The sequence below is a fragment of the Bombina bombina genome, chromosome 6 (genome assembly GCF_027579735.1).
Source record: "Bombina bombina isolate aBomBom1 chromosome 6, aBomBom1.pri, whole genome shotgun sequence".
In the NCBI taxonomy this organism is placed as follows: Eukaryota; Metazoa; Chordata; class Amphibia; order Anura; family Bombinatoridae; genus Bombina; species Bombina bombina.
The window spans coordinates 993,156,461-993,228,549 of NC_069504.1; the positions used below are offsets into that span (position 1 = coordinate 993,156,461).

The window sequence follows — 72,089 nt, forward strand, 5'->3', positions numbered from 1 at the left end:
AATGAAGAAGAAGACTAAAAGGAGGATATGTAAACTAAATGTAACTAGGGGATGGGATGGGGATGGGGTATGGGATAAGAGTAAATGGGATGAAAGGGAATGGGACTACAGGGAATGGGGTATGGAGTGTAGTATGAGAGGGTATGGGGTATGGAGTGTATGTAGTGTTATTGATAAGTAGACATGTGCGGTTCGTTTCGGATTAATTCGGAAATTCGGTAAATTCGGTAAATTCGGTAAATTCGGACATTCGGATCGATTCGGATTTCCGAATTAAAATACTTCCGAATCTACAGAATGAATACGAAATAGCTGCCGTATCTCCGAATAAATCCGAATTAGCTCGGTAAAATTCGGCATTTCCCCATAGGAAACAATGGGAGTTTCGGCTGAAAAAAAACTAACACCGCAGCCCCATTGTTTCCTATGGGGAAACACTAAGTCTGCACCTAACACCCTAACATGTACCCCGAGTCTCTAAACACCCCTAATCTAACACTTATTAACCCCTAATCTGCCGCCCCCGCTATCGCTGACACCTGCATTATTTTATTAACCCCTAATTTGCTGACCGAATATCGCCGCCACCTACATTATAGCTATTAACCCCTAATCTGCTGTCCCTAACACCGCCGACCCCTACATTATAGTTATTAACCCCTAATCTGCCCCCCCCAACGTCGCCGCAATCTAACTACAAGTATTAACCCCTAATCTGCCGACCCGATATCGCCGCCGCCTACATTATAGCTATTAACCCCTAATCTGGTGTCCCTAACACCGCCGACCCCTACATTATAGGTATTAACCCCTAATCTGCCCCCCCCAACGTCGCCGCAATCTAACTACAAGTATTAACCCCTAATCTGCCTACCCGATATCGCCGCCGCCTACATTATAACTATTAACCCCTAATCTGCTGTCCCTAACACCGCCGACCCCTACATTATAGTTATTAACCCCTAATCTGCCCCCCCCCAACGTCGCCGCAATCTAACTACAAGTATTAACCCCTAATCTGCCGACCCGATATCGCCGCCGCCTACATTATAGCTATTAACCCCTAATCTGGTGTCCCTAACACCGCCGACCCCTACATTATAGTTATTAACCCCTAATCTGCCCCCCCCAACGTCGCCGCAATCTAACTACAAGTATTGACCCCTAATCTGCCGACCGCAAATCGCCGCAACTATAATAAATGTATTAACCCATAAACCGCCGCACTCCCGCCTCGCAAACACTATAATACATTTTATTAACCCCTAATCTGCCCTCCCTAACATCGCCGCCACCTACCTACAATTATTAACCCCTAATCTCCCGCCCCCAACGTCGCCGCTACTATAATAAGGTTATTAACCCCTAAACCTAAGTCTAACTCTAACAATAACACCCCCTAACTTAAATATAATTTAAATAAAACGAAATAAATTTACTATAGTTAAATAAATGAATCCTATTTAAAACTAAAGACTTACCTGTAAAATAAACCCTAATATAGCTGCAATATAACTAATAGTTACATTGTAGCTATTTTAGGATTTATTTTTATTTTACAGGCAACTTTGTATTTATTTTAACTAGGTACAATAGTTATTAAATAGTTAATAACTATTTAATAACTACCTAGCTAAAATAAATACAAATTTACCTGTAAAATAAATCCTAACCTAAGTTACAATTACACCTAACACTACACTATCATTTAATTAATTAAACCCTAATATAGCTGCAATATAACTAATAGTTACATTGTAGCTATTTTAGCATTTATATTTATTTTACAGGCAACTTTGTATTTATTTTAACTAGGTACAATAGCTATTAAATAGTTATTGACTAATTAATAGCTACCTAGTTAAAATAATTACAAAATTACCTGTAAAATAAATCCTAACCTAAGTTACAATAAAACCTAACACTACACTATCATTAAATAAATTAACTACAAGTACCTACAATTATCTACAATTAAATAAACTAAAGTACAAAAACCCCCCACTAAATTACAAAAAATAAAAAACCGCTAAATTACAAAAAATAAAAAAATATTACAAGAATTTTAAACTAATTACACCTAATCTAAGCCCCCTAATAAAATAACAAAGCCCCCCAAAATAAAAAAAAATGCCCTACCCTATACTAAATTACAAAAGTTACCAGCCCTGAACAGGGCCCTTTGCGGGGCATGCCCCAAAGAAAACAGCTCTTTTGCCTGTAAAAAAAAAACACAATCCCCCCCCCCCACATTACAACCCACCACCCACATACCCCTACTCTAACCCAAACCCCCCTTAAATAAACCTAACACTACCCCCCTGAAGATCTCCCTACCTTGAGTCGTGTTCACCCAGCCGGGCCGAAGTCTTCATCCGATGGGGCAGAAGAGGACATCCAGACCGGCAGAAGTCTTCATCCAAGCGGGGCAAGAAGAGGTCTTCCATCCATCATACAAGTACCAAAATACAAACAAACACTAAATTACCAAAAATAATAAAATATTACAATAATTTTAAACTAATTACACCTAATCTAAGCCCCCGACTAGCTATTAATATAGCTTCAATATAACTAATAGTTACATTGTAGCTATTTTAGTATTTATATGTATTTTACAGGCAACTTTGTATTTATTTTAACTAGGTACAATAGTTATTAAATAGTTAATAACTATTTAATAACTACCTAGCTAAAATAAATACAAATTTACCTGTAAAATAAATCATAACCTAAGTTACAATTACACCTAACACTACACTATCATTAAATTAACTAAATACATGAATCCTATATAAAACTAAAGACTTACCTGTAAAATAAACCCTAATATAGCTGCAATTTAACTAATAGTTACATTGTAGCTATTTTAGCATTTATATTTATTGTACAGGCAACTTTGTATTCATTTTAACTAGGTTCAATAGCTATTAAATAGATATTGACTATTTAATAGCTACCTAGTTAAAATAATTACAAAATTACATGTAAAATAAATCCTAACCTAAGTTACAATTAAACCTAACACTACACTATCATTAAATAAATTAACTACAAGTACCTACAATTAAATACAATTAAAAAAACTAAACTAAAGTACAAACCCCCCCCCCCCACTAAATTACAAAAAATAAAAAAAATTACAAGAATTTTAAACTAATTACACCTAATATAAGCCCCCTAATAAAATAACAAAGCCCCCCAAAATAAAAAAATGCCCTACCCTATACTAAATTACAAAAGTTAACAGCTCTATTACCTTACCAGCCCTGAACAGGGCCCTTTGCGGGGCATGCCCCAAAGAAAACAGTTCTTTTGCCTGTAAAAAAAAAACACAATCCCCCCCCCACATTACAACCCACCACCCACATACCCCTACTCTAACCCAAACCCCCCTTAAATAAACCTAACACTACCCCCCTGAAGATCTCCCTACCTTGAGTCGTGTTCACCCAGCCGGGCCGAAGTCTTCATCCGATGGGGCAGAAGAGGACATCCAGACCGGCAGAAGTCTTCATCCAAGCGGGGCAAGAAGAGGTCTTCCATCCATCAGAAAAGTACAAAAAAACAAACAAACACTAAATTAGCAAAAATAATAAAATATTACAAAAATTTTAAACTAATTACACCTAATCTAAGCCCCCTACTAGCTATTAATATAGCTACAATATAACTAATAGTTACATTGTAGCTATTTTAGGATTTATATTTATTTTACAGGCAACTTTGTATTTATTTTAACTAGGTACAATAGCTATTAAATAGTTAATAACTATTTAATAACTACCTAGCTAAAATAAATACAAATTTACCTGTAAAATAAACCCTAACCTAAGTTACAATTACACCTAACACTACACTGTCATTAAATTAACTAAATAAATTAATCCTATATAAAACTAAATACTTACCTGTAAAATAAACCCTAATATAGCTACAATATAACTAATAGTTACATTGTAGCTATTTTAGCATTTATATTTATTTTACAGGCAACTTTGTATTTATTTTAACTAGGTACAATAGCTATTAAATAGATATTTACTGTTTAATAGCTACCTAGTTAAAATAATTACAAAATTACCTTTAAAATAAATCCTAACCTAAGTTACTATTAAACCTAACACTACACTATCATTAAATAAATTAACTACAAGTACCTACAATTAAATACAATGAAATAAACTAAACTAAAGTACAAAAAAACAAACACTAAATTACAAAAAATAAAAAAAATTACAAGAATTTTAAACTAATTACACCTAATCTAAGCCCCCTAATAAAAAAACAAAGCCCCCCAAAATAAAAAAATGCCCTACCCTATACTAAATTACAAAAGTAATCAGCTCTATTACCTTACCAGCCCTTAAAAGGGCCTTTTGCAGGGGCATGCCCCAAAGAAAACAGCTATTTTGCCTGTAAAAAAAAAAACAATACCCCCCCCCACATTACAACCCACCACCCACATACCCCTACTCTAACCCAAAACCCCCTTAAATAAACCTAACACTACCCCCCTGAAGATCTCTCTTCTGTGTCTTCACCCAGCGGGCCGAAGTCTTCATCCGATCAGATAGGATTCTATCAGCCAATGGGAATTAAGGTAGGAAAAATCTGATTGGCTGATTCAATCAGCCAATCAGATTCAAGTTCAATCCGATTGGCTGATGGAATCAGCCAATCAGATTGACCTCGCATTCTATTGGCTGTTCCGATCAGCCAATAGAATGTGAGCCCAATCTGATTGGCTGATTGGATCAGCCAATCGGATTGAACTTGAATCTGATTGGCTGATTGAATCAGCCAATCAGATTTTTCCTACCTTAATTCCGATTGGCTGATAGAATCCTATCAGCCAATCGGAATTCAAGGGACGCCATCTTGGATGACGTCACTTAAAGGTACAGTCACCTAGTCGTCGGATCAAGAAAGAAGAGGATGCTCTGCGTGGGATGTCTTCAGGATGCTGCCGCTCCGCTCCGGATGGATGAACAGAGAAGATGCCGCCTGGATCAAGACTTCTGATGGATGGAAGACCTCTTCTTGCCCCGCTTGGATGAAGACTTCTGCCGGTCTGGATGTCCTCTTCTGCCCGATCGGATGAAGACTTCGGCCCGCTGGGTGAAGACACGGTAGAGAGATCTTCAGGGGGGTAGTGTTAGGTTTATTTAAGGGGGGTTTGGGTTAGAGTAGGGGTATGTGGGTGGTGGGTTGTAATGTGGGGGGGGGGTATTGTGTTTTTTTTACAGGCAAAAGAGCTGTTTTCTTTGGGGCATGCCCCACAAAAGGCCCTTTTAAGGGCTGGTAAGGTAATAGAGCTGATTACTTTTGTAATTTAGTATAGGGTAGGGCATTTTTTTATTTTGGGGGGATTTGTTATTTTATTAGGGGGCTTAGATTAGGTGTAATTAGTTTAAAATTCTTGTAATTTTTTTTATTTTTTGTAATTTAGTGTTTGTTTTTTTTTGTACTTTAGTTTAGTTTATTTCATTGTATTTAATTGTAGGTACTTGTAGTTAATTTATTTAATGATAGTGTAGTGTTAGGTTTAATAGTAACTTAGGTTAGGATTTATTTTACAGGTAATTTTGTAATTATTTTAACTAGGTAGCTATTAAACAGTAAATATCTATTTAATAGCTATTGTACCTAGTTAAAATAAATACAAAGTTGCCTGTAAAATAAATATAAATGCTAAAATAGCTACAATGTAACTATTAGTTATATTGTAGCTATATTAGGGTTTATTTTACAGGTAAGTATTTAGTTTTATATAGGATTAATTTATTTAGTTAATTTAATGACAGTGTAGTGTTAGGTGTAATTGTAACTTAGGTTAGGGTTTATTTTACAGGTAAATTTGTATTTATTTTAGCTAGGTAGTTATTAAATAGTTATTAACTATTTAATAGCTATTGTACCTAGTTAAAATAAATACAAAGTTGCCTGTAAAATAAATATAAATCCTAAAATAGCTACAATGTAACTATTAGTTATATTGTAGCTATATTAATAGCTAGTAGGGGGCTTAGATTAGGTGTAATTAGTTTAAAATTATTGTAATATTTTATTATTTTTGCTAATTTAGTGTTTGTTTGTTTTTTTGTACTTTTCTGATGGATGGAAGACCTCTTCTTGCCCCGCTTGGATGAAGACTTCTGCCGGTCTGGATGTCCTCTTCTGCCCCATCGGATGAAGACTTCGGCCCGGCTGGGTGAACACGACTCAAGGTAGGGAGATCTTCAGGGGGGTAGTGTTAGGTTTATTTAAGGGGGGTTTGGGTTAGAGTAGGGGTATGTGGGTGGTGGGTTGTAATGTGGGGGGGGGGGATTGTGTTTTTTTTTACAGGCAAAAGAGCTGTTTTCTTTAGGGCATGCCCCGCAAAGGGCCCTGTTCAGGGCTGGTAAGGTAATAGAGCTGTTAACTTTTGTAATTTAGTATAGGGTAGGGCATTTTTTTTTATTTTGGGGGGCTTTGTTATTTTATTAGGGGGCTTAGATTAGGTGTAATTAGTTTAAAATTCTTGTAATATTTTTTTATTTTTTGTAATTTAGTGTTTGTTTGTTTTTGTAATTTAGTGGGGGATTTTTGTACTTTAGTTTATTTAATTGTAGATAATTGTAGGTACTTGTAGTTAATTTATTTAATGACAGTGTAGTGTTAGGTTTAATTGTAACTTAGGTTAGGATTTATTTTACAGGTAATTTTGTAATTATTTTAACTAGGTAGCTATTAATTAGTCAATAACTATTTAATAGCTTTTGTACCTAGTTAAAATAAATACAAAGTTGCCTGTAAAATAAATATAAATGCTAAAATAGCTACAATGTAACTATTAGTTATATTGCAGCTATATTAGGGTTTATTTTACAGGTAAGTATTTTGTTTTAAATATGATTCATTTATTTAGTTAATTTAATGATAGTGTAGTGTTAGGTGTAATTGTAACTTAGGTTAGGATTTATTTTACAGGTAAATTTGTATTTATTTTAGCTAGGTAGTTATTAAATAGTTATTAACTATTTAATAGCTATTGTACCTAGTTAAAATAAATACAAAGTATTTCACACGCGTTAGGAGTATCGTTAGATGTTTTTTTTTAACTCTAAATACCGGAGTTAAACAATGCCGTGCGTTAGACATAAACCATGCGTAGTGTTAGCACCCCATCTACCGCCAAACTCCAAATCTAGCCGTATGTTAATGTAACTTTAGGAAGTGACATTCCATTTCTATGTATTGTAATCCAAAAGTGTGTTTGTATACAAATATCACTCCTTGTGCTCAGTCCATAACAGCAGAATTAGGAATATCTAGCACAGATAACCAATCAATGAAGAGGGAGTGAAATAAAAGCTGTGTTTAAAGAAGGAGTAATAAAGAACATTCTAAAGTTTTATACCTGTGCCGGTTTTTCTTGGTGTTGCTGCAATACGGCATAGGAGAGTGCCGTCCGGTCAGGTTTCAGTAAAACGTTTAGCTACCAATTCCCAGTGGTATCTGAGTCATCCCACAGGACTTCCAAAGTGGACCGCCAGGACCAGTGACACCCAAATCCAAAGAGGAACCCCCCAGACCGAACTGAGACACCAGAGGCAGAGAGGAATTCACATGACCGGGTAAGCCGGGTGACGTCAGACGCCGCATACTTGTGAGGGGAGCAGAGGCTGAGCGGCAATAGTCAGCACTTTCAAATTGGAAACTGGAGTAGGTGAGCCGTGAAGAGCCGCCGGGAGCCGCCAAAGATTGCTGCACATTAATTTCTGCATTCGGCAGTGGGCAGAGTATTGATCCGGAGAGGAACCGTAGAGAACGGGGTGTCACTGAGAGCGGTAAGACTACCTTTGCTCACTACATAGTGTTTTCTTGGCATATCTTAAAATTCTCTACTTGTCATTTCCCTAGAGTTCACATCTATTCACAATACTCCAATCTAACTTCTATTATTTACCGTCTGAAGTGGCGGTTGATGATGTATGCTCTGACATTGAGTCCCTCGTCCCGGAATGGCCCCTCTAAAACAGGCTCGTCCACCTCATCAAGGAGGAGGCGTCGGGGCGCCTGGACGGCCTGCAGCATCCCAGCCCGCTGTGCAATATTATGCAGGATGCTGCAGGCTACAACGATCTTAGCCACCTTCCTAGGGCTGTACTGGAGGGCTCCTCCCAACCTGTCAAGGCACCGGAATCTCATTTTGAGGAGCCCAAACATTCTCTCGACCACAGCCCTGGTTCTCTTGTGCGCCCTATTGTAGCGCTCCTGAGCCTCATCAGTAGGGTTGCGTAACGGTGTGATGAGCCAAGGCTGGCTCATGTAACCAGAATCACCTATAAATTATGAACAGAGCACAATTAAATCAAATTAAAATAATTTTTTTTGTACACGATAATCCACTAAAAAATGTTTAAATTTAAAAAGAATAATCTAGTTCTATCTTATTCTCTATCTTCCCATTTCAGCTAAGACATGCTACATATGCGTATTTGGCATAAACCAGACCTTGTGTAAAATACAAACTAAAAGGTTAAATTGCTTTTTCGATCTGAGCATTTAAGGTAAGACATGCTACATATCTGCATTGAACTAAAACTAGACATTTGCGGAAAGAGAGAATGACATGGTTAAATTGAGTTTGCTATCTTCACATTTCAGCTAAGACATGCTACATATGCGTATTTGGCATAAACCAGACCTTGTGTAAAATACAAACTAAAAGGTAAAATTGCTTTTTCGATCTGAGCATTTAAGGTAAGACATGCTACATATCTGCATTGAACTAAAACTAGACATTTGCGGAAAGAGACAATGACATGGTTAAATTGAGTTTGCTATCTTCCCATTTCAGCTAACACATGCTACATATGCATATTTGGCATAAACCAGACCTTGTGTAAAATACAAACTAAAAGGTTAAATTGCTTTTTCGATCTGAGCATTTATGGTAAGACATGCTACATATCTGCATTGAACTAAAACTAGACATTTGCGGAAAGAGACAATGACATGGTTAAATTGAGTTTGCTATCTTCCCATTTCAGCTAAGACATGCTACATATGCGTATTTGGCATAAACCAGACCTTGTGTAAAATACAAACTAAAAGGTTAAATTGCATTTTCTATCTGAGCATTTAAGGTAAGACATGCTACATATCTGCATTGAACTAAAACTAGACATTTGCGGAAAGAGACAATGACATGGTTAAATTGAGTTTGCTATCTTCCCATTTCAGCTAAGACATGCTACATATGCGTATTTGGCATAAACCAGACCTTGTGTAAAATACAAACTAAAAGGTTAAATTGCTTTTTCGATCTGAGCATTTATGGTAAGACATGCTACATATCTGCATTGAACTAAAACTAGACATTTGCGGAAAGAGACAATGACATGGTTAAATTGCATCCTATAGCTGCACATTACACTAACAGTTTAAGACTACAGTGGCAATTGTCTAACTAATTAACCATGTTGTGCACAAATACTCACCAACGAGATACCCAGGGGGCATTTCTCTTTCCTCAAACTGCCACCACAGGGTGGACAGAGAGAGGATGCGGGCATCATGACTAGCACCCCCAAAATTCGCACACACATGCATAATCCTCATCCGTGCGTCACAAACATACTGCACGTTGAGGCTATGAAAATGTTTGCGATTTCTGAAGGGCAAGTCATCAATTGGAGCACGCAGCGCAATGTGGGTACAATCAATGGCTCCCAAGACATTGGGCAATTCAGCAATAGCAAAGAATTCCCGCTTCAGGCGCCTCCAATCACCATCATTCTGTGGGAATCCTATGTAATGCTTACTGATACGTACCATGGCGTCCAGAAAGTTATCAAACACCCCAGAGAATGTACCTTGAGACAGGCCATGCATGTACATCTCTCCTGATTGAAAACTCCCGGAGGCCAGGACGTATAGACAACTTAGCATCTTAGTCATGCCGGGGACAGCAGTCCTTATTGTTATACGTGGCTCCAAATGAGGTTTAAGAACATTGTAAAGGCCAATGAGCTGTTCACGATTGAGCCGATACTTATCATAAACCTCGAAGTCGCTCATGTTTTCCAAGGTGGGTCTTACCCTGTAGACACGAGGACCTCTAACCAGACGACCCCTTCATCTCAGTCTGAGCCACCGAGGCTGCCTGATTCTATCAACCGCTAGTTGGCCAATAGCACCACCAGCAGCGTCTACCATATCATCGTCATCCATATTTGCCAAGCTTAGCAGCACGAAGCCAAACAGCAGAGCAAACACAGCGCAAGGAGTAACAGGGTATGCAAAAACACAGAAGCGAATTGATACGATGTTGATCACCATGGACGCTTTGGCCATGTTGTTTGGGGGATTTATAGTACAATTAGTCCAATGGTAGTGAGTTTGTAATGATTGCTAATTGTATTCACTTGTTTGTATGTGAGCGGCACGAATGCTTTCAAAGTGCGCGTTTTTTTAAGGTGTTTGTTGAAATGTTGTTTTCCCCCAATGAATCTCAATGTGAAAGTGTAAAATATCACACATACAGTGCATGTTTGTAATGTTTGTTCATATGCGTAATAAATATTTATTAAACGCGATCTTATAGTAAAAAGAACACATCCATGCTAACATGAATGAAAGTGCATAGTTGTGTATAATGTGCATAGAATGTGATCGATCAATGTTGCTGCAATATTGTTTGTAAACGATAAAGTAACAACTGTCATCTGTAGTATTGTATATATAAGTAATTAGCGAGATGTCAATATTGTACATGTCCCATTAAAATCGCACTAATACTGAATAACTTCCGGCTGTCATCTGTAGTATTGTATATATAAGTGATTGCCGAGCCGAAAATATTGTATGCATCCCATTCAAATCGCACTAATACTGAATAACTTCCGGCTGTCATCTGTAGTATTATATATATAAGTGATTGCCGAGATGTCAATATTGTATGCGTCCCATTAAAATCGCCCTAATAATGATGTTCCAAACTGTCATTTACGTATATGTTGTATTGTAGTATTGAGTGTTAAAGTTCTGAAAGGGGCGGTACAGTCGTAAAGCTGTAATGTGTATGGTTGAATCTTCTAATGATGTCATCATATTATTAACCTGCCTGTGTAGTTATGAAATCCTCATTGTGTTGTTGTATTTGACTACATTGTTATTGTGTGCTGATTAAAATATAAATGTGTGCTTTGTGGTTGCGTGATGTGTGTTATGTACATATACGTATATATTGTGATTGTGTCCCACATATGCTGACTTCTATATAGCGGTCTGGCATTGTTGTTCCTTCCCATAAAGTGACAGCTGTAATCTGTTGTAATGATGTTCTTATTGTACGTAATTCCTAATGGTTTATTGTGATGGAATCATGATGCTAAAAGTACAGTAAAATCCCTATTTTCTTTTTCGTGATCCCTAGAGAGAATGTAATGTGTTTTCCCCCATCATTTGAATGCACATGTATGAGTGAATGATAAAAGTAAAGTATGTGCATCCATGACTGATCATGTGTTAAGCCTATGTAGATATGCTGTTGCTGCAAGCATATGAATTGAATAAATTAAATGCAATAATAAAGGTAAATGAGAGGTGTTTCCCATTGTCTACTGTTTGTGAATCGTGAAATGTTTTTAATTTTTTTGGTGTCCGTTTAAATGTGATGTAATTGTTGTAAATGTTTGTTACTAGTGATGTTGATTTGTAGTTGATGTAATGTAAAAGTATGAAATAATTTAATGTTGTTGTGAATTTGCCATAAGTAAACTCCATAAGTCCACCATAGGGAAATAGCCATTTCTTGATCTATTTGTCATAGCTGGGTCTAATGCAGAAAAGCATGATTTATTTTCCGATTTCTAGCGCTGGTATTTAGAGTTTTTTGTCTACGCTTTTTGCGTGCGTTAGGGAAATCTTTCTGTCGCGTGCACGAGCACGTCTTCCCCATAGAAGTCAATGGAGGCTCAAAATTAGTGTTAAAAAAATTTCAAAGACTGGTTTTCATCGTAAATTGAGTGACGTCATGATCTTGTGTGAAAAAGTAGCTAAATCGTGTTCATTTGGTAATAAATAACTTGTTTGTGTATGTAATGTGGTGTATATTTTTTGTATGCATCGATGAGTGTATGTTTGTGATAATATTATTAGTTAGATGTAGCTATATGAGGGTCTTTTCCCGTGTGTCAATGTAAGTCAATGGCAAAATGGATTTGTGTTGGGTTTTTTTCTAACACCCGAGATCTCGCAACTTTGATCATTTCTATTTTGATGTTAAAAAAAAAATTAAAAAAAATAAATATAGTGTAGTGTTTGTATGAGTGTAAGTGTACTTTGTGTAATATTTTTTTTTTTGATTCGTGGATGTTTATTTTGTCGGTAGATGTTAACTACTGGGTCTGAGTTGTCGGTAGAGATTTGTGCGATGGGAGATTTTTGAGTGTCGGTAAGTGAACTCTAAATACCCGAGGGCGGTAACAACCAGCGTTAGAAGCCCTATACGCTTGTTTTGACGGCTACCGCCCAACTCTAAATCTAGCCGTTACTGCGTATATCAGCTTATTTGATATACTGGCATATATTTAATTTTCTAGTCGCATCTTATCTAGAAATCTCATCTTTACATCAGTTCTTCCTGTAATGTTCACTAGATTTCTGGAAAACAAAGAAATAACTTAAACATTTATAAATACTAATGTAGTTGTTCATTTAATGTATTACAAATCTGACATGCATTTCTCAGATCCATGTACATATACATTTTTATACAAGACTGAAGTATACCTTATTGAAAATTAAACCTAAGATGTAATTTAAAAATGAATTTGAGAGTTACAATGCAAGACATGTTTCTGCTTGGCTCAGTACAGCTGTGTATCTAACACCACAGGGGTAATCAGCTCTTGCTATTTTACCCATTTGAGACATATGTCTGAGCTTCGTGTATTCAAACACAGCAGGGGTAATTCATTTTTGAATATGCTTAAACCTTAAAGAGATTTTCCCCAGACCTAGCGATTGTTCTTTACAGGGGTCTGATAAGTTTATTACCCATCTTGGGCAGGAAATCAACTTTAAACAGAACCATGTAGTGAACATCTTGTTGGAATAGATTACCTTTTTCTAATTGAACGTTTATTCCTTTGTTCTTATTTAGATGTATTGTAAACAGGAAAAAGGGGTGTTGGGGCTGGTCTGCTATGAGACCAATTCACTTCAAAATGAAATATTAGATTCTATGATACATCTGTAGTTTATTTAATGTTACTCACAGATACCCTGACACCCCTCCCTTCAGAGACTAGGCTGCATGGCAGTATTCTAACATGATAACGACCCCAAACACACCTCCAAGACGACCACTGCCTTGCTAAAGAAGCTGAGGGTAAAGGTGATGGACTGACCAAGCAGGTCTCCAGACCTAAACCATATTCAGCATCTGTGGGGCATCCTCAAATGGAAGGTGGGGGAGCGCAAGGTATCTAACATCCACCAGCTCTGTGATGTTGTCATGGAGGAGTGGAAGAGGACTCCAGTGGCAACCTGTGAAGCTCTAGTGATTTCCATGCCCAAGAGGGTTAAGGCAGTGCTGGAAAATAATGGTGGCCACACAAAATATTGACACTTTGTTCCCAATTTGTACATTTACAATTAGGTGTGTACTCACTTTTGTTGCCAACGGTTTAGACATTAAAGGGATACTAAGCCCAATTTTTTTATTTCATGATTCAGATAGAGCATGCAATTTTAAGCAAATTTCTAATTTACTCCTATTAATTTTTCTTGCTATCTTTATTTGAAAAAGAAGGCATCAGTACCCTGGACAGCACTTGTTTATTGGTACTGTCCAATCAGCAAGGACAACCCAGGATGTGAACTAAAAATGGGCCAGCTTCTAAACTTACATTTCTTGCTTTTCAAAAAAAGATAGCAAGAGTGAAGAAAAATTGATAATAGGAGCAAATTAGAAAGTTGCTTAAAATGACATGCTCCATCTGAGTCATGAAGGAAAACATTTGGGTTCAGTGTCCCTTTAAGGCTGTGTTTTGAGTTATTTTGAGGGGACAGCAAATGTACACTGTTATACAGGCTGTACACTCACTACTTTACATTGTAGCAAAGTGTCATTTCTATAGTGTTGTCACATGAAAAGATATAATAAAATATTTACAAAAATGTGAGGGGTGTACTTACTTTTGTGGGATACTGTATAATGCATATTATTTTAAGTATTGCATCTAATTTAATATGTAGTTATTTTTTATTGTTCATTTTATTATTTTAAACATAAATATATCATTTAAATGATATTTTATGTTTTATGTTAAAATAATAAAATTAACAGGTTTTTTTATTTTTAGATTTTTTTCCAGGAGTGAAACTGACTCATTTCTCAACCCTTTTGACAGATTAAAATAAACAGTAAATTAAAAAAAAAATGGTGAAATAAGGGAACTAAAAAAAAAAAAGCTTAAACACAGCATTTATTCTAACATTACAATAACCCCTTTAGTACAGATCAGTAAATGGAATGTTTCTCAAAACCAGTTCTCAGGACTTACTAACAGGAATGAGCATCTGGGTATTATATCAGCACCAGTGATATACTTTATGTCTCCCTTCCTTGCTAACAGGTATTGCTGACTAGAGTTGAGAAACGTCCATCACTGTAAACTACATGTTAAATGGCCTTTCAATCTTGAAAGTAGAATTGAACCTTCCCTTGTTGCTTAAGGGTTAAACGTTTACAGAGAATAGCTCGTTAACTGACAATTCAAATAGTCTGTGCTAAATCTGAGTGGTATTAATCCAGTCTCCTCCCCATCAGGTGTTGCTCATGGGATAAAAGTCTGATCTCTGGCTGGGGAGAACATTCTCTAATCACAGCAAGATGGGTTTCTCTGTTTTGCTGTGGGTTCTAGGTTTGCTTCTGAGCTGTAAGTTACAATGCTTGGTTTGTGAAGTACAAACTTTTTTGGAGGAATCTTCACAGCTGCGTTGTGGTTTGACCAGCCTCCAATTTTCTCTTCCTTCACTGGGTAATGATATTGCTTTTTCCCTGAAAGTACTAGGTGAGTGAATGGTAACAGTAAACATCTCATGTATGTGTGCCAGCAAAAGCAATGGTGCAGATACCAGTAAAATTTTGTTTTGAAGACTTTTTATATCATCTTATGGGACCCCCTTCCCCTCCTTCTTCCTCCTTTTTTTTTTTTTTTTTTTTTTTTTTTTCCCCTCTCCATCTTCTCTCCACTATTGTTAGATGGGGGGCTATGTAAACACAGCCAGCAGATGAAATTACAGTCTCTATGAAGTGTGGCATAGTTGAGCATTGTTAATTTTCCATTGTTTTCTCAGAATTGAGCTTTGGTTTACAGACCAATCTAAGATAAGGGAGCAAGTGTGTACACAAAGTGATAACATAATGAGATGTTAACTGCAAACTCAATCCATTGTAATAGCTGGTTTTCTGATTTTAAACCACAGCATATTTCATATACACAAACCTGAAAATGCAAATTCTGCAGCAAGTAATTGAAAATACATAAATGGAAAAACAATTTTACTGTGTACTGTCCCTTTAAGAGAATTTCAACTACTTTTAAGCTTATTTTTATGTAAGCATATCTTCTGTAATAGATTTATATGCAGTGATAGTTTTAAAGGGCCATTGAATAGGGTAGTGTCATAAAGCCAAATGCAATAACATTCTGAATTTCAAACTTTATTATTTTTATTTATTTTTTCTGACAAATTAGTTCCTTTCTCTCTCTCCCTGTATCAAGACTGCCATCAGCTAATCACAAAATGCATAAGTGTATATAATGTGAACTCTTTCACATACTCAGTAGGAGGTTGTGCATATAAATTGTGCACAAATTTGATAATGATGATATAGAGGTGGGTCTACAGGAAATATCACCATATACCAAGCAAGGTCTGGTAAACTTGAAGGTTTATAACTTTAAGCACCAGATAGAGGAAATGTATTTGTACAGCCTCTGCTAGCCACATTTTATCTTCTGATTTGCCACATGCTCTTCTCTTAGAGGTGTGTTGTGTTTAAGTTTTATTTTAATATGAAGTGTGTTTACCTGCATGTGGGTCACGTGTTTAAGATAGATCCTAAAATAAATGTAAATAGCAACTTATATTCTCGGATCCCGCCCCCCCCCCCCCTTTCCTGTATTTACTTGCAATGTTTGGGGGATATAGAAAGATCTCTAAATTAACTTAAACAGATAAAAGTTGAGGGTCTCAAAATAAAATGTGGGGGGATTGCTCATTTTTGTATTCAGTGGTAAACATTTGCTTTGGACAATACAAAGTCTGGTTGTTTTAGTTTATTTAAAGGTAAATGATGATGTTCTTTCATAGATAACCAAGGAGAGTCTCATTATCTACACAATAGCTCAGAGTGTGGCACCTGGGTTGGACAGGAACCAGATGGCTCTGTGGTTGTTGGTGCTGCTTATGATGGCTGTTATGTGACGGAGCAGGTAAAGAGCATTTCTTGGTTTGGGACAACTGTAAAGACTTATTCTGAACCATGTGTAGACTGGCAAATGAGCTATTGCTGTATTAGTTCTGAGTAAACCATGTGCTACCTCTTAAATGGACCTGTGTATCTTTCAAGATCACACAAGTCTGAATTTTAAAGGAATATAAACTGGTCCCCATTAAGTGTCATGGTTTATGTCTGCTATAAACAGTATACGTATCCTTTAGTCTTACTTGTAGTTTAAAATGTCAAAGATCCTCTAAACCTGATCAGATCTTTAATAATCCTACTAAATAGTAGCAATGTTAAATTGTCTGGCACTTCCTATACTAGTGGTTGCTGGGAATTGGTCTCCTACATTGTAACTTTGTTCATTCACTACAATGTGATTTCTACACTCACAGGAAGACACCTATCTAATGACAATTCTTCTGAAAGAAGCCCTACTTGATGGAGAGATTCAGCACCATAAAAAGGAGCTTAAATGTCCAGTCTTACCAGGTAAACTCTCTATGGTTTATCAAATCACGTTGCACCTTTCAATTAATTTTAACCTTTTCTTCTATAGTGACAAGGTCTAGTATATTAATCGGAGGTTAATTTAAAAGGATATTAAACATTTATTTGAAGTAACAAAAATCAGACTAATACTTAAATGGACATTAACCCCCCCAACTATTAGGGGGGAAAAAAAAAATATTTCATGATTTAGAAACGGCATGCAATTTCAAGGAAACTTTCTAATTTATTTCTATTATCATATTTTTTTTTTTTTCTAGAAAGCTTATCTAGGCTCCAAAGCTGCTGATCGTTGGCTGCACACATGCCTTGTGTGATTGGCTCAACCATGTGTATTGCTATTAAACCAAGGATATCTAAATAATGAGGCAAATTAGATGTTAGAAGTTAAATGCAAAGTTGATTAAATTGTATTTGACTGACAACATTTTGGTTTAATGTCCCTTTAATAGAAATAATTACATTATGTATAATCCATGATTTTTACTTTTTTAAAATTACATTCCCTATTTGAATCATGAAATTTTATTTTGGACTTGACTGTCCCTTTAAACAACTTTCCAATTTACTTATCACCAATTTTGCTTTGTTCTCTTCCTTAGTTGAAAGTTAAACCTAGGTAGGCTCATACTAATTTCTTAGACCTTGAAGGCTGCCTATTATCTGAATGCATTTTGATCACTAGAGGGCATTAATTCATGTGTCATATAGATCAGTGGTTCTCAACCAAAGTGACCTCAAGGCCCGGTAAATTTTAGCTGGACATGTCCAGGGCCCGGTAGTTTTTTTTTTTTTTTTTTTTTTATATATATATATATATATATATAATATATATGTGTGTATGCGCATGCAGAAGGGATTTGCCCTATCAGTAACTAAGCAGTTCAATTTGGGGGTCCTGCCGAGGGTCTGTCGCTGTGAGGGACATGGAGTGTGAGGTCTGGCCCTGGAGGTTGGGGGCCCTTTCTTTGGCCCTTAATGTTAGGGGTCCTGGCTCTGAGGTTGATGGGCCTGTTGGGGTTAGGGCAGGGAGGCTACCATGTTCATTTGCATAAATTTGAATACATTTGGGTCAGTGTGAGACAGTTTTCCTGGGGCCTTGATTGGTCTCAGTCTGCCCCTTGTGTGCAGTGGGGGCATGACAGGTCAGGGCCCACCAGCAGGGCTATCACGGCCTGGCTGTTGAGAAACCAGGATATAGATAACATTGAGCTCACGCACAAAGTTACCTAGAAGTTGGCACTGGCTAAAATGCAAGTCTGTCAAAAGAACTGAAATAAGGGGGCAGTTTGCAGAGGCTTGGATACAAGGTTATTAGAGAACATGTATTAATATAACTGTTGGTTATGCAAAACTAAGGAATGGTTAAAGGGAGTATCTATCTTTTTAAAGTCTATTGTTGACTGTCCCTTTAAATTCTTCTTTCAAAGGGACAGTATCTGCTACAGGTTTTTTTTTGTTTTTTTTTTTTTTTAAATCTCTCACCAATTCCAGTTTTTGCATAACAAACCTTGTACTATTAATTTTTTTTTTTTTTTTTTTTTTTTACTTCTGATTACCTTGTATCTAAGCCTCTGCAGACTGTCAAAAGAACTGAAATAAGGGGCAGACTTGCATTTTAGCCAGTCGGGGCTGACTCATAAATAACTCCACAGGAGTGAGCACAATGCCATCTATGTGGCGTACTAGCTGTGAAACTGTCAAAATGCTAAGAGGCGGCCTTCAAGGGCTTTGAAATTGGCATATAAGCCTACCTAGGTTTATTCTATCAACAAAGAACAAGTGAACAATGCAAACTTGATGATAAGAGTAAATTGGGAAAGTTGTTTAACATTGCTATCTGAATCATGCAAGTTTAGTTCTGACTAGACTGTCCTTTACTTCCAGTTGAGGCGGCCTCCTCTGAGGGGCTGTGATAGGAAAGCAAAGGTATAGTGCTGCTAGGAGAAACCATCAAATGGCTCCAGTCAGTTTATTGCTATTGTTAAAATAGGATTTTTGCTACGTATTTAGGGTTTGCAATGTCTGCTTCCTTGTCTAGCTGTGGGCAGCCAGGGGCTATACTGATTTCTACCCTTCCTTAATAAATTACTGTTTTACTATAATATAAACTGAGAATTTCTCAACTTCCTACACATTGTGTAGGAAGATAGTTTAGGGCATATTGCTAAATCTTTTATACCCTTTGTCTGTAATGGTCAGTAAGCTAGAGATGAAAGTATTCAAAACCGGAGATTAAATACATAATATCTCTATGCTTTATTTTCCTTGCTGCTGACTCGAGTGTTCTGATCTCTTAAAGCTATGGATGCTCCCAGCCCAGATGTTTGTGCTGCCATTGCCAGAGGGGACAGGGTGTCCTGTGCCAATGCCCCAGTATCCAGAGACCTCTGTGAAAGCCTTGGGTGCTGCTTCACTCCTTTGGATTCTAGTATTTCCTGTTACTATGGAAACAAAGGTGAGTTACCAGCAAACTCCCCCCCCCCCCCCACCCTTGTGTAAAAAGGAGATTACAAATTAATAATTCGATCTCATGAGGTACACATCTGACGGTAACATTAAAGGCATTACTTATAAATGGGTTTGTTTGTTTTTTTTTTTTTTTTTTTTTTTTCCTCCAGTGACTGCACAGTGTACAGCTGATAACCAGGTTATAGTTGCCCTCGCTAAGGATGTGACAGTCCCTCCATTGATACTGGACTCTGTAAATGTGCTGTCTGTGAACACAGCTACTTGCAGTGGGTTGCAAATCACCAGGAATAACCTCTTTGTTGTCTTCCAATTTCCTTTGTCCTGTGGAAGTGGCCATATGGTAAATGGAGGCATGGGTAAAACAATACTTGGCTATATAGTGAGGTGTAATAGGTTCCAGTTAGCAATTGGGTTTAAAATATGTATCTAATGCATACAGTATCTTACATGCCATAGCTAGATTTCAACTGCATTTTTTTTAATAAAACAGAATCTAAAATATTTTAGAGCAAAGCTAATACCTCAATAGTATTGAGCTGTTTGAAAGAACTGCAAAAACCATGAAATAAGCTCCTTGAAAGTAACAAACCTGACCTTTCTTCCCTACAGACAGATGTTAGTCAGATTTATGAAAACGTCTTTGAAGCAACAAGAGATGTAAGGAACTGGCAAGGGGCATCAATCGCTAGAGACAGTACAATGAAGTAAGTTGGGATTGGTTGATTTAATCACCTAGCAGGTCCATCCATTTCAGATTCACTTTAAAATTATAATGTAACTATACAAAGTGCTTCTGAAGGGAGCTGCTTTACACTTATACCACTTTGCTTTTCTAGGCTGACTGTTCGCTGCAGCTATTCCAGAACCAGTGCTGTACTACTAAACGTAGATGTTGTCACCCTGCCGCCACCACCTCCTGTCTCCACCACTGGACCTCTTTCACTGGAGATGAGGATAGCTCAAGGTAACTCATTAATTCTAAACCTAGCCAAGCTTGCTAGCCTTTGTCATAAGAGCACCTTTGTCATGATTTATTTTCAATATCTAGATGCATCCTATACCAGATACTATGTAGATGGAGACTACCCTGTTGTAAAGGTTCTGAGAGATCCAGTCTACCTGGAGGTCAGGATTCTGAGGCGCACAGACCCTAACCTTGTGCTGATACTAAATGATTGCTGGGCTACCCAATCTACTAATTCCTTCCAGCAGCCACAGTGGCCTGTCCTGGAGAAAAGGTAGTATTGCAAACCCTCTATACTGCATCAAGCTAAGGTCTTAAAATTCTGACTTTAAATGTTTTTGTTTTATTTTCAGTTGTCCTTTCACTGGAGATAATTACCTTACACAGTTGATTCCAGTTGTTGCATCACCAACTTACCCAACACATTACCAACGCTTTTCCATCAGCACTTTCACATTTGTGGATGAAAAGACCCAACTTTCTCTTGGTGGATTGGTAACTTTGCTTGAGTTTTTATGTATGGTCAGATTGCTTTTTAACTGTAGTGGAAAAACTACCACATCTAAAACTTGTCCTCAGTAAAATCTTAAACTTTAGAGTGTGAAATATAAAATCAAACACTGCTATTTCTGTGAAGGCCAATTTCCCTGCACTTGCTCCTTTATCTAGTAATGGTGGTAACATTCTTTCCTCCCCAGGTCTACTTCCACTGTAGTGCCTCTGTATGTGTTCCATCTAACTTTGATTCCTGCAGAAGAACTTGTTCTTCAAGAAAGCGTAAGACATCTAGAACCCTTCTTTACTATCTAATGCCCTTAACGACTCTTACATTCATTGTATGCCTTCATTTATATGCCTAATTCAGGGAGAATGGTACCTGTGGAGGACACCATGACCATAGTCACATCTGAGGGACCCATTTACTTTGACAGTGCTAGCATGGTGAAGGCTGAGATACCAGGTAATCTGAATCATACTTGCACTCTTGGCTACAACAATTGCTTCATGCACTTAATAATTCTGTAAATGCATTTTCATTTTACCTTGTCCAACATTTTTGATAAGTCTTTGCCATTTATCTTACTATAATGGTCTGGTTACCCATCTAACTATGGCTTATTCCTACAGGTGACAATGATTCTGGTTACAAACCTTTAGCCTGGGCCAGAGGCACAGCAATTGCCGGAGGTGTTCTGTCCATAATTTTTGTTATAGGTGTCTGGAATTACAAGAGATTTCACATAACAAAAAGTCAACAAGTGTAAATAAAATGGATTTCTACAAAAATCATGTTGTCTTTATTTCTTTAAACTTACAAAAGTAACGGTTGAGGAAGAACTTGTACATTGCTTGTACAAAAGATTGACTTCAGGATTAACCACCACTATTGCATATAGGCAATATAATTTTTTTTTTTTTTAAATTTCCCAGTTACATTCTAATGAATACATTTCTAGCATATCAAGCAGTTTCAGAAACTTTGAACTATGAAATGCAGAAATTAAACTGATCTCTGCCTACATAGTAAACCTTCTTGGCTCCACAGTTGGCAAGTTTACTTCCCAAAGCTCCAACTGTGGAATGAGGTTTACTATGTAGGCAGTTTAACTTCTGCATTTTGTGGGTAGATATTCTCTAGTGATAGTTACAGCTACCAAGAAATCGGCTTACCATAAATATACTATATTGGGTGTTCAGTGTTGCCAAAATCACCCTTCTACAAAGTAACTATTGTCTAGTATATGTTATGACAATCACTTGGCAGCTATATGAACATAGGATAACTGCTTTGAGAGAGGATGCTGTCCCTTACAAAGTCTCCTTTATATGTTAACAGCAAGAGGGGGCAGATTAGCTATTAGTACACCACTTGATTATGTTCCATATGCCTATTGTTTGATCAGGTGGCCCACTGTTGCATGGGATTAATTTATGTTTTCCCTCACAAAAGAGGGACTGTTTATAGTCACTATGTAAGGGGATGTTGGGGTCCCTTTTTGTTTAACGTGTGGGGGTTTTTTGTCATAAAAGAAAAATACCTTCATAATTGGATAATAGACAATAATGCATAACATTACTATATTTGCCCACATACAGTACTGCATCATTGTCCTGACAGAGATACAAGAGGACAACCCGAATAAGAAAGATAAAAGAGCAATACAAAATGCAACTTATGAGGTTTTGTTAAATCAACAGACGACATTTAAATTCTTTGAATTCCAAACATGACAAAAGCAATGAAATGAGTACCTCATATTCAGTACAATTTCTTATTCAGAAAAATGAATATTCTAGCTCCTTCCAGTATATTACTACAAAACACTGGTGTGATCTCATGGACACATTTCAAACAGTAACAAAGGATGATGGGAGGGAAGAAAAAGAAAGTATATGAAAAGGTCTAAAGAGAGGAGAAAAAAAATAATTTTGGCTTGCTCACCGTAGCACCCACTTCCACCATCTATAGTATGCTAAGCTTACCAGATATTTTCCTCTGATTTGAGCCTCTTGAAAGTAAACTGTATAAAGGGGTGGGTTATTTGTTTTGAAGACTGCGATTTTATGTAATATTTGGCTCCCCCCCCCCCACAATCTTTGGGGAAAAAATATAATATCATACATCAAATTTGGGGAGCTTGGGGATTTCCAAGTGGAGAAGATTATATTACGTCCACATAAAATATTACTTTTTTTTTTAGGAAGATATCTAGCATGTTAATCTAAATTCTAGAGTGCTATATGTGAGCGACACAGTGTGTGTGAGAGATTATAACCCAGATTTCTTTCATGTAATTAGCAAGAGTCCATGAGCTAGTGACGTATGGGATATACATTCCTACCAGGAGGGGCAAAGTTTCCCAAACCTCAAAATGCCTATAAATACACCCCTCACCACACCCACAAATCAGTTTTACAAACTTTGCCTCATATGGAGGTGGTGAAGTAAGTTTGTGCTAGATTCTACGTTGATATGCGCTCCGCAGCAGGTTGGAGCCTGGTTTTCCTCTCAGCGTGCAGTGAATGTCAGAGGGATGTGAGGAGAGTATTGCCTATTTGAATGCAATGATCTCCTTCTACGGGGTCTATTTCATAGGTTCTCTGTTATCGGTCGTAGAGATTCATCTCTTACCTCCCTTTTCAGATCGACGATATACTCTTATATATACCATTACCTCTGCTGATTTTCGTTTCAGTACTGGTTTGGCTTTCTACAAACATGTAGATGAGTGTCCTGGGGTAAGTAAGTCTTATTTTCTGTGACACTCTAAGCTATGGTTGGGCACTTTTTTATAAAGTTCTAAATATATGTATTCAAACATTTATTTGCCTTGACTCAGGATGTTCAACATTCCTTATTTTCAGACAGTCAGTTTCATATTTGGGATTATGCATTTGAATCAATCATTTTTTCTTACCTTAAAAATTTTGACTTTTTCCCTGTGGGCTGTTAGGCTCGCGGGGGCTGAAAATGCTTCATTTTATTGCGTCATTCTTGGCGCGGACTTTTTTGGCGCAAAAAAAAAAAAAATCTTTTCTGTTTCCGGCGTCATACGTGTCACCGGAAGTTGCGTCATTTTTTGACGTTCTTTTGCTCCAAAAATGTTGGCGTTCCGGATGTGGCGTCACTTTTGGCGCCAAATAATGTGGGCGTCTTATTTGGCGCTAAAAAAATATGGGCGTCGCTTTTGTCTCCACATTATTTAAGTCTCATTTTTCATTGCTTCTGGTTGCTAGAACTTGTTCCTTGGCATTTTTTCCCATTCCTGAAACTGTCATTTAAGGAATTTGATCAATTTTGCTTTATATGTTTTTTTTTCTCTTACATATTGCAAGATGTCTCACGTTGCATCCGAGTCAGAAGATACTTCAGGAAAATCACTGTCTGGTGCTGGAACTACCAAAGCTAAGTGTATCTGCTGTAAACTTTTGGTAGCTGTTCCTCCAGCTGTTGTTTGTACTAATTGTCATGACAAACTTGTTAATGCAGATAATATTTCCTTTAGTAATGTACCATTACCTGTTGCAGTTCCATCAACATCTAATGTTCAGAGTGTTCCTGATAACATAAGAGATTTTGTTTCTGAATCCATTAAGAAGGCTATGTCTGTTATTCCTCCTTCTAGTAAACATAAAAAATCTTTTAAAACTTCTCTTTATACAGATGAATTTTTAAATGAACATCATCATTCTGATTCTAATGACTCTTCTGGTTCAGAGGATTCTGTCTCAGAGGTTGCTGCTGATAAATCTTCATATTTATTTAAAATTGAATTTATTCGTTCTTTGCTTAAAGAAGTACTAATTGCTTTAGAAATTGAGGATTCTGGTCCTCTTGATACTAAATCTAAATGTTTAGATAAGGTCTTTAAATCTCCTGTGGTTATTCCAGAAGTTTTTCCTGTTCCTGGTGCTATTTCTGAAGTAATTTCCAGAGAATGGAATAATTTGGGTAATAAATTTACTCCTTCTAAACGTTTTAAGCAATTATATCCTGTGCCATCTGATAGATTAGAATTTTGGGACAAAATCCCTAAAGTTGATGGGGCTATTTCTACCCTTGCTTAACGTACTACTATTCCTACGTCAGATGGTACTTCGTTTAAGGATCCTTTAGATAGGAAAATTGAATCCTTTCTAAGAAAAGCTTATCTGTGTTCAGGTAATCTTCTTAGACCTGCTATATCATTGGCTGATGTTGCTGCAGCTTCAACTTTTTGGTTGGAAACTTTAGCGCAACAAGTAACAGATCATGATTCTCATAATATTATTATTCTTCTGCAACATGCTAATAATTTTCTGTGATGCCATTTTTTTATCAGAGTTGATGTCAGGTTTATGTCTCTAGCTATTTTAGCTAGAAGAGCTTCATGGCTTAAAACTTGGAATGCTGATATGTCTTCTAAATCGACTCTACTTTCCATTTCTTTCCAGGGACAGAATTGGTTTCAAGATAAGACCTCCTGCAAAGAGATTTTTTCTTTCCCGTGTCCCAGTAAATCCAGTGAAAGCTCAAGCATTTCTGAAATGTGTTTCAGATCTAGAGTTGGCTGGAGTAATTATACCAGTTCCAGTTCTGGAACAGGGGCTGGGGTTTTATTCGAATCTCTTCATTGTACTAAAAAAGGAGAATTCCTTCAGACCAGTTCTGGATCTAAAAATATTGAATCGTTATGTAAGGATACCAACATTCAAAATGGTAACTGTAAGGACTATCTTGCCTTTTGTTCAGCAAGGGCATTATATGTCCACGATAGATTTACAGGATGCATATCTACATATTCCGATTCATCTAGATCACTATCAGTTCCTGAGATTCTCTTTCCTGGACAAGCATTACCAGTTTGTGGCTCTGCCGTTTGGCCTAGCTACAGCCCCAAGAATTTTTACAAAGGTTCTCGGTGCCCTTCTGTCTGTAATCAGAGAACAGGGTATTGTGGTATTTCCTTATTTGGACGATATCTTGGTACTTGCTCAGTCTTTACATTTAGCAGAATCTCATACGAATCGACTTGTATTGTTTCTTCAAGATCATGGTTGGAGGATCAATTCACTAAAAAGTTCATTGATTCCTCAGACAAGGGTAACCTTTCTGGGTGTCCAGATAGATTCAGTGTCCATGACTCTGTCTTTGACAGACAAGAGACGTCTAAAATTGATTTCAGCTTGTCGAAACCTTCAGTCACAATCATTCCCTTCGGTAGCCTTATGCATGGAAATTCTAGGTCTTATGACTGCTGCATCGGACGCGATCCCCTTTGCTCGTTTTCACATGCGACCTCTTCAGCTCTGTATGCTGAATCAATGGTGCAGGGATTACACAAAGATATCTCAATTAATATCTTTAAAACCGATTATACGACACTCTCTGATGTGGTGGACAGATCACCATCGTTTAATTCAGGGGGCTTCTTTTGCTCTTCCGACCTGGACTGTAATTTCAACAGATGCAAGTCTTACAGGTTGGGGAGCTGTGTGGGGATCTCTGACGGCACAAGGAGTTTGGGAATCTCAGGAGGTGAGATTACCGATCAATATTTTGGAACTCCGTGCAATTTTCAGAGCTCTTCAGTCTTGGCCTCTTCTGAAGAGAGAATCGTTCATTTGTTTTCAGACAGACAATGTCACAACTGTGGCATACATCAATCATCAAGGAGGGACTCACAGTCCTCTGGCTATGAAAGAAGTATCTCGAATTCTGGTTTGGGCGGAATCCAGCTCCTGTCTAATCTCTGCGGTTTATATCCCAGGAATAGACAATTGGGAAGCGGATTATCTCAGTCGCCAAACGTTGCATCCGGGCGAATGGTCTCTTCACCCAGAGGTATTTCTTCAGATTGTTCAAATGTGGGAACTTCCAGAAATAGATCTGATGGCGTCTCATCTAAACAAGAAACTTCCCAGGTATCTGTCCAGATCCCGGGATCCTCAGGCGGAGGCAGTGGATGCATTATCACTTCCTTGGAAGTATCATCCTGCCTATATCTTTCCGCCTCTAGTTCTTCTTCCAAGAGTAATCTCCAAGATTCTGAAGGAATGCTCGTTTGTTCTGCTGGTAGCTCCGGCATGGCCTCAAAGGTTTTGGTATGCGGATCTTGTCCGGATGGCCTCTTGCCAACCGTGGACTCTTCCGTTAAGACCAGACCTTCTGTCGCAAGGTCCTTTTTTCCATCAGGATCTCAAATCCTTAAATTTAAAGGTATGGAGATTGAACGCTTGATTCTTGGTCAAAGAGGTTTCTCTGACTCTGTGATTAATACTATGTTACAGGCTCGTAAATCTGTATCTAGAGAGATATATTATAGAGACTGGAAGACTTATATTTCTTGGTGTCTTTCTCATCATTTTTCTTGGCATTCTTTTAGAATTCCGAGGATTTTACAGTTTCTTCAGGATGGTTTAGATAAAGGTTTGTCTGCAAGTTCCTTGAAAGGACAAATCTCTGCTCTTTCTGTTCTTTTTCACAGAAAGATTGCTAATCTTCCTGATATTCATTGTTTTGTACAAGCTTTGGTTCGTATAAAACCTGTCATTAAGTCAATTTCTCCTCCTTGGAGTTTGAATTTGGTTCTGGGGGCTCTTCAAGCTCCTCCTTTTGAACCCATGCATTCATTGGACATTAAATTACTTTCTTGGAAAGTTTTGTTCCTTTTGGCCATCTCTTCTGCCAGAAGAGTCTCTGAATTATCTGCTCTTTCTTGTGAGTCTCCTTTTCTGATTTTTCATCAGGATAAGGCGGTGTTGCGAACTTCTTTTGAATTTTTACCTAAGGTTGTGAATTCCAACAACATTAGTAGAGAAATTGTGGTTCCTTCATTATGTCCTAATCTTAAGAATTCTAAGGAGAAATCGTTGCATTCTTTGGATGTTGTTAGAGCTTTGAAATATTATGTTGAAGCTACTAAGTCTTTTCGAAAGACTTCTAGTCTATTTGTAATCTTTTCCGGTTCTAGAAAAGGCCAGAAAGCTTCTGCCATTTTTTTGGCATCTTGGTTGAAATCTTTAATTCATCATGCCTATGTTGAGTTGGGTAAAACTCCGCCTCAAAGGATTACAGCTCATTCTACTAGGTCAGTTTCTACTTCCTGGGCGTTTAGGAATGAAGCTTCGGTTGATCAGATTTGCAAAGCAGCAACTTGGTCCTCTTTGCATACTTTTACTAAATTCTACCATTTTGATGTGTTTTCTTCTTCTGAAGCAGTTTTTGGTAGAAAAGTACTTCAGGCATTGGTTTCAGTTTGAATCTTCTGCTTATGTTTTTCATTAAACTTTATTTTGGGTGTGGATTATTTTCAGCAGGAATTGGCTGTCTTTATTTTATCCCTCCCTCTCTAGTGACTCTTGCGTGGAAAGATCCACATCTTGGGTAGTCATTATCCCATACGTTACTAGCTCATGGACTCTTGCTAATTACATGAAAGAAAACATAATTTATGTAAGAACTTACCTGATAAATTCATTTCTTTCATATTAGCAAGAGTCCATGAGGCCCACCCTTTTTGTGGTGGTTATGATTTTTTTGTATAAAGCACAATTATTCCAATTCCTTATTTTATATGCTTTCGCACTTTTTTCTGATCACCCCACTTCTTGGCTATTCGTTAAACTGATTTGTGGGTGTGGTGAGGGGTGTATTTATAGGCATTTTGAGGTTTGGGAAACTTTGCCCCTCCTGGTAGGAATGTATATCCCATACGTCACTAGCTCATGGACTCTTGCTAATATGAAAGAAATGAATTTATCAGGTAAGTTCTTACATAAATTATGTTTTTTTTTTTTTTTACTTTTGGACATGATCCTAAGCAGTGTATGTTAGCACTGTTCTGACTAGATTCAATTTTGTGAGCTTATCTGGAGTGATGTAGGTAAAATTGATCAATTTGAGATGCTTTATATGCTCTTTCAATACTTTTGCTAATTAAATCATGGATCTCTTTTCTCCATTTTGCAGTTGTTTCGTGATGTTATTCTTACCTTCCATTTTAAGCATCAGTCTGTACCAGTATGCAATTGAAGAGATGCCCTTTTTTGAAAATGTTTATCCTGGCCTCTGTCTTTCCAACATTCTGGTGCCGACTTAAGTTTAAGAGAAGTACAGTAATGTCTAGCTTGAAGAAAAGTAAAAACTTTTATTTTCAATATTAAACGGTTTAATTTGTTCGGATTTAACCGTGCTCCAATTAGTCTTGAGTATTTGAGCCATGTACTCCAAACCTTGTTGCTTCCATTGGTTAAAAATGTCTGATCTTATCCCTTTTGTGAAATAGGGGTTAATGGTAAGAATTTGGAGAAGTTTGGAAGGGCATTTAATTTACAAATCTTTTGCCATGCTATGATTGGATTTTTACTATATATATATATATATATATATATATATATATATATATATATATATATATATATATATATAATTTTTTTTTTTTTTTAACCTTCTGATAATCTTTTTACTTGCATATGAATTAATGCCTTTCCTGAGAATGGTGCTACCATATTTTCTTCAGTACTTTTTAAAACCGTTATCTTTCTCTATCAAATCTATTATTACCTTTGCCATACATACCCAATTATATTTTTGCAAGGAGGGTAAGTTGAACCCAGCCATATGTTGCACTTGATTTAAACGATGTATAGAGATTTTAGATTTACCTCCCCCCCTCCCCATAGGAACCTACGAAACCCTTTATGTAAAGTTTGTATTTGAGAAATAATGGAAGATTTTGTAATAGATATTGGAGCTTGGGAAAAGCCACCATTTTGCTCAAATTTATTTTAGTCATAAGTGATGATTGAAGCGATGCCCTTCTCTTTAAATCGTCACAGATTTTTATTAATTTGCGGAAAATTATATGCGTACCACACCTTTTAGGGATCTGGAAATATTGATGCCTAAATAATTTATATGAGAATTAGCGTCTTTAAATGTAGAACTGGAATCAAAACTTTATCTATAGAACCACTTATTTTTCTGTATTTACTCGGTATCCAGTAAAGGAGCTGAAGTCCTGAAAGATTTGTGCAAGTATAGGCATGTTTATTTTTGTTACTGATGAATACTTGTAAATTGTCAACATACAATAATACTTGTAGTTCATTATTTCCTATTTTAATTACTTTTATTTTACTTATTGTAGATGCTAGTGGCTCTATTGCTAAATTAAAGAGTAGGGGTAAGAGTGGGCATCCCTGTCTTGTACCTTTTTGCTAGTTGAAAACCTGGGGAAATAGCACCATTGATAATTATGGCCAACTGAGGGCATCTATATAACTGTTTAAGGAGATTTTTTCCAAGGCAGAATATAAATGATCCCAGATCATGTAATCAAACGCTTTTTCTGCATCGACTGATTATAGCTCTCTGTATTGCCTTTTTTATTTTTTTTATATATTCTCGTTGTGCGAATAAAAAAAAAGTCCAGTGTAAGGACCTCTTAGATTCTTCCAGACATAAACCCTGTTCGGTCAGAATGTATTAATTCCCCTAAAAAAGTGTTCATTCTTTTAGCTATAATCCCTGTTAGTTTATAATCTACATTGAGTGAAATGGGGTGGTATGCAGTCAGATTTAAAGGATTGTTATTTTTTTTGTAAATTCCTGAGGATTTTTTTTTCCTTTTTTTTAGTGTAATAGCAATTCAGTAAGTCAAGAAGGTGTTTATTTATATAATCTGCAAGGATTTTGTAGTATTCAGCAGGGAGGCTATCTGGGCCAGCTGCTTTTTTTTTTTTTATATAAATTGCATTATCTACTTCATCTAGTTCTATTTAAATGTTGTAATTTATCTGGATCTATTTGTGACTAGTTATGTCGCGAACAGTCCCGGCGAACATAGCTTGTTCGCCGCGGCGGGCGAACATATGCGATGTTCGATCCGCCCCCTATTCGTCGTCATTGAGTAAACGTTGACCCTGTATCTCAGTATGCAGACACATTTCAGAAAATCAGCAGCAGACACTCCCTCCCAGCCCCTCCCAGCTAATGGGCAGCAGCCATTTTAGATTCATTCTGATCCTGCATTCTTAGTGAGAGGTGGGATAGTGCTGCTGATTTTATAGGGAAATTGATAGCTAGGCTAGTGTATTCAGTGTCCACTACAGTCCTGAAGGACTCATCTGATCTCTGCTGTAAGGACAGCACCCCAAAAAGCCCTTTTCAGGGCTAGAACATAATTTTTTTTTCTTTGTAATCTAATTGCATTTGCCTACCTGTCAGCGTGTGTCAGGCTCACAGCATATACTGTGCCTACTTGCTCAGTGCCACAACCAGTCATATCTGGTGTAACAGTAGTGTAAATTTAAAAAAAACAAAAAAAAAAACTAACATCAGTCTGCTAGTGTAATCTAATAGCAGTTGCCTGCCTGCCACTGCCAGCCTGTGTGTCAGGCTCACTTGCTCGGTGCTACCACTCATATCTGGTGCAACAGTAGTGTAATTTTTTTTTACATCAGTCTGCTAGTGTAATCTAATTGCAGTTGCCAGGCCAGCCTGCCACTGCCAGCGTGTGTCAGGCTCACGGCGTACACTGTGCCCACTTGCCCACTCATATCTTGTTTAATAGTAGTATAAATGTACATTTAAAAATAAAAAAAACTATTTTGACTTAGAAACATCAGTCTGCTTTTTTTGTGTCAGGCTCACAGCATATACTGTGCCTACTCACAGTAGCTTGCATGCATAGTAGCACTAATTGAAAAAAAAAAAAAATGACAGGCAGAGGCAGGCCAACCCGCAGGGGCAGTCGTGGTGCTGTGATTCTCTTTGGCCATAGAATAATGCCCAGTGTTAGGCCACGTACCATGAACACGAAAAGTTCTGATGAAATAGTTGACTTTATAACACAGGACACCCAATCTTCTACAGCTTCCGCTCGTAACCTTGACGTACCATCCTCTAGCTTAGCTTCGGGCACCTCTCAACTTACCACTCGCCCGCCTGCCGCCACCACCGACACTAGCACCACAGCCGCCTCACTTGATCTGTCAGAGGAGTTATGTACACCTCAGTGTGAAGAAATGAGTGAAGCATAACCATCATTGACAGAGGATGTGGAAAACTGTGATATGTCTCAGTCAGGCAGCATTAGAGAAATGGACAACGCACGGTGTGATGATGATGATGTACCCGCCGTTGCTTCCGTTGTTGAGTTGTCAGATACAAGTGAAGGGGTCGATGATGACGATGCGTCCGTGGATGTCACGTGGGCGCCCGGTAGAAGAGAAGAACAAGGGGAAAGTTCAGATGGGGAGACAGAGAGGAGGAGGAGACGAGTTGGAAGCAGGGGGAGGTGGTCGCAAGGAGCTAGTGGCACAGTCAGACAGCATGCATCTGCACCCGGGGTCAGCCAGACAGCACGCCAATCAACACATGCTGTTGCCACCACCAGAATGCCGTCATCGCAGAGCTCAGCAGTGTGGCATTTTTTTTTATGTGTCTGCCTCTGACAACAGCAATGCCATTTGCAACCTGTGCCAAAAGAAACTGAGTCGTGGGAAGTCCAACACCCACCTAGGTACAACTGCTTTGCGAAGGCACATGATCTCACATCACAAATGCCTATGGGATGAACACATGAGGACAAGCAGCACACAAACTCAAAGCCGCCATCCTCCTCCTGTTCCAGCATCTTCAGCCACGTCAACCACTGCTGTGCTCCTTGCCCCCTCTCAACCATCCGCCAATCCGTCTCTCTTCCAGAGCAGTTCCTGCTCATCTGCCCACAGTCAGGTGTCTGTCAAGGACATGTTTGAGTGTAAGAAGCCAATGTCACCAAGTCACCCCCTTGCCCGGCGTCTGACAGCTGGCTTGTCTGAACTCTTAGCCCGCCAGCTCTTACCATACAAGCTGGTGGAGTCTGAGGCTTTCAAAAAATTTGTAGCTATTGGGACACCGCAGTGGAAGGTACCCGGCCGAAATTTCTTTGCACAAAAGACAATCCCCAACCTGTACTCGATTGTGCGAAAGGAAGTAATGGCATGTCTGACACACAGTGTTGGGGCAAGGGTCCATCTGACCACTGATAGCTGGTCTGCAAAGCATGGTCAGGGCAGGTATATCACCTACACTGCGCATTGGGTAAACCTGCTGATGGCTGCCAAGCATGGAATGCCTGGCTCTGCAGAGGATGAGTTGGTGACACCAATACGACTTTCAGGCAGACCTGCTGCCACCTTCTCTACTCCTCCTCCTACTCCATCCTCTTCCATAACCTCGGCTGAGTCCTCTTCTGCTGCTGTGTCTTGCTCCACATCAACTGCACCCCCCAGCTCCCCAGGTACTATTCAACATCCCGGATACGACAGTGTCACGCCATCTTGGGGTTGACTTGCCTGAAAGCAGAGAGTCACACCACAGCAGCACTCCTGTCCGCCCTGAACACACAGGTGGATCAGTGGCTGACTCCGCACCAACTGGAGATTGGCAAAGTGGTTTCTGACAATGGAAGTAATTTGGTGGCAGCATTGAAATTGGGCAAGTTGACACATGTGCATTGCATGGCACATGTGTGTAATCTGATTGTACAATGCTTTGTGCATAAGTACCCAGGCTTACAGGACGTCCTGAAGCAGGCCAGGAAGGTGTGTGGCCATTTCAGGCATTCCTACACAGCCATGGCGCACTTGTCAGATATCCAGCGGCAAAACAACCTGCCAGTGAGGCGCTTGATTTGCGACAGCCCGACACGTTGGAATTCAACACTCCTAATGTTTGACCACCTACTCCAACAAGAAAATGCCGTTAACAAGTATTTGTATGACCGGGGTGCTAGGACAGCCTCTGGGGAGCTGGGAATTTTTTTTGCCATGTTACTGGACGCTCATGCGCAATGCCTGTAGGCTCATGCGTCCTTTTGAGGAGGTGACAAACCTAGTCAGTCGCACCGAAGGCACCATCAGTGACATCATACCATTTGTTTTCTATCTGGAGCGTACCCTGCAAAGAGTGCTGGATCAGGCCGTAGATGAGGAAGAGTTGTGGTCACCACCAGAAACAGCCTTATCAGCATCGCTTGCTGGACCAGCAGCAACGCAGGAAGAGGATTGTGAGGAAGAGGAGTCAGAGGAGGAATGGGGCTTTGAGGAGGAGGAGGAAGACCAAGCACAACAGGCATCCCAGGGTGCTCGTTGTTGTCACCTATCTGGTACCCGTGGTGTTGTATGTGGCTGGGGGGAAGAAGATACCTTCAGTGAGATCAGTGAGGACGAGGAATGGGACATGAGTAGCTTGGCATCCAACCTTGTGCAAATGGGATCTTTCATGCTGTTGTGCCTGTTGAGGGACACTCGTATAAAAAAGCTGAAGGAGAACGAACTGTACTGGGTGTCCATGCTACCAGACCCCCGGTATAAGCATAAAGTGACTGAAATGTTACCGAATTCCCGCAAGTCGGAAAGGATGGAGCAGTTCAAAAATAAATTAAAAAGTATGCTTTACACAGGGTGATTTCACAGCACAACAGGAATCTAACAGGGGAAGAGGTGAAAGTAATCCTCCTCCTCTCACGACCACGCCGGCAAGGACAGGACACTTTCCAGACGTGTTGTTGATGGAGGACATGCGGACCTTTTTAACTCCTATGCATCGCCACAGCCCTTCGGGATCCTGCCTCAGAGAACGACTCAACCGACAGGTAGCAGACTACCTTGCCTTAACTGCAGATCTCGACACTCTGAGGAGCGATGAACCCCTTTACTACTGGGTGTGCAGGCTTAACCTGTGGCCTGAGCTATCCCAATTTGCAATTGAACTTCTGGCCTGCCCCGCTTCAAGTGTCCTGTCAGAAAGGACCTTCAGTGCAGCAGGAGGTATTGTCGCTGAGAAGAGAAGTCGCCTAGGTCAAAAAAGTCTAGATTATCTCACCTTTATTAAAATGAATGAGGGATGGATCCCGAAGGGACTGACATTGAGTGATACATTCGAGTAAAAAAGGCCTGATGAGATGAGCTGCCTTGGGCTAAAAATGGTCCACACGCTGCTGTATTTTATCTTCGAATGCTGGATGACTTGCGTGACTTATCCGCCAACAACTAGGGTTCAAGCCGCAATGTTTTAGGGCACTTTCTAACTGTCAAAACAAACATCAATTTTTCTGGACGCTGCTACAGCAGCGTCTGCAACAATACCTAATTTTTCAGGCATGTGTACATGCCTAATTTTTCTGGCCTCTGGTGCTGCACTGTGGCTTCTAAACCCAAACCAAAAAAAGGCACATAACAGGGATTAAACTGCTAAGAACAGTACTATTTAACACACCCCTCATATCTGGTGGCACAGTAGATTGTACGCGCAGTGCCCCAAATTTGAAGTAGGAGGACTGTTGAGGGTCGGGGACCCTCGTATAAAAAGGCTGGAGAACGACCTGTACTGGATGTCCAAGCATCTTTCTTTCATGTAATTGGCAAGAGTCCCTGAGCTAGTGACGTATGGGATATACATTCCTACCAGGAGGGGCAAAGTTTCCCAAACCTCAAAATGCCTATAAATACACCCCCCACTACACCCACAATTCAGTTTTACAAACTTTGCCTCCTATGGAGGTGGTGAAGTAAGTTTGTGCTAGATATGTGCTACGCAGCAGGCTGAAGCCCGGTTTTCCTCCTGTGTGCAGTGAATGTCAGAGGGATGTGAAGAAAGTATTGCCTATTTGAATACCATGGTCTTCCTCTAGGGGATCTATTTCATAGGTTCACTGCTATCGGTCATAGAGATCTCTTCTCCTACTCTTATATACCATTACCTCTACTGATTCTCGTTTCAGTACTGGTTTGGCTCATCTATATGTAGATGAGTGTCTTTTGGTAAGTATGTCTAATTTTATTTATGACACACTCAGCTATGATTTGGCACTTTATATGTAAAGTTCTAAATATATATGTTTTATACTTATACTGATTAACCTGAAAAATGGCAAATATATTTCCTTCATTCAGACTGTTTCATTTTTTGGGAAATGCATATGAATAATTTTTTTTTTTTTTCTTACCTGAAAATTTTTCAAATTGACTTATCTTTCTAAATTGCAGGCTGTTAGGCTCGCGGGTGCAAAAAATGCTAGAATTTATTGCGTCATTTTTGGCGCAAGACTTTTTTGGCGCAAAAATTACGTTTGTTGACGTTTATGACGTCATTTCCGGCATCGTAGTTGACGCCGAGAGTTTTTACGTAGTTGCGTCATCTATGACGCTCATGTTTGTTGCAGACGTTTTTGGCGCCAAAAAAATTGTCAATTGTGGGCGTCATACTTGGCGCCAGTTGTTTTTTACATTATTTAAGTCTGTTTCTTTTTGCTTCTGGTTCCTAGAGGCTTGTTCTGTTTGCATTTTTTCTCATTCCTGCAACTGTCATTTAAGGAATTTGATAATTTTGCTTTATATGTTGTTTTTTTCTATTACATATTGCAAGATGTCGCAATCTGACCCTGTATCAGAATCTACTTCTGGAAAGCTGCTGCCTGATGTCGCTTCTACCAAAGCTAAGTGCATTTGTTGTAAACTTGTGGTAACTGTTCCTCCGGCTGTAGTTTGTGTTAGTTGTCATGATAAATTTTCAAAAGTAGATAATATTTCCATTAGTAGTAGTCCATTACCTGTTGTTGTTCCTTCAACATCTAATGTTAAGGATATTCCTGTTAATGTAAGAGAATTTGTTTCTAATTCTGTTCAGAAGGCCCTGTCTGTTATACCACCTTCTAATAAATGTAAAAGGTCTTTTAAAACTTCTCATAAATTAGATGAATTTTTATATGACCGCCAACATTCTGATTTATCTATATCTAATGAGGATCTATCTGGTTCAGAAGATTCTGCCTCAGATATTGACACTGATAAATCTTCATATTTATTTAAGATGAAGTTTATTCGTTCCTTACTTAAAGAGGTGTTGATTGCATTAGATATGGAGGAGTTTAGTCCTCTTGATATTAAAACCAGTAAACGTTTAAATTCGGTTTTTAAACCCCATGTAGTTATTCCAGAGGTTTTTCCAGTTCCTGATGCTATTTCAGATGTAATTTCGAGAGAATGGAATAGTTTGGGTACTCAATTTACTTTTTCTTTAAGGTTTAAAAGACTGTACCCTTTGCCGGCTGATAGATTGGAGTTTTGGGAGAAAATCCCCAAAGTTGATGGGGCTATCTCTACTCTTGCTAAGCGTACTACTATTCCTACGGCAGATAGTACTTCTTTTAAAGATCCTTTAGATAGGAAACTTGAATCTTTTTTAAGGAAGGCTTATTTATGTTCAGGTAATCTTCTTAGGTGTGCTATTTCTTTGGCTGATGTTGCTGCAGCTTCAACTTTTTGGTTGGAGGCTTTAGCGCAACAAGTACCAGATCATGTGTATAGCATTGTTTAGCTTCTTCAACATGCTAATAATTTCATTTGTGATGCCATTTTTTATATCATTGGAACTGATGTCAGGTATATGTCTTTAGCTATTTTAGCTAGAAGAGCTTTGTGGCTTAAATCTTGGAATGCAGATATGACTTCTAAGTCAACGTTGCTTTCTCTTTCTTTCCAGGGTAATAAATTATTTGGTTCTCAGTTGTATTCTATAATTTCAACTGTCACTGGGGGGAAGGGAGCTTTTTTGCCTCAGGATAAAAAATCTAAGGGTAAATTTAGGGCTGCTAACCATTATAGTTCCTTTCATCAGAATAAGGAACAGAAGCCTGACCCTTCCCCTAAAGGAACGGCTTCCAATTGGAAGCCTTCTCCAGTCTGTAATAAATCCAAGCCCTTTAGAAAATCAAAACCAGCCCCCAAGTCCGCATGAAGGTGCAGCCCTCAGTCCAGCACAGCTGGTAGGGGGCAGGCTACGATTTTTCAAAGATGTTTGGATCAATTCAGTCCAAAATCATTGGATTCAGAACATTGTTTCTCAAGGGTACAGAATAGGTTTCAAGGTAAGAGGTTTTTTCTCTCACACATTCCAGTGAACCCAGTAAAGGCTCAGGCTTTCCTGAAGTATGTTTCAGACCTGGAGTCTTCTGGGGTAGTTGTGCCAGTTCCATATCTGGAACGGGGTCTGGGGTTTTATTCAAATCTGTTCATTGTACCAAAGAAAGAGAATTCTTTCAGACCAGTTCTGGATCTAAAAATTTGGAATCGTTATTTAAGAATACCAACATTCAAGATGGTGACTAAGGACTATTCTGCCTTTTGTTCTGCAAGGGCAATATATATCTACAATAGATCTACAGGATGCTTATCTTCATATTCCAATTCATCCAGATCACTATCAGTTCCTGAGATTCTTTTTTCGAGACAAGCATTACCAATTTGTTGCTCTTCCTTTTGGCCTAGCAACAGCTCCAAGGATCTTTTCAAAGGTTCTCGGTGCCCTTCTCTCTGTAATCAGAGAGCGGGGTATTGCGGTGTTTCCTTATTTGGACGATATCTTGGTTCTTGCTCAGTCTTTACATTCTGCAGAATCTCACACAAATAAACTTGTGTTGTTTCTTCAAGAACATGGTTGGAGGATCAATTTACCAAAAAGTTCCTTGATTCCTCAGACAAAGGTAACCTTTTTAGGCTTCCAGATAGATTCAGTATCCATGACTTTGTAACAGACAAAAGACGTCTGAAATTGGTTTCAGCTTGTCGGAACCTTCAGTCTCAATCATTCCCTTAAGTAGCTATGTGCATGGAAGTTTTAGGTCTCATGACTGCAGCATCAGACGCAATCCCCTTTGCTCATTTTCACATGAGACCTCTTCAGCTTTGCATGCTGAATCAATGGTGCCGAGATTATACAAAGATATCACAATTAATATCCTTAAATCCCAATGTTCAACACTCTCTGGCGTGGTGGTTAAATCACCAACGTTTAGTTCAAGGGGCCTCTTTTCTTCGTCCAACCTGGACTGTGATTTCAACAGATGCGAGTCTTTCAGGTTGGGGAGCTGTCTGGGGATCTCTGACAGCGCAGGGGTTTTGGAAATCTCAAGAGGCAAGATTACCAATCAATATTTTAGAACTCTGTGCGATTTTCAGAGCTCTTCAGTTCTGGCCTCTTCTGAAGAGAGAATCATTTATTTGTTTTCAGACAGACAATGTCACGACTGTGGCGTATGTCAATCATCAAGGTGGGACTCACAGTCCTCAGGCTATGAAAAAAGTATCTTGGATACTTGCATGGGCAGAATCCAGCTCTTGGCTAATCTCTGCGGTTCATATCCCAGGTATAGACAACTGGGAAGCGGATTATCTCAGTCGCCAGATTTTACATCCGGGAGAATGGTCTCTTCACCCAGATGTGTTTCTTCAGATTTTTCAGATATGGGGGCTTCCAGAAATAGATCTGATGGCTTCTCATCTAAACAGGAAACTTCCCAGGTATCTGTCCAGATCCAGGGATCCTCAGGCGGAAGCAGTGGATGCGTTGTCACTTACTTGGAATTATCAACCTGCTTATATCTTTCCGCCTCTAGTTCTTCTTCCAAGAGTGATTTCCAAAATCATAATGGAACGTTCGTTTGTACTGCTGGTGGCTCCAGCATGGCCACACAGGTTTTGGTATACGGATCTTGTTCGGATGTCCAGTCGCCAACCTTGGCCACTTCCGTTAAGGTCAGACCTTCTATCTCAAGGTCCATTTTTCCATCAGGATCTCAAATCATTAAATTTGAAGGTATGGAGATTGAACGCCTAGTGCTTAGTCATAGAGGTTTCTCTGACTCAGTGATCAATACTATGTTGCAGGCTCTTAAATCTGTGTCTAGAAGGATTTATTACCGAGTTTGGAAGACTTACATTTCATGGTGTTCCTCTCATAAGTTCTCTTGGCATTCTTTTAGTATTCCTAGAATTTTACAGTTTCTTCAAGATGGTTTGGATAAGGTTTTGTCTGCAAGTTATTTGAAAGGACAAATCTCTGCACTTTCTGTTCTGTTTCACAGAAAAATTGCTAATCTTCCTGACATTCGTTGTTTTGTTCAGGCTTTGGTTCGTATCAAGCCTGTCATTAAGTCAATCTCTCCTCCTTGGAGTCTTAATTTGGTTTTGAGAGCTTTACAGGCTCCTCCGTTTGAGCCTATGCATTCTCTGGATATTAAGTTACTTTCTTGGAAAGTATTGTTCCTTTTGGCCATCTCTTCTGCTAGAAGAGTTTCTGAGTTATCTGCTCTTTCTTGTGAGTCTCCTTTTCTGATTTTTCATCTGGATAAGGCGGTTTTGCGGACTTCATTTACATTTTTACCTAAGGTTGTGAATTCCAACAACATTAGTAGAGAAATTGTTGTCCCTTCATTGTGTCCTAATCCTAAGAATTCTTTGGAAAAATCTTTGCATTGTTTGGATGTGGTAAGAGCTTTGAAATATTGTTATGTTTAGTAATATTAAGTTACTAAAGATTTCAGAAAGACTTCTAGTCTATTTGTTATCTTTTCTGGTCCTAAGAAAGGTCAGAAAGCTTCTGCTATTTCTTTGGCTTCTTGGTTAAAACTTTTGATTCATCATGCTTATGTGGAGTCGGGTAAATCCCCGCCTCAGAGGATTACGGTTCATTCTACTAGGTCTGTTTCTACCTTCTGGGCTTTTAAGAATGAAGCTTCTGTTGATCAGATTTGCAAAGCAGCAACTTCTTTGCATACTTTTACTAAATTCTACCATTTTGATGTTTTTTCTTCTTCAGAAGCAGTTTTTGGTAGAAAAGGTCTTCAGGCAGCTGTTTCAATTTGATTTTTCTGCTTATAATTTCAGTTTTTTTCATTATAAGATTAAAACTTTTTGATTTGGGTTGTGGATTCTTTTTTCAGTGGAATTGGCTGACTATATTTTATATCCCTCCCTCTATAGTGACTCTAGCATGGAGTTCCACATTTGGGTATTTGCTATCCCATACGTCACTAGTTCATGGACTCTTGCCAATTACATGAAAGAAAACATCATTTATCTAAGAACTTACCTGATAAGTTAATTTCTTTCATATTGGCAAGAGTCCATGAGGCCCACCCTTTTTGTGGTGTTTATGATTTTTTTATATAAAGCGCATTTATTCCAAATTCCTTGTTGATGCGTTCGCTCCTTTCTTATCACCCCACTTCTTGGCTATTCGTTAAACTGAATTGTGGGTGTGGTGGGGGGTGTATTTATAGGCATTTTGAGGTTTGGGAAACTTTGCCCCTCCTGGTAGGAATGTATATCCCATACGTCACTAGCTCATGGACTCTTGCCAATATGAAAGAAATGAACTTATCAGGTAAGTTTTTACATAAATTATGTTTTTTCCATCTCCCGGTTCCTAAAATCGATGCCATACCTGTACTCGAATTTGCAAAAGGAAGTCATGGCATATGGGGTCTTTCATTCTGTCGTGCCTGTTGAGGGTCGGGGACCCTCGTATAAAAAGGCTGAAGGAGAATGACCTGTACTGGGTGTCCAAGCATCTTTTTCCATCTCCCGGTTCCTAAAATCCATGCCATATACACGTCCCCTGATAGGGGACACCGCAGTGGAAGGTACCCGGCCACAATTTCTTTGCACAAAAGGCAATCCCCAACCTGTACTCGATTGCGCAAAAGGAAGTAACCTTACCATGGGTCCCAGACCGCACGTCTTGTAATTCTCTGTCTGGGAAATTATATATCTATCAAATCTATCTATTTATCTATCAAATCTATCTATCAATCGTATCTATCAAATATATATTGCATCTATTGATCTATGTAATTCATATCTATCAAATGTATATTGCATTTATTGATGTATGTAATTTGTATCTATCAAATGTATATTGCATCTATTGATCTATTGATCTATGTAATTCGTATCTATCAAATGTATATTGCATCTATTGATCTATGTAATTCGTATCTATCAAATGTATATTGCATCTCTTGATCTATGAAAATCGTATCTATCAAATGTATATTGCATCTATTGATCTATGTAATTTGTATCTATCAAATGTATATTGCATCTATTGATCTATGTAATCTATGTATTTATCAAATCTATCTCGTGGCCAGACTGTTTTGTGACAGCCACTTGTGTTTCGGCCAAATTTGAAGTAGGAGGACCGACCAAGCATCTTTTTCCATCTCCCGGTTCCTAAAATCCATGCCATATACACCTCCCCCGATAGGGGGAGTAACAGGTATTAAACTGATCAGAATAGTACTACTTAACACACCACTCATATCTGGTGGCACAATAGATTGCACGTGCAGTGCCCCAAATTTGAAGCAGGAGGACCGACCAAGCATCTTTTTCCATCTCCCGGTTCCTAAAATCCATGCCATATACACGTCCCCTGGCGCCGCAACTGCCTCTGGGAATCTTACCATGGGTCACAGACTGCATGTCTTGTAATTCTCTGTCTGGGAAATTATATATCTATCAAATCTATCTATTTATCTATCAAATCTATTTAAATATCAATCATATCTATCAAATGTATATTGCATCTATTGATCTATGTAATTTGTATCTATCAAATGTATATTGCATCTATTGATCTATGTATCTATCTATCTCGTGGTTGTCCAAATGGACTATTTGCGGTTGTTTGTGGTGCGTTACACTGGGAGTTTGGTCTGTCATTGTGAAGCGGGCGTAACCCTTACACTACCTGATCGATACAACATCATACCTGATGTTTTAAAGCACGTTATTCCAAACAATTTAAAAATGTTAGGTAATTTATGCCCTTTATGGCTTAAAACCAGACTCTGCATCAACTATGTAATTTTCCGTGGGAGTTTTGCCATGGATCCCCCTCCGGCATGCCACAGTCCAGGTGTTAGTACCCTTGAAACAACTTTTCCATCACTATTGTGGCCAGAAAGAGTCCCTGTGGGTTTTAAAGTTCGCCTGCCTATTGAAGTCAATGGCGGTTCGCGAACAGTTGCAGAAGTTCGAGTCCGCCGTTCACAAACCGAAATGTGATGTCACAAATTTTTAGGTTCGCAACATCACTATTTCTGACATTAAGCAATTATCCCAGAACTCCATTATGTCTTCTTTGTATATTTTTTATAATATTCTAAAAATTCAGTGATAATGTCTGTATTCTTTGTCAACCTTACCCCTTTATTAGTGATTGCCTGATCATATTCTTTAAGTATTTACCTGTTTTGCCCCCAAACCGATAACATTTTGCACTAGCCTTTAACTCAATTACACAAGAGGCAGTAAATACATTTCTTTCTTTGCCTGAGCATATTTTTCCCAGTTCCTTTTTGTAGGATTTGCTAAAAAGGTATCAAATGTGTTATGCAATTTATTTGCTAGTTGAATGTTCTTTAAGTTAGCCTTTTTTTTTTCTTAATTTACTTACAGTAGATATGCCTTTATTTCTCCCCTTACTACTGCTTTAGATGCTTCCCAATTGAGTTGATAGCGGACTTAGCGGGATAGACAGAGATATTGGTTCATGGTCTGATATAATTATTGGATTAATTGTGGCTTGTAGTTCTTGACCAAGCATTTTCTTATTTATTAAGAACTTGTCGATCCTAGAAAAGGTCTTATATGTTTTTGATTTGCTTGTGTACTCTCTCTGATCTGGATTTTGAATTATCCAGATATCCTTTAAATTAAGACCTAACCTAAATTTCTTAAGGATTTTAATTCCTGTATAATGTGTTCTCAGTGACTTTGTATTCTTGTATGTTCTGTCTATTGGGAGCTGCGAAATTAAATTAAAATCTCCTCCTACTTTTTTACTATTCATATATTCTGCTATTTTTTTTTGTCATGTTGTCCCAAAATGATTTATCTGGGATATTATGACCATAAATTTTATACAATGTTAACCTCTGAATTTCTATTTGTAATTTTACCACAAGGTATCTGCCATTTGGGTCTATGGCCTATATTTAACAAGGTCTGGCAGACCTGATCCGACACTGCGGATCAGATCCACCAGACCTCGCTGAATACGGAGAGCAATACTCTCTCCGTATTCAGCATTTCACCAGCAGCTCACAAGAGCTGCTGGTGCAATGCCGCCAGCAGGGGGTGTCAACTTGATCGGGTTGATTTCCGGCGATGTCTGTCCGCCTGCTCAGAGCCGGCAGACAGGTTATGGAGCAGCGGTCTTTGTGACCACTGATTCATAACTGCTGTTTCTGGCAAGTCTAAAGACTCGCCAGAAACACGGGGCATCCGAATGGAGCTTGATAGATAGGCCCCTATGTCTTTGCTGATCATTTCATAGTTAAGCCCTTTGTGCAATAAAATAGCTACCCCTCTTTTCCTGCTTTGTCCCGACGTGGCAATAACTTGCCCGACCCAACTTGTTTTTAATTTCATTATCTCTTTAGAACGGAGGTATATTTCTTGTAAGAATACTATATGCGCTTTTAATTTTCTTAAATGTTTCAAAATGAGTTTCCGCTTGATCAGAGTTACAATACCTCTTATATTCCAAGAAATTTAAGAGAAAAAGAGATTTAAAGTGGTCATGTTTTATCTATACAGGTGGGATCTAGCCCTAGTGGAGAGCCCTACAGCTATTGACAGAGGTTGGGGGAGGGGGGGGGCGGAGGTAAGAGAGCCAAGAGAAAGTGAGAAAAAAAAGGTAGGAAAAATATTATAGGTCAGGTCTTTCTGACCATGCGATAATTGGGCTATCGATAGATGGTATTCGCCAAGGGAAGGCAAGGGTTAATAATTTTTATTTCTTTCATGTAATTAGCAAGAGTCCATGAGCTAGTGACGTATGGGATATACATTCCTACCAGGAAGGGCAAAGTTTCCCAAACCTCAAAATGCCTATAAATACACCCCTCACCACACCCACAAATCAGTTTTACAAACTTTGCCTCCTATGGAGGTGGTGAAGTAAGTTTGTGCTAGATTCTACGTTGATATGCGCTCTGCAGCAGGTTGGAGCCCGGTTTTCCTCTCAGCGTGCAGTGAATGTCAGAGGGATGTGAGGAGAGTATTGCCTGTTTGAATTCAATGATCTCCTTCTACGGGGTCTATTTCATAGGTTCTCTGTTATCGGTCGTAGAGATTCATCTCTTACCTCCCTTTTCAGATCGACGATATACTCTTATATACCATTACCTCTACTGATTCTCGTTTCAGTACTGGTTTGGCTGTCTACTATATGTAGATGAGTGTCCTGGGGTAAGTAAGTCTTATTTTCTGTGACACTCTAAGCTATGGTTGGGCACTTTTGTATAAAGTTCTAAATATATGTATTCAAACATTTATTTGCCTTAACTCAGGATGTTCAACGTTCCTTATTTCAGACAGTCAGTTTCATATTTGGGATAATGCATTTCAATAAATCAATTTTTTTCTTACCTTAAAATTTGACTTTTTTCCTGTGGGCTGTTAGGCTCGCGGGGGCTGAAAATGCTTCATTTTATTGCGTCATTCTTGGCGCTGACTTTTTTGGCGCAAAAAGTTTTTTCTGTTTCCGGCGTCATACGTGTCGCCGGAAGTTGCGTCATTTTTGACGTTTTCTTGCGCCAAAAGTGTCGGCGTTCCGGATGTGGGCGTTTTTTTGCGCTAAAAGTGTCGGCGTTCCGGATATGGGCATCACTTTTGTCTCCACATTATTTAAGTCTCATTACTTTTTTGCTTCTGGTTGCTAGAAGCTTGTTCACTGGCATTTTTTCCCATTCCTGAAACTGTCATTTAAGGAATTTGATCAATTTTGCTTTATATGTTGTTTTTTATATTACATATTGCAAGATGTCCCAGATTGACACTGTTAGAAGATACTTCTGGAAAAATGCTGCCTGGTGCTGGATCTACCAAAGTTAAGTGTATCTGTTGTAAACTTATGGTATCTGTTCCTCCAGCTGTTGTTTGTAATGAATGTCATGACAAACTTGTTAATGCAGATAATATTTCCTTTAGTAATGTTACATTACCTGTTGTGGTTCCATCAACATCTAATACTCAGAGTGTTCCTGTTAACATAAGAGATTTTGTTTCTAAATCTATTAAGAAGGCTATGTCTGTTATTCCCCCTTCTAGTAAACGCAAAAGGTCTTTTAAAACTTCTCATTTTTCAGATGAATTTTTAAATGAACATCATCATTCTGATTCTGATAGTGGTTCCTCTGGTTCAGAGGATTCTGTCTCAGAGGTTGATGCTGATAAATCTTCATATTTATTCAAAATGGAATTTATTCGTTCTTTACTTAAAGAGGTTTTAATTGCTTTAGAAATAGAGGATTCTGGTCCTCTTGATACTAAATCTAAACGTTTAAATAAGGTTTTTAAATCTCCTGTAGTTATTCCATCAGTTTTTCCTATCCCTGATGCTATTTCTGAAGTAATCTCCAGGGAATGGAATAATTTGGGTAATTCATTTACTCCTTCTAAACGTTTTAAGCAATTATATCCTGTGCCATCTGACAGATTAGAATTTTGGGACAAAATCCCTAAGGTTGATGGGGCTGTCTCTACTCTTGCTAAACGTACTACTATTCCTACGGCAGATAGTACTTCCTTTAAGGATCCTTTAGATAGGAAGATTGAATCCTTTCTAAGAAAAAGGTAAATTTAGGTCTAATAATCGTTTTCGTTCCTTTCGTCACAATAAGGAACAAAAGCCTGATCCTTCGCCCTCAGGAGCGGTATCAGTTTGGAAACCATCTCCAGTCTGGAATAAGTCCAAGCCTTTTAAAAAACCAAAACCAGCTCCCAAGTCCACATGAAGGTGCGGCCCTCATTCCAGCTCAGCTGGTAAGGGGCAGATTACATTTTTTCAAACAAATTTGGATCAATTCAATTCACAATCTTTGGATTCAAAACATTGTTTCAGAAGGGTACAGAATTGGCTTCAAGATAAGGCCTCCTGCAAAGAGATTTTTTTCTTTCCCGTGTCCCAGTAAATCCAGCAAAGGCTCAAGCATTTCTGAAATGTGTTTCAGAACTAGAGTTGGCTGGAGTAATTATGCCAGTTCCAGTTCTGGAACAGGGACTGGGGTTTTATTCAAATCTCTTCATTGTACCAAAGAAGGAGAATTCCTTCAGACCAGTTCTGGATCTAAAAATATTGAATCGTTATGTAAGGATACCAACATTCAAAATGGTAACTATAAGGACTATTCTGCCTTTTGTTCAGCAAGGGCATTATATGTCCACAATAGATTTACAGGATGCATATCTGCATATTCCAATTCATCCAGATCACTATCAGTTTCTGAGATTCTCTTTCCTAGACAAGCATTACCAGTTTGTGGCTCTGCCGTTTGGCCTAGCAACAGCTCCAAGGATTTTTACAAAGGTTCTCGGTGCCCTTCTGTCTGTATTCAGAGAACAGGGTATTGTGGTATTTCCTTATTTGGACGATATCTTGGTACTTGCTCAGTCTTCACATTTAGCAGAATCTCATACGAATCGACTTGTGTTGTTTCTTCAAGATCATGGTTGGAGGATCAATTTATCGAAAAGTTCATTGATTCCTCAAACAAGGGTTACCTTTTTAGGTTTCCAGATAGATTCAGTGTCCATGACTCTGTCTCTGACAGACAAGAGATGTCTAAAATTGATCTTAGCTTGTCAAAACCTTCAATCACAATCATTCCCTTCGGTAGCCTTATGCATGGAAATTCTAGGTCTTATGACTGCTGCATCGGATGCGATCCCCTTTGCTCATTTTCACATGCGACCTCTTCAGCTCTGTATGCTGAACCAGTGGTGCAGGGATTACACAAAGATATCTCAATTAATATCTTTAAAACCGATTGTACGACACTCTCTGACGTGGTGGACAGATCACCATCGTTTAGTTCAGGGGGCTTCTTTTGTTCTTCCGACCTGGACTGTAATTTCAACAGATGCAAGTCTGACAGGTTGGGGAGCTGTTTGGGGGTCTCTGACAGCACAAGGGGTTTGGGAATCTCAGGAGGTGAGATTACCGATCAATATTTTGGAACTCCGTGCAATTTTCAGAGCTCTTCAGTCTTGGCCTCTTCTAAAGAGAGAATCGTTCATTTGTTTTCAGACAGACAATGTCACAACTGTGGCATACATCAATCATCAAGGAGGGACTCACAGTCCTCTGGCCATGAAAGAAGTATCTAGAATTCTGGTATGGGCGGAATCCAGCTCCTGTCTAGTTTCTGCGGTTCATATCCCAGGTATAGACAATTGGGAAGCGGATTATCTCAGTCGCCAAACGTTACATCCGGGCGAATGGTCTCTTCACCCAGAGGTATTTCTTCAGATTGTTCAAATGTGGGGTCTTCCAGAAATAGATCTGATGGCTTCTCATCTAAACAAGAAACTTCCCAGGTATCTGTCCAGATCCAGGGATCCTCAAGCGGAAGCAGTGGATGCGTTGTCACTTCCTTGGAAGTATCATCCTGCCTATATCTTTCCGCCTCTAGTTCTTCTTCCAAGAGTAATCTCCAAGATTCTGAAGGAATGCTCGTTTGTTCTGCTGGTGGCTCCAGCATGGCCTCACAGGTTTTGGTATGCGGATCTTGTCCGGATGGCCTCTTGCCAACCGTGGACTCTTCCGTTAAGACCAGACCTTCTGTCACAAGGTCCTTTTTTTCATCAGGATCTCAAATCCTTAAATTTAAAGGTATGGAGATTGAACGCTTGATTCTTAGTCAAAGAGGTTTCTCTGAGTCTGTGATTAATACTATGTTACAGGCTCGTAAATCCGTATCTAGGGTGATATATTATAGAGTCTGGAAGACTTATATTTCTTGGTGTCTTTCTCATCATTTTTCTTGGCATTCTTTTAGAATTCCGAGAATTTTACAGTTTCTTCAGGATGGTTTGGATAAAGGTTTGTCTGCAAGTTCCTTGAAAGGACAAATCTCTGCTCTTTCTGTTCTTTTTCACAGAAAGATTGCTAATCTTCCTGATATTCATTCTTTTGTACAAGCTTTGGTTCGTATAAAACCTGTCATTAAGTCAATTTCTCCTCCTTGGAGTTTGAATTTGGTTCTGGGGGCTCTTCAAGCTCCTCCGTTTGAACCTATGCATTCTTTGGACATTAAATTACTTTCTTGGAAAGTTTTGTTCCTTTTGGCCATCTCTTCTGCCAGAAGAGTCTCTGAATTATCTGCTCTTTCTTGTGAGTCTCCTTTTCTGATTTTTCATCAGGATAAGGCGGTGTTGCGAACTTCTTTTAAATTTTTACCTAAGGTTGTGAATTCTAACAACATTAGTAGAGAAATTGTGGTTCCTTCATTATGTCCTAATCCTAAGAATTCTAAGGAGAAATCATTGCATTCTTTGGATGTAGTTAGAGCTTTGAAATATTATGTTGAAGCTACTAAGAATTTCCGAAAGACTTCTAGTCTATTTGTTATCTTTTCCGGTTCTAGGAAAGGTCAGAAGGCTTCTGCCATTTCTTTGGCATCTTGGTTGAAATCTTTAATTCATCATGCTTATGTCGAGTCGGGTAAAACTCCACCTCAAAGGATTACAGCTCATTCTACTAGGTCAGTTTCTACTTCCTGGGCATTTAGGAATGAAGCTTCGGTTGATCAGATTTGCAAAGCAGCAACTTGGTCTTCTTTGCATACTTTTACTAAATTCTACCATTTTGATGTGTTTTCTTCTTCTGAAGCAGTTTTTGGTAGAAAAGTACTTCAGGCAGCTGTTTCAGTTTGATTCTTCTGCTTATGATTTCAGTTTTTTTCATTATAAGATTTAAACTTTGTTTTGGGTGTGGATTATTTTCAGCGGAATTGGCTGTCTTTATTTTATCCCTCCCTCTCTAGTGACTCTTGCGTGGAAGATCCACATCTTGGGTAGTCATTATCCCATACGTCACTAGCTCATGGACTCTTGCTAATTACATGAAAGAAAACATAATTTATGTAAGAACTTACCTGATTAATTCATTTCTTTCATATTAGCAAGAGTCCATGAGGCCCACCCTTTTTGTGGTGGTTATGATTTTTTTGTATAAAGCACAATTATTCCAATTCCTTATTTTATATGCTTTCGCACTTTTTTCTTATCACCCCACTTCTTGGCTATGCGTTAAACTGATTTGTGGGTGTGGTGAGGGGTGTATTTATAGGCATTTTGAGGTTTGGGAAACTTTGCCCCTCCTGGTAGGAATGTATATCCCATACGTCACTAGCTCATGGACTCTTGCTAATATGAAAGAAATGAATTTATCAGGTAAGTTCTTTCATAAATTATGTTTTTCCCAAACATCTTGTTCAGGATATTGATTTTAGTATATTCTTGATACAAAAATGGAATCAATATAAAGTAGAAAATAGTAATTATAACCATAAAATTGAAAGTTTTTGGGAAGCTGCTAAAGCGGTTCTGCGCGGTGAAATAAAGGCCTATTCAGTTAAACTTAAAAAAAAAAAAAAAAATCACGGCACGGGATATACAACTAGCAAACCAATTAAAAAAAATAAATACAAGCTATATATTAACAATCCTAATGATACTGCATGGGCAGGCTATATAAAAGCTAAAGCAGAAAGAGATGGATTTTTAAAATTAAAAATAGCAAAACAGGACAGAAGATCAAATGCGTTTTTTTTTCTAGCTATCATGGAAGCTCAGCCAAACTTTTATCTAAAATAATTAAAGGGGGAAAGGATGGGGCAAAGAATATAAGTAGTATTAAAAAAAGATAACATAAGATTTACATCATCAAGTGAGATAAGAAAGGTAATGTTTGAATATTTCCAAGAAGTATATACTCGGGGACACTAATAAAACGGCTAAAGAGCATTTTTGGAACAAAGTATTTCTCCCACAAATAACATTAGAAGAGCGGGTAGAATTAAATCAGCCTATAACAGCAGAATACATTTTAAAAGTTATAGATAAAGCTCATCTAAATAAAGCTCCAGGGCCAGACCAACTGCCGACTGAATTTTATAGAATTCTCAAAGAGAAAATTGGTGTCACATTAAGAGATTTATTTAACCAATATTACATCAAAAATGTTAATGAATCAAGTCTCTTCTCTGCACCTACTATTATTCTTGTACATAAAAAAAGTAAAGATCCGGAAAATCCCGGTGCATATAGACTAATATCATTACTAAATAATGACTAAACTCCTTACAGCTATAGTTGCATATAGGCTGAAAAAATATATTAATAATTTGATCCATGAAGATCAAACTGGATTTATGCCGGGAAGAAATCCATCAAAAAATATCCGCAGTGTCTCATTGGTTTTAAGTCATTATTGGAATTTAGTTACAAAGGGATTTAAATTGTGTGACCCTGGCCCTGCTAACAACAATGTATCTAACCTTCCCACACACTGAGCAGTCTTTTCAATCTTGTAATCACATATTGTGTCATAATATTGTACCATATATACCAGAAAGAGTCCCTTCAATCATCAATAGTACACTCAGAAGTCTTTGTAAGACCTTAATAACATGGATCTCGGGTCAGTAACGGTCAGTGTATGCTACACTTTTAGCATGTGTTCAGCTTTTTTCAAATAGTGTTTCAGTAGTGTAACTGACCGGCTCCGGTCCATAGAGTGAGCATATTATGCGGAGTGGTTATAATTCTGACTTTAGTATTATCTCATATCCGTAAGAAAACATTTTACTCACCGCTGCTCTCCTCCTCCTCAGAGACACTGGCCCGAGTCCTATCCTCCGTGTACTTGTCGGGGTTTTTCTCCACGCCTCCACGTTGCAGAGCTCAACCCGGATTAAAGGTACAACAAAAATCCTCAGAAATGAACTCACCCGGGGAACTCCGTTAAAATTCAAATTCTTTATTTCATAGGCAAGACGTTAAAACTTTTTTCTTTTGTGCAGTAACACACAGGTAAAAACAGGTTTTTTTGTGCATCCTGTAATTCAGACACACATGTTGAACTAAGGTAGCATCAAGGGATCAGCTGACGCGTTTCGGCCAATAGCCGTAGTCAAAGCTGCTTGACCCCTTCACACACCTTCGTGTTTAAAAAGCAGTTTGTAGCTTCTCATTGGTTACAAAGAGCATGACGCTACCAGTAGTAATTGGTTACATTTTACCAAACATTCTAACTGACCCTGCTAACCCTAGATGCTGAAAAAGTGTTTGACGCAATTGTTTGGGACCATTTATTTACGTCTCTAACTCAGTTTGGTTTAATGGGCAATTTTCTTAATTTTGTCAAACTGATTTATAATTCACCATATTCTTCCCTCTGGGTAAATGGACACCTATCTCCAAAAATAACCTTGACAAAAGGGACTAGACAAGGTTGCTCTCTTTCACCGCTTTTATTTAATCTGTCGATTGAACCGCTAGCAGTTAGACTTAGACAAACATTAGCGGGTATTATATATATTATAATCTGGGAGATGGAAAAATAATCTTATCATTATATGCAGACGACTTAATACTCTTCTTGTCTAATACATCACAAAGTATTCCAATACTAATAGATATAATCAATGATTTCAGTTCATTTGCAGGTTACAAAGTCAATCAAGAAAAATCAGAACTAATATGGATTAAGCGCCCTGCAAAAAAATATGCTTAGACACCCTTTTCAAGAGGTTGAACAAGTCAAATATTTAGGATTATATTTAAGTTTTAACCCTGGGTTTTGGTACACATTAAACTACAGTAATTTTTTTCAATAAAGTAAAAATTTTATAGAGACTGTTACCTATTTCAGTGACTGCTAAGATTATGATATTGAAAATATTTATATTCCCACGCCTCTTATATATTCTACAAAACTTGCCAATTTTCATTAAAAATAAAGATTTAAAGAACTATGACAAGAATGTAATTTATTTATTTGGGGGAAGAGGAGGGCGCGCCTAGCTAAAAAAAAAAATATCTTTATTTAGATAAAGAAGTTGGAGGATATGGATTCCCAAATCTTAAAATATATAATCGGGTACCAATGCTTAAAATAGCAATTGACTGGATTACAGGAAAAATTAAATGTTCCTTGGTGGATATGAAGAGTAGTCTAATACAGCCTTTTACGTTAAAAGCAATTTTACATATCCCTGCAGCTAAGCTTCCATTATCTCTACTGAATATTTAATTTATCAGTAACATATTTAAAGCTTGGCAAAAATACTGTACAGAGTTTAAGATAAATTATAGTATATCCAAGTTTTTTCCTATCCTAGGACATCCAGACTTTATTCCAGGTCTGAGTTATGGTATTTTTCATGCTTGGAAAAGGAAAGGATTAGAATATTTAGTACAATTAAGGGATAAAGAGACTGGGGGGACTAAATCTTTTTGCCAAATTCAAGAAGAATATGATCTTCCTAGACAACACTTTATTTTTTGCGCTTTTACATGTTAGACATTTATATTATCAGTTAAACACAAAAGCAATCTAGTAGTTGGGATCTAGGGATAATAGAAAGTGGCATTCAAATCTATCAGGCTGGCTACCATGCAATATCAATTTGGAATAAAATGATAATGAAGGAGGGGCGGAGCCTAGCCACGCCGGGTGATGGCTGCTTAAATCTTGGCTCTAATGCCTCACACCCGATTTTAGATTAAATAGAGGGATTATTCTTTCACAGGTTGTGCCATAAATGTAGGCACCGTTAACTATTCTATTACGGCTCCCATTGAGACCAAAAAAAGACCCCTGGCGATAAGCATATTAAATTAATCCCTGTATTGCTAATTGCGGCCTGCTCCGGAGTTTAAATCCACCATACCGCCTGACAATAAGGAGCTGCACAGAAAGAAAGACCACTCCCTGCTACCGGACTGCCGATCAAGTGAGGTGGCGACTCTGGCGACATTCCCACACGCACCTCGAGAGGACAACAGACCCAGAGCATACCTGATCCGCAACTGCTTGCTGAAACGGCAAGTAACAGCTCAGGAACAGACCTGAGGGGCCGAGAGGTGGTGCTCGGTAATCCCGAGGGCTAACATATTAGCCGGGTAACTGATATACTGCAGGAGGCATTTGAAGACACTGCCTGGGGCTTGTCCCTGGGCTACACACGCACCTAAAAAGAGCCATAATAAAGAATATTCTTAACACACAGGTGATTTGATTTGGCCTATGAAAACTGCTTTTGTGGTGGAACTTTACATCTGATTTTTGGGTTACTTGTGGCCAACATCTAGAATGGCCATCTTGCAGGCTTTATAGCTGGAACACAGGAACTGTGACGCAGTTTTTAACATATTCACTCCTTGTTTTTGGGAGCTGATTATTATTAACTAGATATTCACAACAATATGTCTAACAGGAAAAACAGCAAGCTAGAGAGGGGGCTTAAATTTTCAAGTTTAACCAACTATCTTAAGGCTGCTTCACCTAACACAGATATGTCTGAGCATAGACCCCCATCCCCTACTCACAGTGTCACATATTTGGCTACTGTCACACCCCAACAATCTAAGGAATACCTGACTAGAAACAACCTCAACACTATATCCTCAAAGAAGATATTAACAAAGTCCTAGCTGAAATGAGATCCTTCTTTGAGGATCTGAAGAGGGATATTAATCAAGTTACACAGCAAGTCCAAACATTAGAAACCAAACACGAAATCCTCATCACTAAAATTAGCACTAACTCTCAGCATATTCGAGAATTTGAGGAGAATATTCAGTTTCTGCTCTCTAGAATGGAAGATTTGGATAATAGGGGGCGGCGGAATAACATCAGGATTCGTGGAGTCCCTGAATCTGTTTCTAATGCGGCCCTAGAGGGGTATTTACAGGACTTATTCTGCACACTGAAACACTGAAGGGAACACCGAGCTCCACAGATATTCCCATTGAAAGGGCCCACAGGGCTCTCAGACCCCGACCTTCACCTAAAGCCCCACCTAGAGACATCATAGTTAAGTTCCTTAGCTACAAGGACAAATATATGATTATACAAAAAGCAAGGAGCCTCAAGAACATAACACATGCAGGGATCTCCCTACAGATCTTCTCTGGCCTGAGCCTGGTTACTCTACAGAAGAGAAGAGATCTTAAATTTATCAAATCTGAATTACACGTTCACAAGATACAATACAAATGAGGCTTCCCAGTAAGCCTAATAGCCTCTAAGAATGGAACATAAGCAATTTATAGATCGCCATCTGATCTCCCTGAGTTCTGTAAAATTCTTGAAATTGATATTCTACCACCAGACCAAGTGGAGAACATTCAACAGGACCCTTCTTCACCGGGAGCTGAGGATTCAGCTCAGGTTTCTGACACTTGAGTAGGGTTCCCTGCTTCTAAATCACCACCTGGACATACACCACGAGGGATTCGATAAGTACCCTGTTTTTTTGCTATGCTAACTGTAGGTGTGTTACATTGGATTTCATGAGTTGGGAGCCCAGACTCTTCTAAACCATTATTTCTAGTTGCTTAACACACTTTTTTGAACATTTTCCTACTGTTTGATAAAGTTTAAGTATTAAGTGTTGGTGTGTTTGCTAAGTGCACAATGTTGTGAAAGGATGGACCTTATGCCTCACAGGACCTTTCTTATATGGGCCATAATTCAGGGCTATTACCTACTAATTGTTAGCCTTTACAAACTTCTAAGTGAAGGACATTCAGATGATAATTTATTGGCTAACCTCTTTTGTTCAGCTCACTATGTCAGGCCCAGGAGTTCGCACCCTATTATATTTATAGAATGTTTTTCTTTCTTTATGTCAATTTGTGTGTTTTGCAATATTTTCTCCCCTCTAGACAAGGGTAAACTTTTACTGTAAGGCGGGATCTTGGCGGGTGTGGGCTGTCTTATGCCCTATGGTACATCAACATCCCATTTCATTGGGGTCTCTCAGATGTTTATAATGTTACCGTACATCACTATGATAATGGTTTTAGTCTGGTGCTTTACCGGATATCTGAGTATCTCAATGACGACCCTATTTGTTCACTTGTTTAACCACCGTTTAAATAATGAAGCAGGTACATTTTTTGTTTCAAAGTGTTTATTATGTGGTTTATGTTTTTATTTAAAATTCTGGGATTTTTCAATCCTGAAGTTTACCCTATTCAAACATGTGATGAATGTATTATGATAGGATCAATATGTTTTCTCTAGATAGGGAGCCTATGTTTTCCAGTTAGTCTTACACATAAGTAGAGTGTGCCTACCTTACAGTATAGGTATAAGATAGTTTGATCCCTAAATCCTGAATTTTCATATTTTACACTAATCAGGTGTGGGGATACTGACCCCAGGCTTACTTTATTTTACTTTCCTGTTTTTCCTTATTACAGCCAGGAAGGATTGAACAGGTATTTTTCAGTTTACTTTATTACTTCCAGCACTGCTAGGATATTTATTATTATTCTACTGACTTCTGTTTTTCTTCCTTAAATCTTTTCTTTTTCTGGTCCCCTTTTTTTTTTTCCCCGTTCCTATCCTCTCCCTTCTCCCCACGTCCTAATCCCTTACTTCTTAGCACAACACAATGGAGCCACGGGGTACTCAGAGCCTGACAGTAATGACAATAAATGTTAAGGGTCTTAATACGCCAGAAAAAAGATCTCACTTGATAAAAAACGCAACTAGGTCACACTGTGACATTGTATACCTGCAGGAAACTCATTTTAAAAAGGTTAGAGAATCAAGACCCTAAATTTCCAACGTCATTTTTTTGCTTCCGGCCCTACCAAAAGAAACGGGGTGGGAATCCTTATAAAACATTCCGCACCTTTTAATCTGATTCAGGAGGTGAGGGACCCAGAGGGCCGCTATTTGATCTTAGTGGGCACCCTATATAACAGACCTGTTAAATTGGTTAATGCATACTTTCCAAACATACACCAACATAAGTTTATGACAGTACTTACTAATAAAATACTCGAAACACAAAAAGGGGCTCTGCTCCTCGCAGGTGACTTTAACCTACCTTTGGACCCACTTCTTGACACCTCCAGGGGATCAGCTTCTGTTCCAAAAAAAAATATTAAACAATGCAACACCAGGCTGGAAGATATGACTGTACATGACACCTGGAGAACACAATACCCTACAAGACGCGACTATACTTTTTTTTCCCACCCCCATGACTTATATACTAGAATTGACTATATATTCAATGACCAGTCCACATTAGCATCAGTGGTGAAAATACAAATTCTCCCCAGTACTCTGTAAACTAAATTGGCCTACTATGCCAGATCACCCCTTCATATGGCGGTTTGACGATTTTCTGCTCAATAATCAGTTACTTAGGCGGAAAATAGAAACCATACTTACTAACTACTTTACCATTAACGATATAGCCGAGACCCCTAAACATATACTTTGGGAAGCACATAAATGTGTACTTCGAGGCGAACTTATTAAACAAAATGGTTTACTTCACTCTTAACCAGTATACGTGATTTAGAAACAAAACACATACAAAAACCTCGGATACCCTAGTACTTATTAAACTTAATAAAGCTAGGAAAGAAATCCAGGACTTACACATGATTGACTATCAGAAAATTGCCTTGCGGAACCAACAAAAATATTATGAATTTGGGGATAAACCTGGTAAACTGTTGGCTAGGGCTCTTAAAAGAAAACATTTGAAAACACATATTCACTCACAGACAGACGTGCACATGTAGATAGCCCAGCTATTGCTGAAACCTTAAGAACATATTACCATGAACTATACAATTTAAAAAATTCCTCACATTCTTCAATGGACAGTGAAAGGAGACCTTCTCTAGCCTTGAGTTACTACTTGGACTCAGTCACATTACCTTCTCTGTCACAAACAGATGTTGAGGCTTTGGATGCTCCCATATCTTCTGAGGAAGTGTCACATACCATAGAAGGACTACCAACTGGGAAGAGTCCGGGTCCCGATGGCTTTAGTGCCAAGTATTATAAGCTTTATAAACCGATACTATCCCCTCAGTTGGCTTGTTTATTCAATCTCTAGACTCCTCCCAAGGTTTTCCACCCTCCATGTTAGCGGCCCACATTATGACTATTCCTAAAACAGGTAAACCAACAAATCGGCCAGAAAATTTTCGACCAATATCACTTCTTAATGTCAATATAAAGATTTTCGCTAAAATCCTTTCTAACAGATTGAACAAATTTTTACCTAATTTAATTTCCCCTGATCAAGTGGGTTTTGTGCCTGTTCGAGAGGCCAGGGACAATACTATAAAAGCTACTTTGCTTGGAAACTACACACAAATTAACACGGTCCCGATGATCTTGGTTTTGGACAATCCAGACATGCCTTTTACAGGTACACAGCAGCTGCTGATAGATAAAACCCAACTTACTCAGGTGACCTTTCACAGACTTCTTACAAACAAAAAACTTAGAAGTAGAGTAGATCTGGAACGTACTGGACTCGACATTTCCTGGTTCTTTCATATACAACTCCAACATTTTCTATCCACATTCAAAAGCTTGGGTGGCGTGACTAGGCAACTGACTATTCTGGAATCTTTATGCCTACTACCAAACACACCAAAACATATGATTTCTATAGTCTATCGTCTGATCCTATCACGCAAAGAGACCCCTTTTCCTGACTATGTGAGACAGTGGAACAGGGAACTTAACCCCTCCCCGACTGATAAGGAATAGCATAAGATACTAAACATTCACACAAAGGCCTCGGTCTCAGCGAAGGTACTGGAATCTAATTACAAATACCTGTCTAGGTGGTATCTCTCACCTTACAGAATTAAAAAAATATATAAACAGTCTGATGGGAAGTGTTGGCGGGGTTGTGGGGAACGGGGCACCCTCCTTCACATTTGTTGGGAATGTGGTTCTCTTAGGCCTTATTGGCAATTAATCCTGGACATCATGGAGACTACACTTAACACTTCCTTAACTAGATCGCCCAGCCTTCTACTGTTTCATGACCTTCCTAAGTTTAAAGATAAACCCTCAAAACAGCTCTTTTTCATAATGCTTAATAGTGCTAAATCTCTTATCCCCAGGAGGTGGAGAAAGGTGGAAGTTCCGACAGTGATGGAATGGGCATCTCAGGTGGACAGACATCTACAATTGGAAAGATTTAGATACATGCTAGAAATACATGAATACATGCTAGAACTGTGGAGACCGGTGATCACTGACTTACAATCTAACACATAGTAAGACATCTAGTAATGGGAAAATGTTGTTTCCTGTTGAGTCGGGGGGCCTTGCCCAGGAGCTCCTCACTTGAGAGCCTGTTTGCTGTACCTGTCCCCCCCTCACCCCTCACCCCCACCCCTCCCTTCTCCCCCCCTTTTTTTCTCTCCCCCTTCTTTCTCCCTCTTCTCATATTCTTCTTCTTTCTTTTTTCTCTTTCTCTACTTCTACTCCTCTAGTAGACTATTTTTGATGTGGTAGTGTAGATAAAACCCACATCGAGCCTACCTTATCTTCTAGACTGCACATACATAACAAATTATTCTTGTTACTCATTTGTGTACATATACATGGGACTTTGAGTTCATTGGTGGACATTACACTAAGAGATATTTTCAAGTAGCTAAGTTATAGGCGATATGATGTCTGGACATAAATCTTTGAATCCGACTAATATGCAAATGCCACCATTGTGTACGATGTGCTTAAACCCTATGTATTCTATATCTTCTGATTTATGTATCGTTTCTATTATTTCTTAATAAAGCTTTGAAAATGAAAAAAAAAAAAAAATTATAATGGAGTATGGTAAAGTCCACCTAGACACCCTTACCAATAAATGGTTGAATTTTTTTTCAGAATTATCCGTTCAAGATATTAAGAAAAGTATAGAAGTGGTGGGCTTCAAATATACTTCCTGGAAATAAACATATAGCTACCTTTTAAATATGGCACATATTTCCCCCTAGACTGTTAGCTAAATGGGATAAAAATACTAAAGGGAATTTTTTCCATTGCTCTGCCCCCGTGTGGATATACTTCACTGTTTCTGGAATTGTCCGAAGATTGTCCAGTTCTGGAAAAAAGTTGCCTTCTGGCTTACGAAAGTTCTGAGTCAATCTGTAACTTTTACTGCAGTGAGTGTCTTTTTTTTAATTTTTCAAAACAGTATGCAAAGGAAGAGTATGATTTAATTACTACAGCAATACAGATTGCTAGAAAATTAATTTTACAACATTGGAAAACAAAAAAATACCTGAGTATAGCAGAATTCGGCCAAAAAATTACTTCACAATTATACATAGAGCAGTTGAATCTTGAACCAAATAATGAAAGACAGTTTAAAGCCTTTCTTGCCAAGTGGTTAGATATTATTAGACATCAACCATTAAACATACAATTAGAGATCTTGAAACCTTTTATAAAAGCTGGCTTCATAGTATCTGGGGATTTTTGCTAGGTCAGTTTCTTGTCACCTAACTGGCATGTAGGGGAATTTCTTACCTACATACAAACTACACATAAGATCGGGAACAAGGGAAGAGGAGGAATATGGAGGAGAAGGGAAAAGAGAATACAGGGAGTGCAGAATTATTAGGCAAGTTGTATTTTTGAGGATTAATTTTATTATTGAACAACAACCATGTTCTCAATGAACCCAAAAAACTAATTAATATCAAAGCTGAATATTTTTGGAAGTAGTTTTTAGTTTGTTTTTAGTTTTAGCTATTTTAGGGGGATATCTGTGTGTGCAGGTGACTATTACTGTGCAGAATTATTAGGCAACTTAACAAAAAACAAATATATACCCATTTCAATTATTTATTTTTACCAGTGAAACCAATATAACATCTCAACATTCACAAATATACATTTCTGACATTCAAAAACAAAACAAAAACAAATCAGTGACCAATATAGCCACCTTTCTTTGCAAGGACACTCAAAAGCCTGCCATCCATGGATTCTGTCAGTGTTTTGATCTGTTCACCATCAACATTGCGTGCAGCATCAACCACAGCCTCCCAGACACTGTTCAGAGAGGTGTACTGTTTTCCCTCCTTGTAAATCTCACATTTGATGATGGACCACAGGTTCTCAATGGGGTTCAGATCAGGTGAACAAGGAGTCCATGTCATTAGATTTTCTTCTTTTATACCCTTTCTTGCCAGCCACGCTGTGGAGTACTTGGACGCATGTGATGGAGCATTGTCCTGCATGAAAATCATGTTTTTCTTGAAGGATGCAGACTTCTTCCTGTACCACTGCTTGAAGAAGGTGTCTTCCAGAAACTGGCAGTAGGACTGGGAGTTGAGCTTGACTCCATCCTCAACCCGAAAAGGCCCCACAAGCTCATCTTTGATGATACCAGCCCAAACCAGTACTCCACCTCCACCTTGCTGGCGTCTGAGTCGGACTGGAGCTCTCTGTCCTTTACCAATCCAGCCACGGGCCCATCCATCTGGCCCATTAAGACTCACTCTCATTTCATCAGTCCATAAAACCTTAGAAAAATCAGTCTTGAAATATTTCTTGGCCCAGTCTTGACGTTTCAGCTTGTGTTTCTTGTTCAGTGGTGGTCGTCTTTCAGCCTTTCTTACCTTGGCCATGTCTCTGAGTATTGCACACCTTGTGCTTTTGGGCACTCCAGTGATGTTGCAGCTCTGAAATATGGCCAAACTGGTGGCAAGTGGCATCTTGGCAGCTGCACGCTTGACTTTTCTCAGTTCATGGGCAGTTATTTTGTGCCTTGGTTTTTCCACACGCTTCTTGCGACCCTGTTGACTATTTTGAATGAAACGCTTGATTGTTCGATGATCACGCTTCAGAAGCTTTGCAATTTTAAGAGTGCTGCATTCCTCTGCAAGATATCTCACTATTTTTTACTTTTCTGAGCCTGTCAAGTACTTCTTTTGACCCATTTTGCCAAAGGAAAGGAAGTTGCCTAATAATTATGCACACCTGATATAGGGTGTTGATGTCATTAGACCACACCCCTTCTCATTACAGAGATGCACATCACCTAATATGCTTAATTGGTAGTAGGCTTTCAAGCCTATACAGCTTGGAGTAAGACAACATGCATAAAGAGGATGATGTGGTCAAAATACTCATTTGCCTAATAATTCTGCACTCCCTGTATATATATTTTTATTTTTTTGCGTTTTGTTTTGTTTTGTTCTGCCCTGTTTTTTTTTGTTCTGTTGCGTCCAGTTTCATCTTTGTATAACAGTAAAAAGAGTTGGTAGTTGTTACTCAAGATAAGAGTTAAATGATTGTTTTCTTTTCCCTTTGACATTTATTTTGTTCAATGAATATATTTCTTATCGCTGGAAAAGCATTTTCTATTTTGCTCTGTTTCAAGGTGATCTTATCACTTATTGTATTTCATGTATTCAACTAATAAATAAATATTAAAAAAAAGAAAAATATCATAGAAAAATAAACTTCGGTAGATCAATAACATTCCAATTCAACATGTCTAGGTTTTTTTATAGACTCTTGAAGGTTTTTGCATCCTCAACTGAGTTAAATGTGAACGTCTCTCCTTCCTTTTTAACCTTTAATATAGCCGGATATATTATAAATGCTACTAAGCCGATTTTTATTCTACTAGAGCAAATACCTGCCCTTTCTTTTCTGCTTATGGAAGTCTCAAAAGAGAAGTCCTGAAAAATAAGTATGTGGTTTTCTTCCAATTTTATTTCCTTTTTTCTTTTATAGTGGAGCAAAATGTCAAGCTTATCCTGATAACAAAGCATTTTCACAATAACTGGCCTTGCCCCATGGGTTGCAGTGGAATCGTTATGCAGTTGGCCAATTCTGTGGGCTCTTTCTTACAACTATTGGGATTTGAGTTTTTGGCATATCCAAAAGTGATGGAAGTTGCTCAGCTAAAAAAATGGTGAGACTTGAAGGACCGATTGACTATAGAATACCAATAATCCATAGATTGTTGAACTTGAGGACCATTCAAGAAGACACAATCTTATTTTGTAGTTTAAGTAACAAAGAATCCTGCTGTAAATGTATTTTTTCTCTGGAGTTATTTTTATCTTCAAACTCTGATATTGTGATATCCCTTTAAATCTGAACCTGCATTAGCACTTCCTTCATATTTAAGGAAGTGCTTACCCCTCAATCAGGGCCTGAAAATTGAAGCTGTTTTTCACTTCTCCTTGCTCCTCTGTGGAGCTACTTCCACATTGTGCTATTGTTGCTTTACCCTTCAGGTCTTTTACTTCGCCTTCGATACCCGCTGGGTATCTACTGTTACCTCTATCCAGTCCGGGATCGTCTTCCGGATTCATCCGCCAAACGGAACTTCTTTCACCACGCCGAAGTCGCGCTCACACCAAACAGACGCTGAACCTAAGAGCTGCAACTTACCTCTCAGCCTTTATTTCCAAAAGGCATTACCGCTCCCCACGCTTCTTACCATCGCTACTGTTAAGATAAGTACCGCTCTCCACGCTACAATTTATTCATTCATAAAGGTTAAACCTTAAACACCATTGTTTGTTATTGGAGATATCTATAACCTTTATTGTGATTTTCATCTGACTCAGTAGTTTGCGGTTTGGGATTCAAGCTAGTATGTCTGGACTGTGTATATATTTTATTGCGTGAAAGTGTGAGTGCGTGAAGAAATTACCTTTACTTTATCAAGCAGTCTAATCCTTTGCTTTGCTCAATCTGCTTTAATCAGCATTTACTGTTGCATGATTTTGTAACACATATGACTTTCTCTGAACTTAAATCTCAGTTACTCATAATCTTTCCTGAATATTTATATATTCATACCTTAATGAAGTTTCATATTATTCCATCAATTACAAAATTAATGACTCACCTTAAATAAGTAAGTTTAATAAATCATTTTCTCTTGCTTATTTTAAGAAAAGAGCAACAAAACCTTTATTTTTCATATTCTAATTATCACATTATTATATAACTTTTGGTTATCACAGAATTTTCAGGCCTATAAGGTTATAACCTGTAAAATATAGGATGGATCCTAGTGAAATAAAAAATGAATTCACCAACATCCATCAAAAATTAGAATATCTTGCCAGGGCCTTAACTGAGGTACAATCAGAAAATAAAGCACTTAAAACTCTAGTAAAAGAATGTTTACCAGCCAAGAGCTCAGAAGTCCCTGAACCTCACATTAACTATCCTCAACCCTTTTCTGGTAAACGAAGTGAATATAGAGACTTTAAAAATGCTTGCAAATTACTTTTTTCATTAAGGCCTAAAACTTATCACTCTGAGAGAATCAAGGTTTGTACTACCATCTCCTTCCTCCAGGGGGAGCCTCGCTCATGGGCTAATAGATATTTTGAGAATAACCATCCAATCTTAGATTCCTTGGAAGAATTTTTTTTAGCCATGACATCCTTATATGAGGACTCTCATTCACAGATGACGGCAGAAACGAAATTGAGATCCCTAAAACAGGGTAAGAGGAATATAGAAGACTATATTACTGAATTCCAAATGTGGATAGATGATTCTAAATGGAATGAAATTAGTTTGAAGAACCAGTTCAGACTGGGCCTTTCAGAATTGTTAAAAGATGAGTTGTCCCGTTTGGAGATGCCCGAAACCCTGAATGGACTGATGAAATTAAGTACTACCCTGGATCGGCGATTACGTGAAAGGAAGGCTGAGAGAGCTACCTGTGACGTACCACCTAGACGTCCGTATCTTTACACACCCAACCAGGAAAAGGGTACTTCTAATCAGACCCCAATGGAGATTGGAGCCATAAAAGGACCTTTAACACCTGAAGAAAAGGCCAGACGCAGATCTGAGAATCTATGCTTATATTGTGGGCAAAAAGAACACTCAGTTAATAATTGCCCAATTCTTCAAAAGCAGAAGAAGGGTAAGATTCATTCAAAACATAATATTTTATACTTCACTCAAAACCCTCAACTGACTCTTAACCTTTCTTTACAGTGGGATCAGAAAAACGTGCAGTCTAATGCATTGATCGATTCTGGGGCAGCCGGAAATTATATCGATATTTCTTTTGTTGATTTAAATAAAATTCCTACTGTTCGCAAGGCACAACCAGTCTCTGTTAAACTTATTGATGGTTCCCTCATACAACATGGTCCCATTACTCATCAAACGATACCTTTACTAGTGACAACTGACAATGGACATACTGAATATCTTACTTTTGACTTAATTTCCATCCACATGCATACACTTATTTTTGGCTTTACATGGTTAAAAAAACATAACCCCAGCATTGACTGGTCCACTCCACAGGTATCATTAGCATCACCATTCTGTTTAAAAACATGTTATCCATATCAGTTAATCTCTGCTATTGAACCCGAACTACCAGAAATTTATCAGGATCTGGCAGAGGTGTTTGATCTAAAAGAGGCAGAAAACCTCCCCCCTCATAGGGAGTTTGATTGTCCAATTGATCTGATACCGGGCTCTCAAATTCCTCACGGAAAAATATACCCACTTTCACAAGAGGAACTTACTTACTTACGTTCCTATTTAGACGACAATCTCCGAAAAGGTTTTATATCCCACTCAACATCTCCAGCTGCTGCTGGAATGTTCTTAGTACGTAATAAGGACGGTACAATAAGACCCATTATTGATTATAGAGCTTTAAATGAAATTACTGTTAAAAACAGGTATCCTTTACCCCTCATACCCGAATTATTGGAACGTTTAAACGAAGCTACAATTTATTCAAAACTTGATCTTAAGGGGGCTTACAATCTTATCCGTATGAAAGAAGGTCATGAGTGGAAAACCGCCTTTAGAACCCGTTATGGGCTTTTTCAATATAATGTAATGCCCTTCGGCTTAAGCAATGCTCCTGCAACATTCCAGCATTTTATTAATGAAATATTCCACGACCTTATGGACATCTGTGTTATAATTTACTTAGATGATATTCTAATATACTCCAAAACACTCTCTGATCACGAAAAGCATGTAAGATGGGTACTCACCCGTCTCAAGGAGCACAAATTATATGCTAAATTAGAAAAATGTGTATTCCATGTCTCTAAGATAAAAATTTTAGGTTATATAATAACTCCTAACCATGTACAAATGGATCCTGACAAAGTGTCCGCCATTAAAGATTGGCCAGCTCCCACTACTGTAAAAGCGTTACAACGCTTTATCGGTTTCGCTAATTTTTATCGAAAGTTTATTAAAAACTTTTCTTCAATAGTAAGACCACTGACACAACTGACTAGTGTTAATCAAAAAATTAAATGGTCTCAAAAAGCTCAAGAAATCTTTGAAAAACTTAAAGAGTTATTTTCTACAGCACCAATCTTATCACTACCCAACTTTGATCTCCAATTCCAACTTGAAGCAGATGCCTCTAATACTGGCATAGGAGCAGTACTCTCCCAACAACAAGTTGAGAATGGGGAAATTCACCCCATTGCGTTTTATTCAAGAACCTTAACTAGTGCAGAAAGTAACTATAGTGTGGGGGACAAAGAATTGTTAGCAATAAAGAGTGCCCTTGAACAATGGAGACACCTCCTAGAAGGATCTAAACTTCCATTCATTATTTTTACTGACCATAAGAATCTTGAATATTTAAAAAAGAACAAGACTTTGACAGCCAGACAAGCGAGATGGTCTCTATTTTTAGACCGTTTTAACTTTATAATTACCTACAAACCAGGCAGTCAAAATACTAAGGCTGATGCTTTATCACGTATAAACGAAAGCTTAACTCTTGAACCACCTAATTATACTATCCCTCCTGAAAAAATCATAGGCGTCCTGACACCTATAGAACAAGAGGTTCACAAGGCTTTAAAACAAGATTCAATACCCCACCAAACTTGTGTTAAAGACTCTCAATCTGGATTGTACTATCATAACAGTCAATTGTATATACCCAAGAGCATGAGATCTTCAATACTCACACACACCCATGATGATACAATGTCTGGTCATCCTGGAATTAAAAAGACCATTGAACTAACCCGACGTAATTTCTGGTGGCCTGGCATGAACAAATATATATATGACTATGTATCAGGATGTGAAAATTGTGTCCGAAATAAATTAGTTCATAAGAGACCAATTGGTCTACTTACACCTCTGCCTATCCCAGATAAACCATGGAGTACCATAGCCATGGATTTTATTGTTGAACTCCCACTCACTCAACAATATAATACTATCATGGTAATAATTGACCATTTAACCAGACTAGCTCATTTTATCCCACTTAAGGGATTACCCTCAGCTATGACTACGGCTAAGGTATTTATCGATCACATAGTCAGACTACATGGTTTACCCTCCAACATAATTACAGATAGTGGAACGCAATTTACCTCATCCTTCTGGAGATCTCTGTGTAAATTGCTAAAGATTGACCACTTTTATACCACTGCTTTCCATCCCCAGACTAATGGACTCACAGAGAGACTTAATCAGACCATAGAACAATTCTTACGATGTTACATATCACATCTCCAAGATGATTGGACAGTTTTTCTTCCCATGGCTGAATTCACATATAACAATTCCATAAGTACTTCAATCAAAACTTCTCCCTTTTTTGCAACATATGGTTACCACCCAAACACTATATCTCTTTCTAACAAATCTGTAAACTCTCCCACAGCTACTGAATTTACATCTAACCTCCACGAAAGGTTAATTGTCCTGAAAAGACATCTACATGAAGCCAAACAATATCAAAAATCATACTATGACTTAAAACATCGTAAGGGTCCTGATTATAAGGTTGGGGACTTAGTACTTCTCTCAACAAAAAATCTTAAACTCAAAGTTCCTAGCAAGAAACTTGCGAATCAATTCTTGGGTCCGTTTCCAATAGAACATGTGATAAATTCCAATGTGGTTAGACTTAAACTGCCAAAGGACTACAAAATACATCCTTCTTTCCATATCTCATTGTTGAAACCATTCCCAACCAAAAACCATCCTTCTTCTATTCCGCCACCACCTGTTATGGTTGATCATCAAGAAGAATTCGAGGTTGAATCCATACTGGATTCTAGGATACACAGAAATAAACTGGAATATCTCATTAAATGGAAAGGTTACGGCCCTGAGGAAAACTCCTTGCTCATTCATTCCGAAGTCCATTCGCCCCGATTGATCAAGTTCTTCCATAAGAAATATCCACTTAAACCTCACGCAGAATCCCCAGGGGTGATTCCCTGAGGAGGGGGGCATGTGATATCCCTTTAAATCTGAACCTGCATTAGCACTTCCTTTATATTTAAGGAAGTGCTTACCCCTCAATCAGGGCCTGAAAATTGAAGCTGTTTTTCACTTCTCCTTGCTCCTCTGTGGAGCTACTTCCACATTGTGCTATTGTTGCTTTACCCTTCAGGTCTTTTACTTCGCCTTCGATACCCGCTGGGTATCTACTGTTACCTCTATCCAGTCCGGGATCGTCTTCCGGATTCATCCGCCAAACGGAACTTCTTTCACCACGCCGAAGTCGCGCTCACACCAAACAGACGCTGAACCTAAGAGCTGCAACTTACCTCTCAGCCTTTATTTCCAAAAGGCATTACCACTCCCCACGCTTCTTACCATCGCTACTGTTAAGATAAGTACCGCTCTCCACGCTACAATTTATTCATTCATAAAGGTTAAACCTTAAACACCATTGTTTGTTATTGGAGATATCTATAACCTTTATTGTGATTTTCATCTGACTCAGTAGTTTGCGGTTTGGGATTCAAGCTAGTATGTCTGGACTGTGTATATATTTTATTGCGTGAAAGTGTGAGTGCGTGAAGAAATTACCTTTACTTTATCAAGCAGTCTAATCCTTTGCTTTGCTCAATCTGCTTTAATCAGCATTTACTGTTGCATGATTTTGTAACACATATGACTTTCTCTGAACTTAAATCTCAGTTACTCATAATCTTTCCTGAATTTATATATTTATATATTCATACCTTAGTGAAGTTTCATATTATTCCATCAATTACAAAATTAATGACTCACCTTAAATAAGTAAGTTTAATAAATCATTTTCTCTTGCTTATTTTAAGAAAAGAGCAACAAAACCTTTATTTTTCATATTCTAATTATCACACTATTAGATAACTTTTGGTTATCACAGATATTCGTGATTCCGCCTGATTCATTCTTTTGTTGAATTGCCGTACATCACCTGATAGTTGGGAAAGATTCTGAGTTAGTTTATCAAGTTGGGGACGAATATATTCCAATTCTTGATTTAAAGACTCAAATTGAGGGGCTATCCAATCAGATATTTCCTTTGCTAAATTTTGGGAACCAAGACCTGCTATAGAGATGTCGGAAAGATCCACAGAACTATCCTGCTGCATGCTGACATTGTGTTTAGGTGTTTTTTTTGTCATTGTTGTCTTTATATTTTGATGGCATGTTGGGAGGTCTTGGTTTGGATGTTATCACAAACCTTTCCACAAAATAAAATAAATAATAAAATAAAAAAAGTAAAGGGAGAAGGCTGTGTGGTGTAGGAATCAGATGTGTTATGAGGGTAGAGCATGTGGGGGGCTTAGTGCTCAAGGCTGCTAAGGTAAACAAGAAGTGCCACTAATGAGGTGTGCAGTAGGTGTGTGTGTGTTGGAGGTGAGTATACAAAAAAGGAGAGATGGGAGATACAAGTCTCCAGGCGAGTGTATGTGAGAGCAAAAGGGGGATGGGGGGAGCGAGAAAAACAATTCTAACTTCTTTTTATAAAGTAATTTTACTCCAAATCTATGCTTATTTTGAGCTATTACCTAAGAACTAACATGGGGTACAAGCTTGCCTTAAATAACAGAGTTCAAGTTTAGAACAAACAATATCCCTACTAGAAGTACTTCACTGAGGTCACTTCCGGTGGGGGGCGGAGCTAGCAGAGGCACGCTAGCACGATGCTCTGAGGGAAAGAGCTAACTTCCACACATCCCACAGCCCATAGTTTCCTTGGCCCTATCGGACTTGGGGCCTGGAAGACCTAGACAGCGCTAGGAAGTCCTATACAGACGCCGCTGGCCCTGTCGGCTAGGGCTCAGCGGAGGTGATCGAAATCATCACTGGTTTCTCAAAGAGGCACTGAAGAGGTAGACGCGGTAAGCTGCAGGAGGGCAGTAACGGTAACTCCCTTCTACCGGCCTCAAGGAAAAGCCAAGGCGACCTAAGGATCCAGCTGCTCTGCCTACAAACTGGTGAAAAGCCAGAGGAAGAATTTGCAGCTACATTCCACACAGGAACACAAAGGCAGCCGCCTACGGAATGCAGCCGGGACTCTCTGGCATATAGCCACATAACAACGGAGGAGAAGGGTAGAGGATATACGCTGTCTCCCTGCCACCAGAAAGCTGGAGTGGCTGATGAAGGCGGTAGATTAAGAGGAGGAACGGCAAACAGCGTTAATCTACACAACTATCAGGCTCGGCCCTCGTTTCAATCTTGAGGTACAGGCAAGATACCACTTCAGATATGTGAGTAACTTTTTTGCTAATACTATATGTGCCTATGCGCTTTTTTTTTGCTGACATAAGTGGACTGACAGGCTGCAAGAGGGTTAAAGGAAGTAAGGGAACTGTGTTAGCAATCTCATTTAACACGCTGCTTGTCTGCATTTAACAAGCTCTGCATGTGGCCTTATTACTAACACAATAATGCTTCAGACTGGTCTGTATCCTAATCCTCCAGAGAGCTTCTCGATTTGCTTATTGAGATCCTGACTACAAAGTTAGAACTGGGATCGGCCGGGCTACAAGTTCGCTCCATCACTGTGTATAAGGAGCCTATCTACATTTAAAAAAAAAAAAAGAGCCACTTGTTGTTTGCAGGGCTATACAAAGCACCTCTTAAAAGACTGACGGAAGCTATAGGGTCCCTGGACATATTGCAAGTGGGTAATTAGCCCGTCAAGGGCAAGAAGGGTCCTTCTCAGCTAGGCGGCCCTATCATAAGCCCTGTATAGCCCACCTTATTTTTACAGCAGCACCACGGCACCAGCTAGAAAAATTTAGCTGTAAAGTTGAACTCATACTTGGAAGTGTCAGACGGACATTTGGTTATGGAGGTTCACAAGATACAAAGAGAGCGTGAGTGGCCCTACTAAGGAACTGCTGTATATCTTTGGTTCCTGTTTGACTTTAATCTATACAAGGAACACAGATTCTGATATATAAAGGAAAACCTACAATTGATTGGGACAGTTTTTTTTGCTCTAAGGGACACGGAGTGATTTGGCTGATTGTCTAACCTATGCCTTTTTTTTTTTTTTTTCCCTTTTTTTTTTTTTTTTCTTTTTTTATTAATGCAATAGCAATGAAACTACAAATGTGATCGGTGCATTTCAAATTTAATGGTTTCAGATGTTTTCCCTCTTTCTTTTTTTCTTCTTTCTCTTGCCTCCTCCTTTTGTCCTGTGTTATTTGCTTGCTCTTTATTACTCTTTTTTTGCTTTTCTTAAAAACTTTAAAAATATTTCCTGCATTTGCAACTACTACCAGACCAGGGAGTAGCCATTGTGAAGTTCTGAATATAACTGGGTAAACTTCAGTGCTGAAAAGTTTTTTTTTTTTTTTTGTTTTTTTACTGCATAGAAGTATATTTGTTTGAATTCCCCTTCGAACTTTGAAGTTTATCTGGCTGTTTGTTGCTCCAACCGAAGCTGTATAGTGCGCTTAACCTCCTTAGCTGAGAACAGGGAGGAAAAGGGCAGGGTTACTATTGTCTGTATCTTAAGACTCTCTTCCAGGGACATTTATGTTATAGAAAGCTAGATATTAGATTCCTGGATCTATTGTGGGAAAGAGTACATAGTCTCCGAATTTGTGAATTAATCTTGGTAATCGGCTATATCTTAAAGCAACACCTGTCTAGGGGTACAATTCTAGGAACAATAAATCCTTACACCTCTTAATTTAACCAGCTGTGCAAAGCAATCGCTTGGTGAGCTTATTTAGTCTAGAATATAGTTATAATAACTCTTAGGTGATATTGCGTACAACACCCCCTTAAACTTACACTCACTACCACTAACAGATCACTGTCCAGTCGGCTTATTCCTGACTGGCTTATTTTCCCACCACCAATTCCTCACTCTATACACCCACTATCTCACACTATTTTTGGCCCAATAGGGCGTCAGTAATTAGCCCTTTTTCTTTTTTTTTTATCACTAATCACGTGCACTTCTTTATCGGGACAGAGATTTGCTGCCCGACTCTCTCATGGACAAATATATGTCACAATCTAAACCCAATTCACCAGCAATGCCACCTAGGCAGAAAGACAAAAAGGCTAAATCCACTGAGCAGGAGGCCCATAATGACTCTAACATAAGCAACATTGACACAACTGCACTCCTACATCAAATATCTCTACTCTTCACACCGCAGTTTGAAGGGCTGAAACAAGAAATTTCCAAT

General features: G+C 38.5%; 1 protein-coding gene across 1 annotated transcript; it reads left to right on the forward strand.

Moving 5' to 3' along the window:
* The first annotated feature begins 14,890 nt into the window (after positions 1-14,890).
* On the forward strand, positions 14,891-57,721 carry LOC128664851 (zona pellucida sperm-binding protein 4-like). The gene is made up of 14 exons (XM_053719653.1): positions 14,891-15,071; positions 16,378-16,499; positions 16,906-17,002; positions 19,323-19,478; positions 19,642-19,832; positions 20,102-20,196; positions 20,329-20,456; positions 20,541-20,730; positions 20,810-20,951; positions 21,155-21,233; positions 21,322-21,417; positions 21,585-21,717; positions 22,656-22,846; positions 57,384-57,721. Exons 1-14 carry the CDS (start codon positions 14,891-14,893, stop codon positions 57,719-57,721), a joined length of 2,139 nt encoding a protein of 712 aa, XP_053575628.1.
* The last annotated feature ends 14,368 nt before the right edge of the window (positions 57,722-72,089 follow it).

Bases quoted from the DNA above. Each gene is read 5' to 3' on its own strand.
- LOC128664851 (XM_053719653.1), top strand. From the start codon at position 14,891: ATGGGTTTCTCTGTTTTGCTGTGGGTTCTAGGTTTGCTTCTGAGCTGT. The intron at 21,718-22,655 runs GTAAATAAAATG...TTAAATCAACAG, and splicing joins ATAACAAAAAGTCAACAAGT to ACGACATTTAAATTCTTTGA. The intron at 22,847-57,383 runs GTATATGAAAAG...ATTCACTCACAG, and splicing joins TGGGAGGGAAGAAAAAGAAA to ACAGACGTGCACATGTAGAT.